This window comes from Hesperophylax consimilis, chromosome 7 (genome assembly GCF_061612785.1).
Source record: "Hesperophylax consimilis isolate HC1 chromosome 7, BYU_Hcon_1.0, whole genome shotgun sequence".
Lineage (NCBI taxonomy): Eukaryota > Metazoa > Arthropoda > Insecta > Trichoptera > Limnephilidae > Hesperophylax > Hesperophylax consimilis.
The window spans coordinates 27,570,102-27,642,190 of record NC_142842.1 but is presented as its reverse complement, the minus strand read 5'-3'; the positions used below and the strand labels follow the sequence as shown (position 1 = coordinate 27,642,190).

At 33.6% G+C, this 72,089-nt stretch overlaps 5 protein-coding genes across 6 annotated transcripts; 1 reads left to right on the top strand and 4 right to left on the bottom strand.

The window, feature by feature from the left end:
- Positions 1-16,847: 16,847 nt before the first annotated feature.
- On the bottom strand, positions 16,848-39,839 carry anchor (integral membrane protein GPR155 homolog anchor). The gene is made up of 15 exons (XM_089633382.1): positions 39,674-39,839; positions 39,210-39,299; positions 37,086-37,375; positions 34,938-35,245; positions 32,582-32,703; positions 31,877-32,042; positions 31,074-31,301; positions 30,696-30,848; positions 30,046-30,220; positions 28,684-28,872; positions 26,589-26,742; positions 25,380-25,572; positions 24,546-24,721; positions 22,888-23,013; positions 16,848-22,039 (listed from the first exon to the last, which is right to left on the bottom strand). The coding sequence occupies exons 2-15, from the start codon at positions 39,290-39,292 to the stop codon at positions 21,847-21,849; spliced, it is 2,556 nt and encodes an 851-aa protein (XP_089489508.1). The 5' UTR covers positions 39,293-39,299; positions 39,674-39,839; the 3' UTR covers positions 16,848-21,846.
- A 1,403-nt stretch (positions 39,840-41,242) lies between these two features.
- Trmt112 (tRNA methyltransferase subunit 11-2) lies at positions 41,243-41,788 on the top strand. The gene has a single exon (XM_089633867.1). The coding sequence runs from the start codon at positions 41,332-41,334 to the stop codon at positions 41,704-41,706; it is 375 nt and encodes a 124-aa protein (XP_089489993.1). The 5' UTR covers positions 41,243-41,331; the 3' UTR covers positions 41,707-41,788.
- A 5,158-nt stretch (positions 41,789-46,946) lies between these two features.
- On the bottom strand, positions 46,947-62,532 carry UQCR-C2 (Ubiquinol-cytochrome c reductase core protein 2). The gene is made up of 9 exons (XM_089633385.1): positions 62,382-62,532; positions 61,450-61,595; positions 60,320-60,494; positions 59,557-59,688; positions 57,501-57,763; positions 56,957-57,057; positions 51,256-51,428; positions 48,546-48,770; positions 46,947-47,280 (listed from the first exon to the last, which is right to left on the bottom strand). The coding sequence occupies exons 1-9, from the start codon at positions 62,424-62,426 to the stop codon at positions 47,194-47,196; spliced, it is 1,347 nt and encodes a 448-aa protein (XP_089489511.1). The 5' UTR covers positions 62,427-62,532; the 3' UTR covers positions 46,947-47,193.
- On the bottom strand, positions 54,626-56,828 carry LOC149422590 (uncharacterized). Its single transcript, XM_089633387.1, has 2 exons — positions 55,916-56,828; positions 54,626-55,457 (listed from the first exon to the last, which is right to left on the bottom strand). The coding sequence occupies exons 1-2, from the start codon at positions 56,307-56,309 to the stop codon at positions 54,940-54,942; spliced, it is 912 nt and encodes a 303-aa protein (XP_089489513.1). The 5' UTR covers positions 56,310-56,828; the 3' UTR covers positions 54,626-54,939.
- A 2,264-nt stretch (positions 62,533-64,796) lies between the features above and the next one.
- On the bottom strand, positions 64,797-69,961 carry CSN1b (COP9 signalosome subunit 1b). Of its 2 annotated transcripts, none has more exons than XM_089633865.1 (3): positions 69,805-69,961; positions 68,118-69,476; positions 64,797-66,751 (listed from the first exon to the last, which is right to left on the bottom strand). In XM_089633865.1, the coding sequence occupies exons 1-3, from the start codon at positions 69,835-69,837 to the stop codon at positions 66,677-66,679; spliced, it is 1,467 nt and encodes a 488-aa protein (XP_089489991.1). In that variant the 5' UTR covers positions 69,838-69,961; the 3' UTR covers positions 64,797-66,676. The 2 variants fall into 2 exon arrangements, with proteins under 2 accessions (XP_089489991.1, XP_089489992.1); XM_089633866.1 differs by having other exon boundaries at positions 68,130-69,476; positions 69,805-69,958.
- Positions 69,962-72,089: the final 2,128 nt, after the last annotated feature.

Below are 72,089 nucleotides of genomic sequence, written 5' to 3'. Positions count from 1 at the left end.
TGGTCAAATTCATTGCACAGATAAATTTGTATTAGTGATCGACGAACCGGTGGATGCAATCTAGTAGCCATAAGTTGTTTTAATGGTGTTTCTAGTCTACACTTAGTAATAACATAGAGTATTATATAAATATGTTTGTAGTGCCCTTGACGTGATTTTTCACAAAAACAGGGCTATACATATCATCCTAATATTATTATTATTAATTTAATTCGCTATAATAGTTTGTCTAGTAATAGTATTTCATAATGATATACTATATTTTTGTGCAGCGCCTTAGAGGTGAATTTCCACAAAAACCGCACAATACAAATCATCCAAATATGATTATTACTATCCTATTTCAATTTCGTAATCCTAGTGAAACACAGTTTTTTATGTAAATATAGGCCCAAATTGGGCTTAATTTGGATTTTACTATTATTGAAGAAATGTTCATATTGTTCTTACGAACTTTTCGTCAATCGTAGGTAAGTAAAAATAGTTGTCTGTCAGTATTTTTATTTGGGCCTTAGTGGCTAACATCTAAATGACCTTTTTTAGTGAGCCTTAATGAAAAAATGAAGATTTTCGTGAAAAATCATCCCTCAAGTTACGCGGAGTGAACGTGAACCCCAGTGAAAACACATTAAATGATTCATCATGTTCATTTTGCTCAAGTTATTTGTCTCATGCAAACGTCACTGGGCGTCATTTAGCCAGAAATTGCATGCTGTATGCACCCTGAATGCAATTACAGTCAATCGTTTGTACAGTGATTCGGTATTATTTGTTTAACGCTTCAGCGTTGTTAGTCCTGGGCGCCTGCTCTGCGCGGGGCGGCTAAACAACTGTTCCTTGATGCGCACTGCACTTCTCACAGCTCACAGCTGCCACTTCAGATGCAGGAGTCAGCAACGTTACTATTGCACATTAGACGGCAACGATTTGATAATAAATTAACGATTTAATTATTAATTTGTCCAATTTTATTGGAATAACTTGTAAAGGTTATACCCATCAATGTATCATTGAAGAAGAATATAATACTAATAAATGTAAACGAAACATGAAACAGAACAATATACAGACAATAAAAAAAGGTAACTATCCCAACTGGGAATTGAATCCAGGATCTCTGTCAAGATGTCAAGGAAAAGTCAAAACCTGGCTACTAGGATGAGTGGTTAGAGGCATTGTCCCGGTAAGACAGAGATCATGGGTTCGATTCCCAGTTGCGACCGTTACCTTTTTATGTTCCGTGTCTTGTTCCATTTCACTTCTCGTTTTTTTATGATTATCTTCTTCTAAAATAATTAAATAAATTTATTATTTGTTGAATGTTCAAAACGCATCTTGTTATCTATCTCCCTGGTACACACATTACCACTGGGTACACATTGACTTCTGATTCCAAAACGGTTTCAAATGTTTTTAATCAGCTTCAGTAAAGAAGGTAGTTATTTTATTATTTATTTTCATTTTGAATACTGCACATGAATCCCAACTGCTGGAATCCCAAATGGGGAAGAGGATGGGGAAGTACCTGGCTATTCAGATGTGGTCACCAAACTCGGTTAACGGCATTTAAAGCGGTCTTTCACAAGGGCGATACTGAAAGTATCTTTCTTATTTAGATAAATACATTATAAAACAAATTAATCAAATAAAATTTACATGCTCACACTGGGATTTGAACCCGGGACCTCCCGATTCGTTGTCGAGCATCGTAACCATGCCACATGGGAGGTCGTTTTCCGTCTGACTTACACAGAGAATGTCAGGTCTAATTTACACAGCACCTTTTTTTGTGGCCAGGAGATAATATTATTAAGTAAGGGTTCTCAAAAATTAATAACAAAATATCCAAAGGAAACATCCTTTTTCTTCCCATCTCCTTCTCCATCCAACTTCTTTCAGACTCGTAATATATTCCAAATTAGTTATGCCATAGTCCCACTCACTCCTGGAAGTTGAAACTCTTATGTAATAATGACGTAAAAAATATATTTTTAAGGCATTGCTTTTGTGATGTTATTGAGTTCAAAAATCGCTTTTTATGCATAGCAAAGTATCAAAAGTGTAAACAAAAAAGCATAAAATAAAAAAGCACGAAAATCAACAAAATATGTAGTTTTATTGCTTCGGGGACAAATCTGAACTCAGAAGCAAATATTTTTTAACTGAGTTTGTGATGATATTATTAAAAATAAGTTTAATATTAAAAATACTCATTTCAGTTGTGACTCTATTTGTTCGATGAACTCTGCAACTTCAATTTGCTTTGATTTTCTAAATTGGAACTGATTATAGGAATTCAACCCACCCAAAAATATTTTAACGTATTTATTATTAATTCTTTATTTGAAATGTGTATTTATTTTGTTGAATTTTTTGACAGAGGTCATAATTTTCAAGTTTACTAAGGGTTTTCATTCGAATGGTAAATTTATGATCGTCTCTAAAATCTTTGTTATTGAAAGGCAAGCATATTTTTTGTGAATACTTTCAGCTTCACAAATCTTACAATTATAATATCCCATGATTTTTCACGGATCTGCGCTATTAATATCCTAAAACAGAGCCTTTTAGTGGATAGAAGGATTCAAATAATAATAAACCGTAACTAAAGGTTTTGTATGTAATAACGTAATTTTTTTTTAATTTTTCATCAATAAATTTAAAATTGTTACTTTGTTGTGCTTTTTTATCCCATATTCCCTGCCAATCCCTTCTACACTGTCTTGTCATCAGTGGCCAGTTGGCGACCCCTGCAGCAAACTCTCGCGGCCAGTCCAAGGTCGGCCATGACTGAGCCATCGTCTGGGATATAAGTGGACACGATCAGGGGTGCTGCGTGGTGGAAATGATTATTTAGTCATTTAGTGGATTAATTGTCTGAGCTTAGCAAAGTCCTGTTTTAACTCGACCGTTTTGCATGCCGTATTTCTGTAAATTTGTTTGTGCGTTTCGTTTCCATTTCAAGATGGTGGCCTTTTATTAGTAATAATAATTGGAAAATAATAACGGTTCAGTAAAAAACGTTTTTTCAAAAAACCATTTTTTTATATTATTGTTCTTAATTACCGTCTCATCTATACAAATAAAAATCTTTAATCTCGGAAAGTTCTTCCCGATTTCTTTTGAAATTATGGCACGATATAGAGATCACCTGTGACAGGTAAAACATGCTTTTTAAAAAAAACAGCGCCATCTGTTAGACGAAAAAGCAACACGCGCTGTTGTTTCTCTATCTGCACAGATAGACTGAGCCACAGCAAATCAAATAAAAAAAATGTTAAATCAAATATTATTATATGGTTTACAATAAAGACCCCGTAGTAAGCGTTCATAGATGATTTGAAAGGGAAAAATGTAAATACGAATGTTAGAAGGAGCGCGCTAATATTTAAAAAAAACGATATTAATTAAGCGAAAATGTTGAAAATATTTAATAAAACTCGACTCGTTTGAAATAGAGCAATAATCTCTTGACAAATGCATTAGTTGCATTTAAAGATACACTGTGAATTTTTTCATACCTATAACATATTAAATAACAGAACAAAACGTGATTTTAGTGATTTTCGGACCTTATTTGCTATTTTTTTCTATTGAGGGAATTTCACATAATTACCGTTTCGGCATCACAAATGGATAGATATTATCTTCAAAAATTTTTTTAAACTTAAAAACGAAAATGCGGGTCCTTAAGTGGGCAGGTACTTTAGTACCTACCTACAAATCTCGTGATTTCACAGGAAATTTGGATCTTGATTTATTAAATAAGAGAAAATTATAAACATTCTCTTTTGGATGCGACGTCTACTGTTAAGAACTACTAGTTAATATTTATAACATTAAAAAATTAAGAGGTTGTTATATATTTAGATAAACGTTGTTTTATCTATTATTAAATGTAGTTATATGAATTAAACACAAAAATAATTAATGACTTATTGATATTAAAAACTCAGGGAGCATTTGCGTGGGGCACGCGGTTGCCGGTCGCCTTCAACTCCGTTCGTTGAGTTCGTTCGCGATTGCAAGGATTCGGGCGGCATCGACAGCCGCCACACCCGTCTTCCTACCTCCCGCATGGTAAAAATATATCATCTTGATATTATAAGAAATGTAGACTTATATATAACTCAATGGATGCAGGTAGGTTTATCTACAAAAATAATACTTCACTGATAATGTCTCTACTCATGATCGTTGTGGTTCTGCCGCCAAGAGCTAAGGTACAGGGTTTTCCAATAAGAGGTGTTATTTTGATATTCAATCGTAAAAGATCAATGGTTTCGTTGCTTTTGTGGCACGTAGCGCGCGTCTTGTTGAAAGTAAACGTTGTCCAGATCAATACCATCCAATTCTGGCTATAAAAAATTATTAATCTTCTCTCGATAGCGCAATTAATTCAACTGTTGCTCCAGCCTCATTTTCGAAAAAGTAAGGTCCAATGACTCGGCCGGACCATAAATCGCACCAAATAGTCACACGTAGAGAGACTTTTCAACAATAATTCTTGGGTTTTCCGAGCCCCAGATGCGACAATTTTTCTTGTTGACGAAGCCACCGAGGTGGAAATGGGCCTCATCACTCGAGTTGATTTGCATTTGATTCACTCAAGTGAATTTTAATAATTTCAATGCTTTTTTGAAGCGTGTATCGTTCCATTTCTATTAATGGCGTAGTTTTCTACTTGTCAAATGTCAAAAAATGACAGCTTAAAACGTAACATCTACCGAAATAGCGGGCTATTCAAAATAACACCTCTTATTGGAAAACCCTGTATAATGTCAATTTCTGATTCGAGTATATATACTTACACCTACGTAGCGTATGAGAAAAATGGGGCTGAACTACAGAGCTCTCAGAGGTATGCCTATAGTTACCCTTGCGCTATATCAAAAAGGTTTTTTTCTTACAAAAATTAGTTCATTACAAAAGAAGCATGTACTTTTTGAATTCCTTAAAATCCCAAAATAAATTAGTAAAATTTATTAGAAGCCAAATAATGAAACTCCATTAATTTGTATTTATGCAAATGTAACAGTTCCCTCGGCGCCCATGCCTTCAGACTAAACTAACCCTTGAGAATGGTACAGCGACTGCGTTATACCTATTACATTCCCTTGCAGCCGAATGCATCTCAACAGGATCACGACACACATACATACATGCATACAAGTGCATGTGCATTGTGCATAATACTTATCATTAAGCTCGGCGAGATCGTTGTTGTCAACGAATCAATTTTAAATTTGATCGAGGAATAATTTGTTTGGAGAGGTGCTTGTATAAAAACAATTTCTACATTTTTGCATAGTATCTACTTCAAGCTCTGCAAGATCGTTGATGTCAACGAATCAATTTTAAATTTTACTGAATAAAACTAATTGGTTGAGGGAAGTGCTTGTAATATAAAAATAACACATTTTTGCAGAATAATAAGCTCTGCGAGATCGTTGTTGTCAGCAGATCCATTTTGAATTGGGATGAGCAATAATTGGTTGGGAGATTGGGAATGGTGCTCGTATTTTTATTTATTTTATTCTTTGTTAAAAAACTGTTGTGCTGATTACATATTTCAGTTCTTTCAGCAATCCTGTAACCTGAAAGTGACATTTTTGTATATATACTTTTATAATTGTGAAGAGTCGATAAAACATGTGATTATGCATGTGAATGTAATAAAGGGTATGGATTTCTATGCCACATGTCTACTCAGGAAAATGGAGAGATGGTGGAATAAATTCATGTGTCGTCGAAAAAATATTGTTTTTATTATTATTTTTTATTGTGAATGTGTACATAAGCAAAGTTCGATCGTCAAAACCCATTTAAAACGTGGTAAATATTTTTAAAACATTTCGTGTATTTATCTTTTTAGTGGCATTTCCAATCCACGAATGTCACACCTGACAGATTCGGGCGATAAAACACGATGAAATAATTTAATAATCAATGATATTGGCATTGTTTTGTCTCCTGCCATCTTTCAGGTCGCATCTAGTATTGTATATTATTGTGTTTCTATCTTATAGGTTAGTTGTATATTGTATTTTCTATTCAGTGCCGGATTAAGCCCTGTGAAGGCCCCAAGGTAGACTAATGTTTGGAGAACCCTTCTAAACTATCTCATTTCTTACCATATTATACAGCGAAAACCGCCATAGGAATATTTTATCGTTTAATCTAATTAAAATATTTTTTTGTGTTTAGATAAGTATTTTCAAGGGGGCGTTTACAAATGGTTTTGTCCTCTCTCATTTCAAATAACGAAAAAGTGAATAATATATAGGCATTTTGTAAAAATTTGGGGACCCTAGAACAAGCACATCAATAAAGGATTTATCGATAATGTCGGTAACTTAGGTCAACGTCAACTAAATTAAGCAAATTATGTTTTTGTTCGTTGGGGATCTGATCGGAAAATTTTTTAATTTATGTGTTTGTTCTAGAAGGCCGGGAGTACTTTTGGTTTAGGTATACCTAACCTACAGATATAAATAACAATTTATTGGATGTAGTTTGTGGATCGTCGAGGTAGAGTGATTTTAATTCATTTTAATTTTATTTTAAATTTACTTTTGGAAATAAAATTGTCATTTTTTATTCGTTCTCGCATAGCCCATAAGGGGAGCGGCCCCACGTGCAATTTCCTACTCCGCATTGTGGTCAAACCTCCGCATACCCAATTTCTACCGATTTATAACAAATTTCTCTTGAACTCTTTAAGTTTAAAGTTCCAAAAAAATGCTATTATTTAAGGCGATGCCATACGTAGTAATGCAAAATCATGTGTTTTTGGTTTGAAAATTTGGTCGCCTAGAAATGTTTCAGATGCTTTGATTAAATACTGCGAGTAGAATACATCTTGGCTTTTGAAATAATCGAGTATTTTTTAGATAAGTCTTTTTATAAGCCCAGAAAAAAATTATGTAAAGGCCTATGAAAAAATCTTTAAAGTTCAAAATCTCCTACTTACGAACCCATTTTCAGTTATAATTTTATTGTATAATGTGGAAAATTAAGTTATTTATAAAATGATCGGAAAACAATTAAATATTTATGCCTGAACATCCACAAAATAAAATAAAAGGCAATTTTTGGCCATGTTTTTTTCTTGCATAAATCAAAACAGGCGGATGGTGTTAAGCGGGAATTTAAACATCATCGCCATCTACGTAAGGGTTGTTATTGATAGCGGTTCAATTTAAAATATTACACGACGTAGTGCATCGCCTTAAGATAATATTTTTACATTTGTTAATTAATCGAAACGTTATTTATATGAAATTCCCTCGGTAGAAAAAAATCGCAAAGTAAGCTTCAAAAATTATTAAAAACGCGCTTTGTTCTATTATTTAATATTATGTTATAGGCATAAAAAAAATCGCAGTGTATCTTTATTTGCATCTAAAACATATGACTACAGATTTTTGATCTATTTTAAACGAGTCGTGTTTTATTAAATATTTTCACCATTTTCGCTTAATTAATATAGTTTTTTTTAATATTAGCGCGCTCCCTCTAACATTATTTGTATTTACATAATATATCTCCCTTTCAAACCACTTTTGAACGATTACTACGAGGCCTTAATCCAGCGCTGGTAGAATTGTATTTTGTAGTCCAGGGGCGATCTGAGAGGCCGTCGGAGTACTCCAGCAGGAAGACAATGCAACATTATTTTCGATGGACTGTTTGCGTTATGTTATGTCCGATTGTATTACAATTACAGCCTTTTGTATTGAATTCCGCGGACGGTGAAAGATTCATACAATAAATAATACCATCTCGCCTTTGTAGTCTTTATTAAATTATCTTATTCAATAGGCATTCGATATCTAGTTTGGCTAGCAACGAGATAACGGGGATTCCTTGTGCCTATAACCATCAGCCGATTCTGCTAATATAATAATGTAATCTAGTTTATATTATAAAGTCGAAGAATAGATTTAAAATCTCGATCTTCACGGCAGATAACAATGGAAAAATAAATTGATACCTTCTGATTGTGAACAATCATGTTTTTTATAAACATTATCTGATTTTGTCCGGGATTGCTGTTAGCTCTTCTGGGTTCTCTTTTATTTCAGTGAAAACAGAAAAAAATTAGCTAAAAATATATGGAACAAATAATTTGGTGACTGGGTAGGTTATATTATCATTTGTTGCTTTAAATAAAACGTGATCACTTTGAATCCGTTCATAATATATAAGTGAACACACTGAGTAATATTAAAATTATTCGTTCACAAAGAACTCTTTTTAGGGTGAATTGCCTAATAAAAATAATTAAAAAAATCGTAACTGATCGTTCATATATGGCGCCAATTGAATTATTTTAGGATAAAGTACTTTTGCAAGTTTTGCTTTAATATATTATAGGTATTAATTGTTTGTGCCAGTACATACGTAATATGAATATGAATAAATAGTTTTAACTGTGTAAAAACTACAAATACAATATTTTACCGGCGATTCAAACCAATATTGTAAAAGCCTTTCTTGAAAGAACAAATAATTCATCTTAATATTTTAAAGCATTACTTGCAAAAATGCTTTTACTTAAAATAATTAAATTAGCGCCATTTATGAAAGAGCAGATTATAATTCTTTTATTATACCATTATGTTGTAGTTAAACTATCGCCTTAGTGAAACATCAATATTCACAATCGAAACGTTGCTTGAAATGGTTTTAGCCGTGTTTAGTGCCCAGATCTGAATAACCAGGTACTTCAGAACTTCTCGCTATCCTATCTCCTTCCCTTTCTATTTAACTTCAGCCTCACAACATGCCGTATTCCCACTGATTCTGGACACTCTGGAGCAGTTGGGACTTTTGTGAGTTATTCACATAAAAAGGCAAAAACTGCAACAAGCCTTACTTTGAATGGATGGAAAACTTTGACTAGATAATCGACTGATTTGCATTTAAAAAATCTTCTGAATGCACTTTATTACTCAAGCAAACCTTACCTAGTTGGCTAACTTTGTCTAGGTGGCAAACTTTGTCTATTTGGCAAACTTTGTCTAGGTGGCAAACCTTGTCTAGGTGGCAAAATTTGTCTATTTGGCAAACTTTGTCTAGGTGGCAAACATTGTGTAGGCGGCAAATTTTTAGTTATAATGGTACCTACCCTACATTACAGATAACGTTTTAAAAAATAGCTGTCATTGAGATGGTGACGTTTTTTGGACAAACAGTACAATTCCGTACTTTAAATTTAAAAAAAAACTGTTACATAAGAATTATATTTTTATAATTAAGTATGTAAGTATTTAAGTACATACTTTAAGAAATTTTGGTTTTGATTTTTTAAATAGTAGAAAATAAGTTAAATCATTTTTTAGACGCGAGGTCTACACAGAACTACTAGTTTTAAGGGTAAGAGAGACACAGCGCATGCTATATGGGCTAGAACCAATACGTGCCAAGTCAGTAGCAACATTTGTTTCAACTAATATCTACAAGGAAGACTAATATCTATTCAGTACAGACAAATAAATGTATAAGCATGTTTTTAAATATCTATTCATTTAAACACCACCGCGTGTCCCGATTCCAGAATACATGTAATAAGTATCTATTAAGCACCCGTGTTGGTAGTTACCAACATACGAAGCAAGATCTGCGCTCGTGCTTTTGTATTTTTTGTTCATTTATTTATTAACATTTATTTTATCTCCTGACCACACTGAACTGGCTCACGACCGCCGTAACCAGATTTGTTCCTTTTTTCAGTGTCCTGAACAAATCTTATACAAGTTCTACTGACTACTGCAACACAATGTTATTAGGTGTTAACTAGGGACTGTCGACATGTTTATTGTTGATTTTTTAAACGCTCTTGTCGTCTTATATATATATGGAACTCATTCACAGAAGATTTGTTTATGCAAAGTAGTAATTTTCAATTTGTACAATTTTATTTATTTTAAATGTGTAACATATAATTATATTTATTTATTAACGCCTTTTTAGGGGCTTTAAAATTGCACAATATAAATCTTAACTGCCTAAGTAATAATATTTTGTATTTATTTAGTGATACACTAAAGTTGTCCACCGACTCGGCATAATTATTTCCCTTCGTCAGTTTTCTGGGCAATGAGGAATGCATATGGTAGTTAGTCTGAGCATTTTTAATAAATCCCGACGTAATGACATCCAAAAGCTTGTCAATGCAAGCAATTCTGGAATATCAATTACATCATTTAGAATTTTACTTAAAAAAACACCAAGTCGTCGGTCAAGATAATTCTTATTTAAAAGAGTTTTTGTAGTCCAAAAAATTTGCTGGACGCGTAAGAATTTATTTTTGTACTCTTGCAATAGCATGAATATTGTACATGAATATTGTAATATGGGTCCCAGACTGGAGAATTGCACTCAAGTTGATTCCCAACAAAAAAAATATAACAGTTTTATACACGTTGGTACTTAACAAAATAATATTTTAGGGAATTCACTTTAATCAGATTACCACATAAAAGACTTAAGTAAGTACGCGTTTGCTAACTTTTGTATTTTGTTAATAATTAACGTATAAGTAAGTTTTATCAGAAATCCTGCTGCTTACTGGAGTATGTAGTACTAGTAGGTACAGTTGAAAAGTGATAGAGCAAAAAATACTGCATTGATCCCCTGCACATCAATAAAACATGCATATTTTGGACATTTTCCTATCAAATAGTGTACTTTTGGCATACATCTTTTATTGCATTTTTGCCATTTTAAAGCACGCAATCCGAGGTCTATAAATTTTACAAAGCTTATGCTGATATCAGAAGAAAGGAAAAAATATTTAAGTGATTTTTCCATAGCAATCTAAATTGTATATTGATTAAAATTCTGTGGTATTTTTTTGGTTGGACGTTTTTTAACGTCGTCTTCTGCGTGTCCAAACGAATAATAATCGAATACACTGTCCGAAACATTATTCGATTGCATAAACGCTTCGGAACAGGATGTTTCGATTATGCCCGCTGCTAACTAGGTATAACATCCATTTTATTATGATTTTAATATTACTATAGATGTTACCACAGAATAAAGAAGAACCCAGAAATGTCAAGTGGGCGTGTTTCGTGATCCAAAAGTCTGATCATTCTTGGCTTAGATTTCATAATACGCAGAAATGTGTTTCAGCATCATTATGAAAAACGATACGGGATGGCGGTATGTAGGTACTATTTCAGGCAAGTGGAAGAGAGAAAGAATGCGTTCTGAAAGGTCTGGAGTCAAAATGTACCTACTTAACTGTCAGAGACGACATTGGATTTAATTCAAATCAATATGTATGGCACTTCTAGTGTTTTCTATTCTACGGGTGTTACCTATTATGATATTCTTTCGGCGGAAACGGGAAACACGCATTTATGGTAGGTATCTTACCCAATAAAATGGCCATAAAACGTTATTTCCGGGTATAAAGTTTTCCCAAAGCATTAATAATATATTTTATAACAGTTTTGCCGCCGAGGAGAAGTTAGTGCTTGGCATAGTGCCTGTGTTGGGGTTATATTGCCTGTATTGGCGGCAATAATCGCTAGTACCTACGTTTCACAGTTATCCGATATTTCATTATTTATTACAAGGCACTTGCATAAAACAATAATTCAATTAAGGGGCAATAAAGTTTTGATTTTGTTCTGAAATTATAATAATGACTAGCTGACGTGTACCTGACTTTGCTGGGTTTATCCTAAGGAGATATACATATTCCATCGCGTACTTTTCTGTAGGCCTCTTTAACAGGTACAATTCCGTAGTACATTATTTTAATGTATCTCACAAAGTTTAGTTAGCGTTAACAATGTACTGCCCGAAAATATATTTTTACGACTTGATTATAAAACATCGACTTTTCTCTGCTTTCTATAAATTATAATATACATGTGAACTTTCCGGAAGAAATTCTCTAAATGATAGTGAAAACCCTATCAAAATCCAATGCGAAATTTAGAAGAACTAAGCGCACAAAGAGAGAGACTCGGATAGCGACTTTATTTTATACTATTTAGAGATGTCTGGACATCCGCTCTTACTTATCCTGGACGTGGCTGTAACTATTTTCTTGTTTGTTTTTCTGATAATATAATACCATGTTAACTTATTATAATAACACATTAGGAATGTTTGATGTTCACCTTTATTTTGTAACTCATATTTATAATCCTGGGCGCGGCTATAACTATTTTCTTGTTTGTTTTTCTGATAATATAACACCTTGTTAACTTATTATAATAACACATTAGGAATGTTTGATGTTCACCTTTATTTTGTAACTCATATTTATAATCCTGGGCGCGGCTATAACTATTTTCTTGTTTGTTTTTCTAATAATATAATACTTGTTTAACTTATTATAATAACACATTAAGAATGTTTAATGTTCATCTTTTTTTGAAAGTTATATTTATAATCCTGGGCGCGGCTATAACTATTTTCTTGTTTGTTTTTCTCGACCAATCTCATTGCGCTGCAGTGTGAGGAAATTGTTCATTTGTCCGTCACTCCTAGACACACTGATCCCTAGCTTCCTACCCAATCCTCATACCTTTTAGCTTCCCAGAACTTCCTCTCCTTCCTTCCCTTAAAAAACCCTCCAAACAGCATCTCAAAAGATGACAGAGTCCCTGAGGGAAATTACTTTCATCAGGGCCTCCTATGTGGGGTTAATATGTATAAAAAAATAAGTAGTTGGTGATGAAATGATTAAAATGTTTGTACTCATATCAATGTAGTAATGTGAAAATAATGTACCAATAAACGCTTAACACCAGTAAACTTTATTTGAGTAGACTACTGCCATCTATCGCCAATTTTACAAACCAAAAGTAAAGCTTATTCTGTCACTTATTGTCACTACTACTGTAGATATTACTTTTTTTAAGGTTAATAAATATTATATGTTTAAAAGTGTTTTTATTTATTCTTTGGTTTTCACAAACTTATTTATTTATTTTCAATACACCTTACTTTACTCCCATATGCTGTTTTTGTTTATAAGATTGCCAATTTCACAATTCTATTTAAAAAAATCGCTACTAATTTTAGAAAAATCTTTGGTTAAATAACGAAAAGCGCCCACTTATATTGTACACAGGTTCCTATTTTTATAATTTTGTGATAATGTACTGTTACCAGCTCTGTACCGTTTATGTTAAGTATGTTATGTTATGTTATGTTTATGTTATGTTTATGTTATGTTATGTTTATGTTATGTTTGGTTTATTTATGTTAAGTTATGTTATGTTATGTTGTGTAATCAATTTTATCCTGTAATTTGTTGTATTTATTAATAAGAAAAATGTTGTAATGTATTTTTTTTTTATTTTTTTTTTTTTATATTTACTCCACACAGGAGGCCCTGAAGAAAATAATTTCCCTCGGGGCCTATGTCATCTTTGGGGATGCTGTGTGGAGGGTCTTTTTTTGGAGAGGAAGGAGTGAACATGGGTCTTGAAGAGTCACGAGATGGCCAAGATCACTCTTAATGGGTGAAAGCCAATATAAAGAATAAAAAAAAATAAAAAAATACACCTTACATCTATGTGAAATAATTTTTTTGAAGCTTTTCTGTAAATGATGTAAAATTTTTTGTTTTTTTTTTTATAACCGTTTAAAAAAATGTGTGAAATTTTTTTATAAATATCTGCTATTTTTGCACATTGATTACCTAAGCTGTGTATGCATGGTATAAGAGAGTTTATAAACGAATTGGTACCGACTTTTTTGTTGCAGTGAAAGATTTTCTTAGTTCATGTGACATTAGGAACATGTTTTGAAATCAGTTGTAGTACTGCAGGGCTGCCAACAAGGGATTTTAATGATTTTAAAAAGGTACCAATCTTCTGTCGAGTGAACCTCAATAAGCCATTTTTTATATCGAGATTCTTACAATTTTTAATAATTGTTAGTCACTAGGGTCACGTGTGGTGTATTTGCCATGAAACATCAATAGCTGTCGAGGCACCTTGTACCACTGAATAGATAAAATACACTGGAAATGCCTTCCATGTAGATTTGAGTGGAAACTGACTTACCGAAAGTACCGTTGGTTGTAGCCCATTTAGCATGCGCTCTGTCTCTCTTAAACTTGCTTGACACAGTATATCGTCATCCCATTTGATTGAAATGAAAATTTTATAATGATGATGAAACACAGTTCTAGGTATAAAGTTTAAGCAATGAATGATCAGACTTTAGATCACAAAACACGCACACATCACATTTCTTGTGTTATTCTATGTGTTGTGCCGTATCTGCCGCCAAATAGTGACACTTTCTCACATCCTCGTAAAAGTCGTTCTGTCTTCTTTTTTGAATGGTCGGATAAATTTTTAAAAAAGTTTTGGAAAGTAGGTACACCAAGCTTTATCTTTGCATTTAAAAGTTTACCATATTTGGGTACATTAAAATAATTTAAATTGTATGTCAAGCGGGCATATTTCTAAACAAATTAAATAAATATCTCAGTGATTTTGAAACTAACATGATATTTATTATATTGTCTAGACCCAAGGTGATAATGTTTAAAAAATGTGAACCTACCTGGTAGTGAATATCATATTAAATATTTAGACTTCGTCTAGTGAAGAAAGCCTTGTAATAAAAAAATAAAAATAAAATAAACGCCCGAGTTGTCAGCACTGAAACTGAACTGAAATTTGGCAGTGTTCTATACAGAGGAAAGTAAGCTAACTAAACATCATGCCATTTCTCCTGATGGGGTAGGCAAAGAAGATAGACTGCAGCACAACACACTCTGTCTTGGCACACGCTCTTAGCTTTATTCACATTTATATTATATACTTTTCTGTTATTCAGACTCTTGACATGACCTGACTAAATAATTAGTAAGTAATTGAGTACTTCATAAAAGATGCACAGCAAACGGGAGGTGGTTAGGTTAGGTTAGGATGAACTGGTGAGGTGATATACACTTCCCACCTCCCTCACACCTCACGTCACTTGAGATGGGACATCTCAACATATCATTTCAGTATTTGAGTACCTCATATAAGATGCACAACAAACGGGAGGTGGTTAGGTGATGAGCTGGTGAAGTGATATACACTGCCCACCTCCCTCACACCTCACGTCACTTGAGGTGGGACACCTCAATATCTCATTTCAGTATTTGAGTACCTCATACAAATTCATTCTGAAATAGTGTCCTACTCAACACTAGACTAAATATGTATTTGTTTTGCAATTGAGCCCTCATGCAGTAAAACAGCGTTATGTGAAAAAGTGAGTTCTGAGACATGTGAGCTGTTATATATACATTAAAAGTGAAATAAATTTATATGAAACTAGCTGTACCCCGTCACGCATCGTTGTGGCTCAGTCTGTCTGTACAGATAGAGAAACAATAGCATGTGTTGCCTTTACGTCCAACAGATGGCGCTGTTTAAAATAAAAGCATGTTTGTCTAACAGATGGTGCTGTTTTTCAAAAAAGCATGTTTTACCTGTCACAGGTGACATCTATATAATATGGGTATATAACAAAATATGCGCATTTGTATGAAACGTTGTGTCCAAATTTCAAAGCAATCAGTGAAGAACTTTCAGAGATTTAAGATTTTGAACAAACGAACATTTAAATAAGGCATTTCAATTAATACATAACACGATTTATGTATTTTAATCACAGACATAGGAATTAATAGACGAGAAGATAATGGCGAGGGGTAAAATCAACTGTTCAAGAACGAAGGGAGTGAAGCTGACTGTGATTCGTCAATAAATCAATCTGACAGTAAATAGGCATCTCGCATTATAATATCACCATTTACTTCTTAAAAGTAAAATCTGCTTTTGAATGAATAGACATTTTTACATGGGAGCGCAAATTACTCGCCACGTTATGAACAAATTTGCGAAGTCCAAATTCGGCAAAAAAATTCGGTTCCATTTTCAGAGTCGAATATTTCGTTTAAGTATTTAGTTAAGACACTTTTATAAATGTTCATAATTTACTTCCCAGCAACCAACCAGCATTGTGTTTCGCGTCCAGACGTTTCTCGATGTGATAGTAACAACTGATCTATATAACGATGTGAATATGCTTAAAATAAAGTAAAATAATGCTTATATATGGAATGTAATAGGACAATTGGGTTTATTCTCTTTTTCACATCTATTTTTACAAGTTTTCATAGCACAAGTTAACATTCTGCCGTGTTATTTCGTAAAATGAACCGATGATGCCTCGACCATAGTTCGCACAAGAATGATGACGTCACATTTTCAAATTTCACTTGAGGCCATACGCGAGCACAGCCGGCTCCAATGGAACCGGTATGGGGAGTGGGGATAATACGCTTTTAATCACTTAGGGCAGGTCTACTAATATTCATATGTCTATGATTTTAATCAAATTATTCCATAAGATTTGAGTACAATACATGTAAAAGGAAAAAAATAATGCAATTTTTCCAAAAATCAATATATTTTCGTTTCACAACAAAATGAACTCCTTGAAAATGAAAAATTGACGAATAATAATGTCAAAATACACCAAGCGCTGATCGCACAAACTGTCAGTTTCAATTAAGTAATGGCCGACTTGTATTGAGAGCACGATACCGGCTGTCATTATAGACCTAGTACTGTCGTCTGTGGTTGATTTAACGATTTTTGCTGTGAATGTAGTTGGATGTATGGAGGGTTAAAATGAATGGATATGCATAAAAATATCGTTATTTAAGTAGTTATTTATTTGAGTAGTAAGCTCCCTGGTTCTGGCTCAAGAGGTTTCGCACAGGTTCAAAATCAATAAATATATTATTTTCTTGATAAATATAGATTATTTCTGGGGGGAGCTACAAGAGAAAAGCATTTTGTTGATGCAACAAATGATTATATATTTAATTTAGATATAACATACATTCAATAATTAATAAACATCACATTCTGTCAAAATCATAATCCACAATGGTTCATGCTTTTGGACAGAGTTACAATTTTACACAACATTTAATACTTCCAATAAATATACCCCTCATACCAGGAGGGCGGGATTATTATTAATATTTGCTAATAGTTGGCGACGGTCAATACATATTTATTTTATAATCTTTGGCTAAAACAAGTCTCTCAATCCTTTCCGAGATGTATTAGAAACAACATAATACATATTTTAACAAAACTTTAAATATAAATTTTGTAGAGTTTCAGCTTATTTGCGCTGCAAGTTAAGATATTTCTATGTGCAAAAGTAAAAGAGAGAAGTCAAAACAAGGTACTTTTGAGCCGATTAGGGTTTTCACTAGAAGAGAATTTCTTCCGGAAAGTTTATATATTTAATACATGTAAATTATATTTATAGAAAGTAGAGAAAAGTCGATGTTTTGTAAACAAATTGTCAGAATAATGTACTACGGTATTGTATATCTTGAATAGGCCTATAGAAAAGTCTGCCATTGTATATGTCTATTTCCTAAGGATAACCCCCAGTAACGCCGGGTACACGTCAGCTAGTATAAAATAAAACAATCCTTTTAATTGAAACAAAAGAAGTAATATATGATTCAGTTTGAAAATATATGCCAAAAAAAAATTTATGGTTGAATGTATTTAATTGCTTATTTTGAATCAACTCATTTTTCCCTTCGCACACAAATTTTATTTATTATATATAGTTCATAAAGCAATTTTAAAGTTAACATTTTACAATAAATTACAACTTTATTATATTTAAGCTGTAAAATAATGCACACAAAAGAGGCAATATAGATATACTTTGCACAAATATATTTGTTTTATCTTTTAGAAAGAAATATTTTTAAAAACATGTGTTTATAGATACAAAAATGTATTATAAAAGTACCTAGTCAATAAAAAAAATGTTTATGTATTACCATTTTGGGGTTCGACGTGCACTACATAAAGTAGACGGTTAGAATTTTAGTTTAAATTATATTATCATAAAGTAAATCCTGAAAATTGATAATGACCAATTTAGAATATCCTTAACTCAAGTTTTTATGTAACCATTTTTTTTATTTTAATGTGACCATTCATACCCAACTGGGCGACACTGTGAATCGTTTAAAGGAAGTGATTTACCTACCTTATTTAAGGCGTATCAATTTATTCTTAACTTAGAGAAAAACCAAATAAAATAATAATTAATATTTCGAGGATATATGCAATAAATTTCATAGGTAATCGATATGTTTGACGCATAAATGCTTTTCAATAAATTACAAAGACATTCCATTAGAAAAGAGAAATTCTTCTCTTCAAATCACAAAATAATATTTTGTACAGGAAAATCATTTTAAAGAGGGCACTTTTGAATGTATGCACACATATAGTATGTCAAATTGGTTAAAAACAGTTTGAAACCAGTAGTCCTACGATACAGGACACCACTACACAAACAAGAAACTCTTTAAAATGATTCCTCTGTACTTTGTTGGTTCAATTGAATAAATTTATCCAATGGACATTAATATTACATACAAAATAGCTCAGGAAGCTGAAAAGTCGTTGTCATCAGTGATAGTTAAAGCATAGTAATAAATTTTCTCCCAATAATTCATTATCATACTTCTACGGGACCATCTATTCAAAAAAATTATTACTGGACTTTATAAAAAACAGAAGGAAAAAATATGTCTAGGAAGTTTAAATAATGATCACAGGTAAGCTTATGCGAATATTTTTTTTTGGCTAGAATAACATTTCACAAACATTTCTGGATTACGAATATCCGGATAATATTTCAGAAATTCCTTTTACCACTATACCAAGCGAAAATGTTGCTTGTGGCATGGTAAAGGATTTAGCTAGCTGAGGAATTCAACCCACGATGCTTGGATGGTAATCCAACACACTTGTCAAATCAGCCACTAACCGGACTTTATCGCATATTTGATTCATCGGTGGCTGTCCACGAAATCTATCGAATCGTGCGGAGTGGTAGGATAGATTGAATTAAAAGGCCAGCATTGAAAAGGTTAATAGCATAAAGTAAAAATCACTGGATGTTTTGGGGTCAAAATATTAATTAATTAGCTAGCACAAGAAGCCTTGTGTGTTTCCACAATAAATTGTGGAAATAGTGAAAGATGTTAGGTTGAATCGCTAAAAAAATTGTATCACACAGTGGGCTGAAGATAAAAAGATCTCCTGGCCATAGAAAGGCAATTTGGTGGCACTTCAGTTTTGGCCTTTCCACCAAAAGACAGAAGAATAATTACTATGTACAACAAAAAAAAATTAAGAAATTTATTTTTAAATACTACAAAGATTTTTATTTGAAACAGCACTTTTCTTATCATAATAATAAGTGTATTAGGTTAGGTATACAATATATTATTATTGTCTCAAAATGAACTCACTGCACACATGGCTGTCTATGCACAGTGTATAAATATTATTAACTTTCTCAGGAAATAAAGCTCCTTGCCCCGAAAGCAATTATTATTGATAATACATAATACAGTGAAACCCTTTTAAGAAATTCCCGCATAATAAGTTTTCATGCTTAAGATTAACGGCTGCGCAGCCTTTTTCATACAAAACTTAAATTTGTGTTTAAGGTAAGGTTTGATAAACCAAACTGAAAAAAAAATTATTCATCAGGTACAGCAAATACTTATGACGGATAGGTATGTGTTTTAAATTATAAAATAAAGACCATTGGAGTTTAAATTTTTCATGATTTTAGAAGCAACTTTGACGTGAAATTTTCGTGAAATAATGGTAAATATAAAAAAAAATATCTTGCCTGACCTACTATGTAAATACATGTAAAATTAAAAACAACCTAATTTTATATTCATATATAAGGTTTTCCCACATAAGAAGTATTTTTTCAAAAAACCTTATAAGAGAGGTTCACTGTATTACATCTACAACAAATTATATAGCTCGATTGATAGATAAATAAGTAAAGCCAAAACTACTCGGAATAATATTTATGTAATTAACAAGTAATAACGAAGATCTTTGGGGTAGTTTGACAAGAGACAAACTGTAATTTTTTAATAATATTTCACTTCTCCAGCACTCAAATAGTACATATTTATATAATCATTACATTAAGTTTAAAATATATTCACAAAAATACTATACTCACAGCATTTAAGAAATACTGATAAAAAATTTAAAGCAATCTAAAAAATATATTTCTGCAAGGAACATAATTTTTTTTTAAACGTACAGGCAAGTGCCTCAAGAAGGGGCATAAATATGATAGTATGTTCACAAATTCGCTACTAAAATGTCCAAACACGTACTAAAAATATGTTTGTGTCTAAAACAAAAACGAGCGCCAAGACTTTTTGGTCACACTACCGAAACACGTTTGTGCTAAAATATATTAAATTAGTGCTTTGAAAATTCAAATGTGCAAAAAAATTGAAATACCATCACCACTATAAAAATATCGGCAAAACGGTAAGGAAAATGAAAGAAAAAAATTGAAAGAAAAAAGATTGATTCCAAATACTAAATATAATATAGAAAAAAATTGTCCATTAAATTAATTATGAAGATAAACCTTAAATTGTCGGTGGACGGGGATGTTGTCTCCTAATAAGACAAAGATAATGCTCACGGGTTCTGCCCAAGATCGGCACATTACCAATTAAAAACGTTAAATTGTGTCTTTCAAAGCTATACATGAGCATAACGGTTTTTAAAAAAATGTGACCATCACTAACAACAGTTTACATAGGATTACTTTAACATTATATAGATCAAGAGATATACATAATAATATAGCAAAAAAAAAACACATTTTCAGAAAATAAAAACATGTTAACAAAACTAATCTACTTACAAAACAAGTGTTGGCATAAAACCTAGCATCCTTGTTATACATGAGAGTAAGCTCAACAATCTTGACAAGGTTTGGAAAAATCTCACAAAAAGAGTTTAAATATTATATAATAATATTGATAACAATACATAATAACAAGAAATGAGATAATAACTCACAAAAAAGTGGCCCAATACTAACTAAATCACAATCGAGGTAACTTTAAAAAATTAAACCTTAGATACCTAAAAAAATACATACACTTATATCACAATATCTAACCATTTGGTTTGCAAATCACAAAGATATAATAATATTGTCTATTAAATCCCAAACTACTCAACTATAAAAAAGAACTTTATTTGGTAACCATTTAATTGTAACCCAACAAATTCCCAATAAATTCCTACAAATAGTTTAAATTTTCAGAAATATCTTTTATTTTATAAAGTTCTAAGAAACTAAAACTGGTGTACATAAATATTTTTGTGTATAAAGTTAGAGATTCAATAGAGAATATTACCTTGTGACTAGCAAAATTGATTATAAAACCTCTCCTCGGTTAAAACCAAATCTTGGAGGCAAATCATAAAAAAAAAAATATAAGAACCAAAGATATTAGAAGAACGAGATATGCTATGTTGGCCGTCGGACCGTAGGCGGAGTACTACCTAATTAGGGTACTTTGAACGGTATCGGGACGTGTACGCACAGAAATCTGTTCTATGTATTAGTGCGGATACCTTAGCGTAAGCGAAGGGGTGCAGTAGTATTGGTGAACAAAACCGGCGACACTCGGCAAAACAATTCCACACAGTAAGAACTGCTCATAGCACATCTCGTTCTTCTAATATCTTTGATAAGAACAAATTCATTTAACTTAGGACGCATTTAACGGACAAAAATATAAGCCCAATAAAAAAAAATGTAAACAATTTTAAAAAACTTGAATTTTCAGTTATTGAAGAAAATGTAGAACAATAATTCCTTCCTGCAACTTTACTGGTAAACAAAAAAAAATCATTATACTTCATACATAGTTGTTTTGAGTTTAAAAAAGAGTACTTAGACAAAGGTGTAAAGAAGTGGCGAATCGTGGAAATGGTGAGCCCCATTGATGTGTGCGATCAGTCGTCCCTCTAAAAGGTGTCGGCCGTAGATAACTGCATCTGCTGAGTCCTTGGCTAGTCCTATGCTAGTTATCCAGTGAACAAGACATGAGCCACGGAACACCCCGCGGTATGTCTTCATGCGCCATCTAAAAGATAATTTAATGATTTAAAATTATTCCACAATCAATAAAAAAACACTGAATTTCCATTTAAAAAAATCAATGAAAATATAATGCCCTATGCGTAGAAGCCGGCACACGACAGTACAAATCTTGCGGAACCAATGGGCTAGGTCGGTACACGAGAGATTAATACTAATTAATAATTTTTCTCATGTACCACTACCACTATCTTGAGTGCTGATAAAATAAGAGAAAAATTATTAAAAACATATTTAAATAAATTAAAACTTCAATTTTTAAAAATCAAAATGTGTGTTTGAAGCAAATGTCGTCTTACGGTGAAAAAAAAAACTATTTTGTTTTATATCACTACACTTGAGTAAAAAGATAAATATAATATTGATAAACATCTACAATATGCAAGGGCACTTAAAAAGGAAATAAGAATGAACACACCCAAGTAATAAATAATATGGACTTATCAATAACTGCGGTAGCAATGCTCGCTACTGCGCAGAAAAAAATTAAAGTAAACGTAGAATTTCCAAATATGAATTTATGTCAGTGGTAATTACATATTCGATCGGTCAGTGAATCAAAAAAATGTAATACGACTGTAACACATATTGAGTGAATATGTAACGCGACTGTAACACATATTGAGTGAATATGTAACGCGACTGTAACACATATAGAGTGAATATGTAATGCGACTGTAACACATATAGAGTGAATATGTAATGCGACTGTAACACATATTGAGTGAATATGAGAACCAAATTAATAACTTAATTTTTGGTTTCAAAATAAAATTAGTAACAACACAGACTATACAAACAATGAAAAAGTTAAAATGGGCTATTGAATGATACCTCGTGTCTTTAGCAATGGCCTCCTTGCATTTATCTAAATGATGCGTGATGAATTGCTCGCAAACGTGTTTTGTCTCAAATGATAGCTGGTCCATTGGTGTCAGTGACAGAACATCGGCACCGTTCCTAAACAGAAATGGCAAATTCAAACAAAACAATAGAGTGCCAAAATTCATTACAAACCACTAAACAAATTCCGAAACAAAATTACACACATGCATCCATTTTTAATTAGATACGAAAAAATCATGTGAATGTATTTTTCTAGTGAGCATACGAAATGCAACAAATTTAAAAAGTACTTGGTATTAACCACTCAGAACATTAGAACGTCAAAAGACGTAAATATGATAATAGCGGTCAAGACATTAGAACGTCTTTTCACGTAAACGCGCGAGATTTTACAAAAATCGATTTATTTCCATCACTAGTATACGGATTGCCATGATTTAAAAAACAGAGTATCGATAATGAATAACGCTAAGCGTCTGTATTCAACAATATCTATGGAACGTAGAACTGCATTATCTAAGCCGATTGAATCTGTCATCTTGTTCGTTCATAATTTATTGTGTTTCTAAATAATTTATTAAAAATATTTTAGTTTGGACGGTTAATATTTTGAGGTGACTAATAGTTTTTAATTATATTTCTTCAATATATAAAGTGTTATTTCTTTATGATACTCAGAAAAAAGTACATTTTTCACGGCTTTGAAATAATGGTTATCGATTCTTACATATTTTTGACGTTTTCATAAAATATATATTTAGAAACGCAAATATTTACTTATAACAACACAATGCGATAGTGGATTTCATAATCTTTCCAAAACATTTTTTAGAATGAGGCTACGTTTCCCAAGACGTGAGTTATGATGATTTTAGCAAAACTCGTAAATAACACAAAAATTATCACGTTTTGACAGTTCTCAAAGGAACACATAGTATATAAATGTCTTTGTCTGAGAGGTTAAATAAACTCGTTTCCGAAAAGATAGTTAGTGAAAACTAGCCTGTGAAAAAGAGCTGATTCTAAAACATCAAAATGAAAGTGTTTTTTTCAATAATATGGCAACGCTGTGTCGGCCTTTTTGACGTTTCTCATTTTAAAACTGACAATGAAATTTAATTATAATAATTTATTTGATCTACTTCTACAATCCTGGAACCTATGATAGATGAATATCTCTTTTCTTGCTAGATGTAGGCAATGTGGACTTTTTTAAAATATATTTTATTTATACGGTTGTCATTATATCAAATGTATTATGTTAAATATAACATTCCTGGCTTATAAATTTTCTTTTTTTTTTAATTTGGTGGTATTAAAAATATTATATTATCAAAAAGCGGGGGGTTTTAAAAATTCGATTAAAAGGTTTATAAAAATATTAAATGTCTTGGAAATTTTCCTTGAACTGTAATTTTTTTTTATTATATCGCCATGTAAGTAGCTAATTAATTCAAAAATGAAATCTTTTAATTGAGAAAGAATATTTATATATTAGTGTATTAGTGTAACAATAACAATAAACATGACATCATTTCTGACACATGAAAGCAAATAAATTATTATGTGCAATCATTTCTTTTAAACAACTTTTTATCAATGCATTCATGCATGAAATTATAACGACATTTTGCGGTGATATTTACCATATTCTACGCCAAAACTTGTTGATTGGTAGTATCAACTCCTGAGGATCTATTCCAAACGTCGCCCAAAGTATCAAACTCTGCCCATAGTTCAAGATGATGTCCAAGAATCTCAATTCAACGTATATTCCTGACATCTCATCCATTAGCAAGCTCCATGTTGTGTAGCCCAAACCCTGTAAAAAACATTAGAAATATTACAGACATTGATCGAGTATTATCTAAACGGGGCATGTTAACCTTAAAATTAACACCGACCGGTCGCTGGCTTAGTTGACAAATACGTCCGGTTCCCACTCAGGCATCGTGGTTTCAATTCCTCAGCTGGTTCGAGTCCTAAGTCCATAATTGCACCAGCAATATTTTCTGCTTATTATGGTGGTATTAGGAGTTTATAAATTATTGTTACGTTATTCATAACACGGGAATGTTTGTCTATCTTCGACAAATAAAACTCCAATTCAAGTCCTACAAATGGACAGGGATTTAACTGATTCCCTGAAATTAGGAACTGCTTTCTTCATTAAGATTGGTTCAGAGTTTTTGCCAGTATTGGAGCATTCTTGTTGGCCAATTTAATGAAAAAAGAAAAATATCCCGCATTCCTAGGCTTAATACTTGACTTAGTGCATATTTTGCGGTGACCGTATAAAATAATACAGGAACAAAACAGAACACGATAAAATACGAGATTAAGTTTATTTTTTTCTACACTTTTCTTCAATTTTTTGTCACTGTTCTGTTTTGTCGTGGATCCACATTCTGCATGACGTGAACTTTTTTAGTGCATAATAATATAATCAGGTGAATAATAATTGTAAATTACAAACTTACCAAGAACATAGACAGAGTGTAGGCCACAATAATGACCGTATGCCTCATGAGCTGGCCACCTCTGCCCTCTGACTGCTCCGGGGGTGTGAGCCCCAGGGCACCCGCGTCCCTCTCAATGCCGTCCAGGTAGGGGCAGGGCTGCTCCGAGCCGGGGGCACACTGGGTGCTGCTGCTGCCGGGGCACATGCAGTCACTGTGAGAATTCAATAATTCTGATCAATTATTTATAAATTATACATCTACAGAGATTTTAATTTATTATCTGTTAAGACATCTGATTAAGTGCATGACTTGTCATTTTAAACATTTTTTTTAGAGATTTTTTTTTTTTCTACGGGTAGTGAGATCACAGTATGTGCAAAAAATGTCAGTCCCCACCATAGAAGAAGTGCTCAAGCCGGCACTGAGAACAAGTCTATAATTAATAATAATAATCTATACAATAATTGAAGAATAATAATTCCTCTTCCTCACAAATAAAAATAAAACCAATGTTAATGCGCCCAAGACAAACAGATTAATCAAATTATATTGTCACATGCTTTATATCAGCTTGTGCTTTAAATAGAAATAACGCTAATAATAATGTGACTAGATATCAATGTAACTGTGATGAAGGCATTAACTGACCTTTAACCTCTGAGAAGGAACTATCTAAGCGTATCCGAGAATACGACAGAAAATAAAATTGTTGACACATCTGAAAAAGGATGTTTAACCTTTATGTTGACAACCGCAGTAATTAAAATCATATTCTATTAATCATTATTAATGGCATTTTAAAGCATCAAAATATCATTTTAAGACGACTGTCTATTTAATTTATTAACAGCCATTAATTTGATTGTTTGGACTGCCAATATTTAATTTAGCAGTCAATATTAAATTTATTACATAACATGTTATGGCGAGATCTGACACTTCATAATAATAATATAAACTGATAAAAGTATGTATGTATTGGTTATAAAGCAATATTAGTTATGTAAAAAATGAACAAACAATTATTAGTGTAATATACAGCATCCTGTCTTTCTTTTTTACATCAATCTGGGAGGCGGGCATGGGTACTAAAACCAACACCTCTGCCAAATTTCTGTGCAAATTTCAGAATGCCAGTGCTCATGTTTGAGAGTTTTTGCCCTGACAAACAAACAGAGTGTTTGCTTGTTGAGATAATTAACCAAAATAATAAATGCTATTTTTTACTTTTTAACAGGCGAGGCCAAATCTTCGATGTCCACAGTTGTTCTGGATGTACTGGGAGTTGGCAGACCAGCATTTGCGCAAGTCGTGCTTCCGCCGCAGCAATTATTATTCTTTGCAGGGGATCCACTGATTGTTCCATAAGTTATTCCTGGTCCTAACATCATGGACATAGGTTAGAATATTTCGTCACTAAACAACATAATAATTTCCTTTGCGAGTACCTAAGAATGTGAATTTTCAAATTTGGAACTGATGGATGTGTTGAGGAAATTATCAAATCAAAAAAGAATCTTTTAAAATCCAGGCAAGCGATAAAGCAGATACCTACCTGTAATGTGTTTTAAGAGACAGTTTCTTTTAAATTCTGTAAATAAAATGTGCGCATATGTGGCTAATGGCACTTTCTCACCTGATCTATTCTATGATCTATTTCATAGAATCTATGGGATGGATCAATGAGAATTTTACATAAAGGATTAGTAATTTGTAATTTATATCTATGGTTTTGGTGTGTGTAGTTATTACACCTCCAGTACTTATTCAATTGACAATTGTGTAATGTGCATATTGCTGACACTGGATTTTTTTGATACACTAGTTGCCAAACCTGCGAACTAGGACAGAGCCAGGGGGTATAACTCGGATTGAAAATCGGAACCGTAGAAAAGACACGGTAATCTCCATGGCTTGTGACATCATATTGTTGCCTAACTATATCCACCAATGAAAAACTATGAATGTCTTTGGAAAAACTGTTGACAGCCGAGTACTGGCTGAGTGGTAAATCTACGATTGGTTTGTATTTTGATCTCAAACTATGCCGTTGTAGTGTAGTTTTGGCGAATTTCAACATAATGTTTTATCCAATATTAGCGAGATGTCCGTCAGTTTGTGGCTCTCATTTCTCAATCGAAAGCAAGAGGCCGAGTGGTTCATTATGAAATAACGCATTGCCAATACTTAATCTTGACATCTCAAACATAAAATAGAACACGTGTTTGTAACCAAAAAACAGGTGACAATCTCTTTTTGTTTTGTTCCTAATTTGCTAATTTGTAATAACCTTCATTTAACTTCACGGCAGAAATGAATCTATTTTCTTTTTCAGAGAGTATCCCTGTTCCTGCCAGGAATGTGCGTATTGTGAGATCGTACTGGATGGTGATTATATCATGCTAGGTAGAATTCTATCATTCTACCTTATTCATAAATGATTTTACTTGTATCTATAATTTACTGTGTTGCTGAAATAAAAATGCTTAACTTGTAACATAATTTTTCATTTTCCTGTCGTGAAGTAATATTATGACATATCACACATTTTTATTTAGAAAATATTTTAGGCTAATAAGTAGGCTCCGAATGAGAATTATTTTGTCTATGGTAATGCCTTTTTTTAAAGTTTCCTCTATCCTCGTCGATGGTGTGTGACATAGTATTGCAGCACACATAAAATTTGTCTAAATATTGGCATATGGTTAAATAGAGGACCAGTTTGTTTCATACAAAAAGAACGAAGATATCAATCTAATTAGTGGTTTATTTATGGATATAGCCTGGGAAAGAGCGGAATCCTTGTACGATAGCCGAGAGATTTGGTCCACCTCTGGACTGACTGATTTATTTCAATATGTGTACTATTTTTCTAAAATCTTAACATTATTTCTGTTGTCAAACCTCATTTGTTTACAGAGCACTAGTGAAGGATTCTTTATTTAATTCTATTTTATTTGTTGCCTAACTAATCCCGTGGTAACAAGAACATGCATTCTATGTCATAAAACGCCCGATAAAAACAAAAACCCAATGTTGAATCAAATTCAAAATTCGTTCTTTTATTTATAGAAACGCCACACTGCATAGTAATATCTATGGTTAAGTCAAATACAAAAAAATAATTCAATTAGAGTAAGTGCGAACAGATGACAATAATTTCTTTCCATTTTCAAACGGTTCGTTCCATAAAATAGATCATAGAACAGATCAGGTGAAATCCAGGCTTTACTTTTGCAGACCATTTTTAAAAGTGAAACTATGCAAGTCAAGTTAGTGGGTGACTTTTTATGAACAATACAATAAAAAATATCAAATGTACCATTTATTGATCCGGTGAGATTGGGAGTTTTGGAAATCTCTTCTTGGTTCTCAATCAAGCTGGTCGTTTCATTTCCGCAGACTGGATTAATGAGTTCCTCCTCCCGGCCCGATACTTCAGCAGATAATGTTAGGTACCGTGCATTACGCTTCCGGTACCGTACGTACAATACGAGACTGATAATGGATACTATAATACAAACAGAAAAATATGTTACTATGATAATATTTATTATGGTTAGCGAAAAACAAACTAATGACATAATTACATATAGAAACAAACTTCGTTTTCGTGTTCTTTAAGTGATTATTTGATAACTCGACCTTCAAATTTCAGATTTTTTTTTAATAAAGACCAAACTGTATTTTGACAGTTGCACAACATTTTAAAGCTCCATAGATCACGATGGAAATAACTTTATGAGTAAAGAATAGTTCCATTACAGACAGAAAATATTGTGCAAATTTCATAACTCCAGACTCACATTTCGATTGTGTCAAGTATTACGATGGAAACAATATTTCATTAGTGCACCAATTTAAATGTCCGAGATAAAATCATGTGCTGCCGCAAAACATGGGTCACAATATGGAAAACCCAGATATTAAAAATTACAAATAATTTAAAATGAAATATTGAAATTCATTATGTACAACATACATAAATTAATTGCATAATACATTTAAAATTAAATATTTAAAATTCATTATAATTCACACAATTCAAAATTAAAAGTCATAATAAACAATAAAATGTATATTTTTAAAGGCAATCTATCTACCTGAATGCAAGGTTAACGAAAATTCATTTCATTACTTTAATTGGCCAATATATTATAGTAGATATAAAACTGTGCCAAACAAACAGTGTCAAATAGATAGCAAAATACCAGTTTTTTTGCAAACAAATTAAATAAAACTGATAACATGGTACAATTTTAGGATTAAAACCTGACGGAGATCAAATAATTAACTAAAGAACATGTCATTTCCCCACAGGGCCCAAGCATAGGACCGCCAAATAGGGCTGTCATTCCAGGCACCATTCACATTATGTAATACATCATCTCAAGAATTTGAGTCAACTTGATTATGCCATGTCTTCCTCCATAACAAAAAGATTAAGGACGGGTTGTTTCGGAGAATTTGAACAATTCATCAAATTTCAACGTTAATTTGCGAGTTCTGTGAAAGTCCTATTCAAGTTTTGATATTATATTATCATAGGCTAGTTGCTTGACAGAACTGAAATAATAACAGAACTAGAAAATATCTTTCACAGAACTCGCAAATTAACGTTGAAATTTGATGAATTGTTCAAATTCTCCGAAACAACCGGTCCTAAGATTATTGGATAGTTTACCTGAAAGACACATTGCGAGCCAAAAAACTGCAATGGCATTCATAGCTCCTCCTTCGTTGAGATCTCCCGTCGAACCCTTGACAGCTGCCATAACAGCCACTATGATAAAGGGGATTCCCCAAGCTACGCAGCACAGCCATGGGAATATCTTAACGACAAAACATGGACCACGGGACTAGAAAAACAAAAAATACAAAGTCACAAATATAAATAAAAAAATATGCACTGGAAACATAAATAAAATTGCTATGGTTTGACCACAAACAAAAGAACATTCCCTGGCGTCATCTGGAATGAAGTACGGTGCAGAAGGCGAGTGCGGTGTAGTAAGCCGCCAACGAATTACTAAGAAAGCATGTCCTTTCTGTGTATGAGAATATATATGCGTACGCGCAACATCTTTTGCTTGCAGTCTAGCTATAAAAGGTTAAACCGTAAAACTCTATAAGTAAGTAGAAGCTAAAATTGGACAATCTCTTATTTGATCTTCTTATTCTGGTGCCCTCTCTTATCGGAGGGTGACTGTCATCAGGACAATCTTCACTCTGCAAACTGCAGTTCGGAACAGCTCAGCGGAACTGCACTCACCAAACATGTGGGTTTCGAAACTACCTTATGGCTTATTTAATCTAAAAAAATTTAAAACATACCTGTAGAAACACAAGAACCATGGCCAAAATTGCAGTCCACAGACGAGTGCCCATAATTCCAAAATATTTGACAGCTTCAAAGGACATTTTGGACCAAGCTGGAGCGGTTTTGGGAGTCAAACCACCCCAAATTATTCCTACCGACATTATTAACTAGAACACAAAAAACTTCCCTTAATAATTTTAAAAAATTGAATAATATTATTAAAAAAATAATATTTTTTTTTACTTTTGAATAGTTAAAATTACAAACTAAGTGTGAATTCTTGAGAAAGAACATTGATAGTTCCACTATCCTGTGTAACAGAGGTAAAACTAACATAATATTGTGTAAAAATGAATTAAATTTATGTATTTAAAAAAGACAATTTTACTAACCTGTGTAACGGCTAAACAAAAAGTAACTCTGTGAGGCATTCTGTTGTACTTTTTGGTGATTATGAAGAAAATGATCATCCACAGAGAGGCGATAGTGGCTACAATGGATACATCGAAGCCAAATGCAGACAATTGTGGGGCGTAATCCTTTGTAATTGTGACCATGTGGGCTGATATGAACATCAACGGCGCCGAAATAAAGGTGCAAGCTACCATGCAGGAAGCAATCTAAAAGAAAACATTAAATTTATTGACGTGCGGTGTTTCAGCGGACGTAACCCACAACCAGACTGAGAAAGAGGTGAACTGACTATGTGGAAGAGATGGGAAGGCAAGATAACTGGAGAAGAATGGCTAGGGACCAGAGCCAGAGGAGAACATTTGAGGAGGACACTTAATCCGGATCCTGGGGTGACCGAGAAATATGTAGATGGACTGACTGTATTGAAGAGTGACTAGGGACCAGAGCCAGAGACGAACATTTGCGGAGGAAACTTAATCCCAAACCTGGGATGACCGAGAAATAGATGGACTGACTGTATGGAAGAGAATTGGAGCAGGACGGGAAGGCCAGATGACTGGAGAAGAATGACTAGGGATCAAAGCCAGAGGAGAACATTTGTGGACGAAATCTAATCCCTGGGATGTAATGATGTTTGCAGACAAATTTTTCAATTGTTCAATTATAGAAAAAAATATAGAAAACTCGGGTGAAGCCAGGGACTTTCAGTCGAATATAAAATAATGTTGGCTATTTTGTAATGACTATACTAAGTAGAATGAAATAAAGTGTTTATAGTTACCAAGTCAACATCCAGGGAATACTGTGAGGCAAAAACAAATACAGCTGGAGCGGAAGGGAATGTTCCATAGAGAAAACCGTAAGTCGCCAGATCTTGAGTGTCGCTGGTATTGAAACCAGCATGCAATAGACTGACGGACTCGCGCATTACTATTGGCAACACCAATCTGAAAAATAACTTACTTTAACAATAACATATCACATAAAAAATTAATAAAACTATTTTTAAAAACATTAATTTGTGCAGTAACATAGGCCAATCAAAAATACTAATTTCAATTGTCTGTGCGTTTGTCCTGCATGAAATCTGTCTCGGTGACCTAAAATTTTTTTTGAATTTAAGTGTCATCATTTTCAAAACTGATTGTATGAAGAGTTCATACAATTGATAAAGTACCTACCCATAATATAATATTTTTAAGAAAAAAATATTTTTGTAGTCTTCAAAATTGGAACTGATTTGTCAAGAATTCAGACTACCTTGTGATTTTTCACGAGTCTGCACTATTTTATAATAAAAATAAAAATTTGACATTTGCAATTATTTGTATTGTTTATTACTTAAGGATTAACTACTTCAAATAGGTATTTATACACCTACAATTATATTGCTTCATAAAAAATAAATGCCAAATTAGTACCTACATTTTGAAAATTAGTTTGTCTTATTATGTGTGTTCACAAAAGACAAGATGGTTTTACTTACAATTTAACGATAATGAGAACAATTGGCAATAGAAGAGCTGGTCCTCTCAGCCTATGGACCTTCCCAACCATTCGCAGACCAAGTAGAAACAGGGCGGTGCCAGAGAAAGCTGAACCTAACACCTGTAAATACACTTAATTTATTACAGAGTAATACATATTATTGCAATTAAGGCGACACATTACGCTATAAGCATCATGGCTACCAATGGGAATGTATGGCGAGCGATATGCTGAAATAGGCCAAGCCACGAGAATATAGCGTGCTTATAGTGCGGTCTGTCACAGGCATAAAGTCTTAGACACATTACTCTTATGCGCGCATAATTTGGGCGTGGCTTATATGTTGAGGTGAAACACGCAATAATCTTCCTCAGGAGAGGGGGTCAGATCAATTGGAAAACTGCTGTCGAATATCATTTCTCTGTATGGGATCTGTCACTTTGACAGATAACAGCTGTGTAATTACGGCGTTGCGTAAATTGTCTGACCCCTTCTCCTGCCGTAAATAGGAGAGGGGGTTGCATAATTTTCAAATATAGCCTGGCTAGAAGATCACAGAGCATATCGTCGCCATGCCCACACTTATAGCACATCATCTTTTTGGGTGTGACAAGTCTGTATGGGATTGTATGGCGAGCAATATGGAGTTATATAAAACGCTTTGAACTTATAATGTAATCTGTCACCCCCTTAAATGGTATACTCCATTATAGATAATGAGGACTAATTATGTATGATGGGTGCACGTATAAGTTATCATTCTCTAACCCTATGGCAGTCATATTCCACTGTTTTTGATAAAGGGGAGAACAGAGTAAGTTTGTTTGTTTGTTTAAATGAAAAGCAATAAAAAAACAGCAAGAATACGAAATTTTATCCTTATAAATCTGAATTTCACTTCAAATGGGATTAAGATTGCTCATTATACATATTATAAAAAAATGTATTATTATGAATACGAATTCTGATAATTGTTAAATTTTAGGAGAGTATGGCCGCACCATGTCGGCCGTAAAAAAATACGCGTAAATGAGTATGGACGTACACCGTACGGCAGTGTTTGTAAGAATCCTGCTAATAATAATATCAATTTTATTAATAACAAGAAAATATAAAATATTTTTATTATTATTAATATCTGATTGATTCGGTTATGTTGATATTATATCTGTATTTTTTTTAACAATGCTTAATTTTTTATGATGCATACTATGTATAAAATTTTTAAAAATGGGAACTTTTGAGGTAAAAAAATCTCACTCTTTTGAACACTGTCTTTTCTCAAAAAGTGACTCTCTTATTATCATTATCCTTAGTTTTGATTCATCAAAATTTTTAAGTATTAACTGCACAAGTGTTCATACCGTTCCCTGCTAACCGGAGTCAGTGAGACTATGGCATCCCCAATTGTGGTATGTTGTGAGGTTGAAGAGTATGGGGCGAGAAAGTATATGAGAAGATGAAGGTTGAAAAGTAACTGGCTATTCAGATCTTGTCACCAAACACGGTTAAAGCCATTTCAAGTAACATTTTAATTCTGAATGGTGGTCTTTCACCAGTGGCGATACTTAGAACATTTACCACAAAGAATGTGTCGGAAGTGTAATATATATTATTTTATATTGATTTAATGTGAAATGCTGCAGTATGTGAAAATATAAGTTATAGATTGACGTAATACTAAATGAAAACATAAATAAAAATGTAGATGAAAAGCTAGACAAAACAAATAAAGATAAAATGGAAAACTATATGAAAACCCGTATAAAAGTATAGATGAAAAACTATATGAAAACATAAATAAAAATGTAGATGAAAAGCTAGACAAAACAAATAAAGATAAGATGGAAAACTAAATTAAAAAACTAGATAAAAACCCATATAAAAGTAAAGATGAAAAACTATATGAAAACATAAATAAAAATGACAAACTAGATGAAAAACTAGATAAAAAGTATATATGATGAAAACATAGATGACTTCTTTCTTTTTAAAAGCGGAGACGGTTTACACGTAGTTCCCGTGAGCACTTAGGCCATAGGCCCATTGTGCTATCTCCCATTTAATAACATAGTCCCTTTAATAAAGTTCACCAGGGTTGTCATTGGGTATATGGCTATGTCTTCTGGTTCTACTGTATGTCTCCCAAGGTAACTCAGCCTAATTCCCACCAGGGCAGGAACCTAGATGACAAAACTAGATAAAAGCCTAGATGAAAACATAGATGGAAACAGACCTGAAAAACTAGATTAAAAACTTGAAGAAAATATAGATGAAAACAATGGTAGCAATCGATAAACAAAATAAGCAAAAACATAGATGAAGACATTATTTATTAATTTATTACTGTGTACCTTTAAAATCCCTGAAAGGAACGGAGGCAAAGTATGCTTAAATATAGCATTCCCAATTATTCCAAGCGTTGTCATAAAAACAATTGGGTTGGCTGCAATTCCCTTCACCACTTTGTATGCCATCCTCAAGTTGGAGTGCGGAGGTTTGGGGGTCAGGTCCGTGTGCGTCTCTACGGTGTTATTGTCTCGCTCTTTCCCAATCTCCATCATAACAAACGCTATTGGGTTTAGAATTACGAGGGAGATGGGTGCCATTAAATATAAATAGGCTGCATACTCGGGATGGGTTTGTTGATAGACAGCGACAACTGCAAAAAAAATTCACATTTTATAATTTGTAATACAGTTTTTAAATGTCTACGCCAAGATAGTAATTATTACTCTCTGTTATGTGTATGTTACGTTTTAAATCATTATATGTGACTAATCATAATATAATGTTTATGAATCACATCTTGTATTTACAAAGTAAATCAAGGTCAAACTAAAACATTCTAAATGTACTCCTTGTCAGAGGCGACTCTAGGAGTCCAGAATTAGAAGGTCAATCGAAAAAAAAAGATTATGAAATGTTAATACATATTGCCCATCTCACACTAGTTAGCTTCTCATTTGGACGCTATATGGCACTGGAACAAATCGATAAAATGTACAAATCTGCATGAATAAAAACTAAATTAATAATTGGGTAGTTTGTTAAATCCTTTTTTATATATTAATACTATTGCAGCATATTTTTGGGAGGTCATTGCCCAAATGACCTTCTAAGAAGACCCGCCACTGCTCCTTGTACATAATATAATATGTGTATTTAACCCCCAGGTTAGATTGCTCGGTTTTTACCCGTAGAGTCAATTTGTTCTCTTTTAGGGACAGCTCCTATGGTCTCATAGAAATCCTTGTATTTCCCTTACTGTCATGGTATAGAATAAATAAATAAATAGGGATAGAAAGAGAAAACACCATGTTTTATATTAAAAAAATCGAATTTAACCACAGAATAGTTAAAATGAATACATACCTCTATGAAACCAAAGGTTCCGACCGCAATTTTAGAAAAAAATATGAAATTTGATGAATTTTTTATTAATTATTTTGATATGAAACAACAAAAGAGCGAGGTGGCAATAATGTTTATAATACATTTGACTAGTAAAATATGTATTTTTTTCTCATCATCAGTAACTTTAGTTTGATGTTTTGATCAAATAACCTAAGGTGAGCCATTTTTAAAACGTTTATGTTTCAATTTTTTAAATTTATGGTTAAAATTAGCGAATTTCACCACCTTTTAAAAATAGTTTTTATGTTTTGAATAGTTTAGAAATATTCCATTCAGATTTTATACCGAAGCGGAAACACACATAAATTCTCCGGCATTCTGACAGCGTCTTTAAGAAATATAACGGTCATATGCCAGAGGCATGAGAGGTTAAGTAAAAAAAAATATATGCAGTGAAAGGGATAAATAAGCAAGCACATAACAATTGAAAAATCATGCTTTGTTAGTTTCGTCCAGATAATTAAAATATGTAAACAAATGGAAAGGCACAAAAAATATGCATATTATTAGAGTCACAATTGATTTTTTACACCTTTCGACTGCATAATTATTTTAATAAATAGTGTATTTATAATCAGTAATTTTTAAACGTAAATGTACAAATTACTAAAAGAAAGTAAGTAAATAAAAATTAAATAAATTGGTTAGTTGAGAACTCATGTGCTAGCTGAGCATGTCTGTAAGAAGCTATTGATTTGCCGATCAGAAATAGTTTATTAATTAATCTGTATACAATCTAAAACTATTAATGTAAGGAATAAAGTTAAAATAATCAATATTATAAAACTAATAACATTTTCAATATGGGTATCACAAGTTTCTTAAAACCATAAATATATTCTCTTCTGTTATTCTGACTCTTGACATGATACAACTCAAGTGTTCAATTCACTTGTTCGTCTTATGTCTTTCCCGGGCGTCTCTAACTTCTTCTGCCATTCACTTTTGGGTCATATAATATTCTCCTTTCCCCTTTCATTCGCTCCACATATCCAAAGCATTTAAACTAAAATAATTCTTATGTTAATTAATTCAATCATTTTAATTGTGTACATAAAATAATACTTTTTTTCTTATTTACTTACCAATAGGATATCCAATAGCAAAATCATTACTCTGGGTGCAGAAGATGGCCAAAAGACCAGCTCTTCCCAAGTTCAAAGGTCTGGCCACAACGAGGCTCACAACAACAACGATGAAGAACACAATGGCTTTGGCGATAAGCATCGCCAGTAGGAACCACCAGTTTACAACGCCAAAGTTCAGCTCGGCCAGAGACAGGAAAATCAAAGAAGGCAGGGCAAAGTTACCCACAAATGTGCCTATTCCTTTGGCCTCGGTTTGAGATATAATGTTGATTCGACCGGCAACATATCTAAGGAAAAAAAATAATTTATATATCTACACATTTTGTAACATTGTTTACCGGTGAGAGAGTGACTTTATTCTCTCCTTTGAATTTTTACAAACCATAAGGGTTATAATTAGGGTTTGCAAATCCCGCACCTCAATCAAATTCTATTGTGGGGTATTTTATTAAAGGTTATTGAATAGAAAGTGTGCCAAAATTTCATAAGAATTTTTATTATTTGGCATCAATTATCTTTGATACTTACTATTTAGTATATTACAAAAAAGACACGGAAAAGGTAACATAGTTTTTTCTCATTTCAGAGGACTTTTCGTATGTTTGGTATTTTTCAATCCTGCAAATCTGCAGGATGAAATATTGCTGAGATCCCGCAGGATGCGGGATTACGAACCCTAGTTGTAATTGTGCCATTGCCATCTAAATTAAACAGCATTAACCCATCCATATTCATATTTATTAAACTTTATGTAACATTTGCCAATAGCAAGATTATTATCATAAAACATTAAAAGATGTTTTGTTGATTTCCATGTATTAATTAAAATGGTTATTGCTTTGTTTTTCAAGGGTATGTTTCAAGGTTTTTAAAGCAAATTGTTCACTCTTATAGACCATATTATTATATATATCTTCATATTTCAAAGTTTTTAAATGCGTATCGATTTGCTTCCTAGTTAATAGTACTCACCTAAAGTCGGGTCTCCAGCGACCAAATGTTTTCAAAACATCGGACAAAAACAAAAACTTTGGGTTGGGGCCACAGCATTTTGTTCAATGCTTGTGGTAATATTGTCGCTGGAGAAGCGACTTAATAAGTTTCACAAGGTGACGCGTTTTAAGGTGAACAAAAGTTATCCTCTGGCATCAGCAAAATAATTTGTAATGTAAGAAAACTTAAGTCAAATGAAATATTTTATAGCTGCCAACTGAGACATTAAACAATGCTAAAAATAAGAGGTAATTATTCGGGATCGCTGGACACTCTTAATACGATTTGTTTCAAATTAAACCTTTTGATTCACCTTAATTACTATAAAAGGGAAACTATCTGCATTTGGGAAATTTTGAAGGTTAGGTTAGTAAAGGATAGGTTAGTATCATTAACCCATACTAACCTAACCTAATCTATAATTACCTAACACTTAAAATAAAATATTTGTATTTAAAAACTTGCCTAAATACCTATATTTAATTTTATTTTATTTCCCGTGTTACGCTAAATTAGTACCTACCTAATTTACTTAGTGTAAATGGTAATAATGTTTCTTCTAGCCACTTGTTTAATATCAGGAAAACCAACATAAAAAAATGTCATCAACAGAAATTATCGGAAATGGTTGTCATCCCATACAACGAAAGCGAATTTTTATTTTATATTAATAAAAATTAGAATGTTAAAATTAAAATTTTCTCAAATGCAGATAGATGCATTTTATAGTAATTAAGGTGAATCAAAAGGTTTTATTTTAAAAAAATCGTATTTAACATGGTCAGGGATCCCGAATATTTACCAAAAAAATTTCTATTTGACCTCTTATATTCCAAGTAACTTCTTGGTAAACCGATATAAAATAAATAATGTTTGCGAATGTTTTTAACATATCACGGTTGTGTACACTATTATGGTCACGCTTTAGAAAATAATAATTGCACAGAGTTGCAAAAATCATCTGATATTGTTGTCATTCACACATACGTAAATGTAAATGTGCTAAAAACGTGATGCACAAATTTATTCCATTACTCGCTTTGCAAAAATTCTCAATCTATTTAGTAATTATAATGAAAGTATATGGTTGTTTTTTTTTTCAAAGAAAATGAGGAAAACAATAATTACCCGCAAATTATAACAGTAAAACATTCTACTAAAGCTGGATAAAGGTTGTCTGTTGTATCATCAGCTGTGTCGGGAGTCTCCATCTTGTTACTAAAAAACGAAAACATCTATTATTATAATAAACAATGGACTTCCGATCAATAAACAGTGCAGTTTCATGACACAAAGTTATGAAAATCAATGTTTGAAGTTAAAAGTGAAAGTTGGAATCGACTGCCAAAAACTCAAGCGCACTTAGTTTAGAAACTGTTTTTTTATAATTTACCGCGTCGTTGCATGTACAAATCATAAAATATTATGGGTAAATACAAAACGTTTGTTTTTCCTAATTACAATACCTTCTAAAAAGGTATTTAGTGAGATCAGTAAACAATTGTACAAAATCAATAGAATTCTTATCACGAACTGTTTAATTATCACAGATAACAATCATCAATTATTAGCACGAATCTTAACATATTTACCGAGATCCCGTGCTGCTGTTTACACGACACCGATTTTGAATTGATTTAAATTACTTAATAAAAATTTCCGAATGACACATCTTGTCAGATTTGTTAAATTGCTGACAATTTAGCAGCTGCTGTTGATTTTTTCTTTCCTTTTGAAAACGTCAATCATCAACGACAATCGACAATACCATAAAATTCGGAAAGTCATAACTGTATAGAAAAACCATGAACCATGGTTCATGAGAAAAACATATGGCTACCATAGACAATTAAAAGTGAGGTTGGCTATCTAGCAATGGGCACAATCGATCACTGATCGAATATTTGTTCGATCATTATTAAAATGATGGAGAATGGATTAATATTTAAGGTTACGATTTCTGATTCCAGTACATTTTATGTGTGTGAAACAAGCTTACGAAAGTATTTGTTGTGAAAGGTATCTATCATGTGGTTTAGATCTGAATAAGTGTCAAGGGGGATGAGTCTGTATCTTTTGCGTTCACCTAAAGCGTTGGGGCGAAGTCCACTTGAGAGCGATTTCAATTCGAATTTTAATTATTTGAATTCGTTCCAAGAAAAACAATGATATTGCGTTCTGACCACCTCTCAATTTTTAAATTCTGTAAGGATAAAATATTTTCATTCCTTGAAGTTACAATTGGTATTTTTTTCTATCGAAGAATGAATTAATGAGCAATATGAAAGTATCTTTAACCTCCAGTTACAACATTTACAATAATATTTCATTTTATTTGTAATTTATTGTTACAATTCTATTTGTATTTATAATATTTCAATACGGATATTGTAAATTTCATAAAAATCGAGATCTCTTCCTAAATAAAAAGGCTACCTATGACCGACGCTATGGCTTTTGATGAACTCCAAGCGATTCATTCGATTTATCATTAGATCTTTCAATTATGCCCATAACTGTGTTCACGTCCCACTATCATATTAGTGATATCATTTGTAAAAAATACTGATTAATAGGGAAAATATATATTTTACGTTGGTAGTCCACCACTTAAAATCCTAACGGTCAGTTCAGACGCTTCAATTTCTGTTGGTCAACTCTCTTTGAGCAAGCCTATCGACAAGCGTAAACCCTCTTTCAACAATGTTGATCAAGTTTTTAGTTAAAAGCCCAGCAACGTTTGTTATTCAAGTCGGAGTCATCATTCGAGTTTCACACCGATTCGACATCCATCAACACATATTTCAACTCGCTTGCGATTTTTAGTTTCTACGGGTGAAATTAGACGTTAAACGTACCTACTATTAAGGCATCCTCTTCTATGAAAAAATGACTAAAGTGGTCGCATGATATGTTTTATTTGTCGATCTATTACAAATCCTGTCTTTGGAATCAAAAACAAAGATTTATACAAAAAATCGAAATTTCCGTGACCTTCTTGTTGACCATTGCTTTTGCTGAACTCCGAGAGATTCTTTTGTTGTTTCGATTAAAATATTTCGATCCTGTCAAAGTTTCGATCAAGCCCATCACTAAACCACAGATTATTGATGTTTAATTTTTTTGCTAATTTCTATGGTGAGTGGTTTGTTTATGGTTCTCGCAGGTTCTCGCGTTCGTTTGACACACGCGAGAATATAGCGCGTTTTTTCCGTGAATACTTAACATAATATATTTTTAAATCTTCAAGATGAAACTTATTACTCATAATATGCTGACATCCAAATGTTTGAAAGGAGTTGTAAGTGGCTACCCACTGAAAATAAAGGCGACAAAATGCAAAGTGGAGGAAACCGACTTCAATCCAGAATTCATTTGCAGGTTTATACCTAAATTAGATTATTCTGTTTTGTGGGCTGCAGCGGACAGTATTGGCTACAGTGAACATCTTCCAAAAAGCCTCATTGAGAATTACGAAGAAAACGAAGACTTTTTGAGGAAAGTACACAAGGCTCTGATGGAAGTTGAAATTCTGGAAGGAACCCTCACGTGCCCAGAGACTGGGCGAGAATTTCCGATTGTGAGAGGAATACCCAATATGCTTTTAACAGAAGCTGAAGTTTAGAGCCTACAAATTATTACTTATCTTTATAAGCTGTTTTAAGTTTATGTGTATACAATTTTATTAAGTTATAATAAAAAAACAATTCCACTCTCATGTTGTTTCTTTGACAAACAAGTGTTATTAAGATTTTTTTATTTATACAGTAAAAATTGTTTGGGTAGATTTCCTTAATATGATTTATTTATGTTTCTCAGAAGTTTTGTGTAATGTTTCTTCTACGTAATATCATTAATAATCATAAAATGTCCATTGTCAGCACAGAAAAGTGTTTATCATAATATTTTAGGATTGCTGGCCACGCTTAATATGAAGATTTTTCAAAAATAACATTGATTCAACTTGATTACTATCAAATCCAATTATTTACATCCGTGGGGATGGAATATACTGTATTTAAAATTACAATTACCTATGTGAAATGTAATATAAAATAGGTTTTCAGCATAGACATCCAACTTAATAGACTTGCCATAACATGAAATCTGGGTATCATTTCGACTAGCTGGAGACAAACCAAGCATAGAATAAACTACAACATCAGTCATACGTTGACCGCTGAAGAGTGCACATTGATATAACCAAACCCTGTGCAGAAAAGTAAAGTTCTGGATGTTCATTGTGATACTAAAATTGAGAGAGATGGGTAAATTATAACATATTTGTAAAAGTGTCTAATTAAATAGTGTAACGAAATATAATATCGTTGCTTCCACCGCAAAATTACCTAACTGACAATTTTCACTTTTTGGACTAATGATGCAAATTTGTCTGCAATTATGACCCTTACTTCCATACAAAATTATACAATTAACAAAAATATGGTTTTTAAAACAAAATTCAAATACTAAATTACCTATCTGACAGCTTCTCATTTGTGCCTGCAAAATTATCTAACTGCCATTTTAACTTGAGAGATTTCACGCATTGTGTTGCGCTGCATTCAAACTCCGAAATTGTAATTTTAAATAGAATTTACCATGCAAAGTGAACTATGACAAATATATAAGGTATTTATAAATCCATTTTATACATGAAATACACTTATAACTAGTCAGTTATGTTTAAATATAACAATTTATTGAACTTGTCTGTTATAGATTTTTGCAAGTTAGAATATTTTTGTTACCGCCATTTTTTTTTAGCAGTTATCAAATTTTGCATCATACATATGAATGAATGCATCATACATAATGAATGAGAATAACTTGTCTGCCGTTGATATTGAGCAACTTCTGCTGATGGATGATATTATTACATTTCCTTACGATGATCCTGGGAATGAATTAAATACTAATGAAATGATTATCACTGAGGAAAAAGTGTCTGAAAATCTAGATCCGGATAACGAAGCTGTACCAGAATGCAACATTTCATATAATTCTGAAAATAATAGAGAAAGATGTATCTGTTAACCTAGATTCTGATTACAAGGCTGCATTAGAATGCAGTAGCTCAGATGATTCAAATTCTGATGGCGATGTCCCAAGGAAAACAATTTCCTCCGAGTACGAATGTTGACAATATTGAAGATGTTATTTTGGAAAATTATACTAACATAGTAACAATATCTACAAGAGAAACTAACAAAAGAAGGAGAATGCAGGGAAAGGATATGGGTTTAAAAAACAAAATGATGGAAAATACTTGTTGAGTGAATCCCAGGCACCTACTTGTTCTTCAAAGAAATGCCTGACTTCTAAAAACAAACATTGTCATGAAGTTAATGATATTCAGAGGCAACAAATGTTTACTTATTTCTGGTAAAATATGAACCGGGATATGAAAAAAATATATATCAGCTCTAACAGATAGTATTCCTACTAAGCGGCCTTCTGCCTGTGAGAGTCAAGAAGGCAATATTCTCACGTTTACTACTTGAAAAATGGTGAAGAAAAAAAGCAAGTTTGTAAGAAAACATTTGACAGTATTTTTTATTTAGATCCAGCTACTATCACAAATTGGATTACAGCCTTCAAAAGTGGTATGCACACACACAAATCCAATTCGAAAGTCCCACTACGCAGACGCAATAATAATACAATTATGGAAGAAGGGCTAAATATAATGATAATTTTTTAAAAAGAATCTACCGAAACTTCCGTCACATTATTGCAGGACATACGTTCACTATTGATATGCAAGCTGTAAAACTTGCCCCCTGTTTTGAAAGCAAGTGCACTTTATTATAAAACAAAACTTTGTGTCCACAATTATACGATTTATAACATGGTAACAAAGGATTGCTATTGCTACCTATGGGATAAGTGTGAAGGGGGTTTGATTGCCAATATATTTTCTACAATACTTGTGAAAGTTTTAGAATCATTCATAGCAGCAAACACCCAAACAAAAAAATAGTTTTGTACACAGATGGTTGTGGTTATCAAAACAAAAACACAACTCTTTCAAACGCACTACTTAGATTAAGTTTAACTCACATTAATATAGAAATAGAGCATAACTATTTAGAAAAGGGTCATACCCAAATGGAATAACATAGCTGCTATAGTTTAATCGAACGAAAACTTAAAAATAACTAAATCTACTTCCCAACCGATTATCTGGGAGTATGCAGAGAAGCTAGAATTTCTCAACCCACTTCAGTATTTAAGTTACGAATATTTTTTGAATTATGACGATGTTAATGTCTATAGTTCAATTCGTCCAGGACATAGAAGAGGTGACCCAACAGTAGCAGATTTAAGATGCTTGCAATATTGAGTTGGTAAACTTAACTTTAAACTTAATTATAATGATTCGTGGAAGCCATTATTAAAGCCACCAGTTTCAACCTTAAACGACTACGCTCAACCAGCACAGCTGTATAAGAGACAGATAAAAATTGAACAAAATTGAAAAATTCGACCACTTCCAGGACTTGAAAAGTGTCCTTCCGAAATTCTGTTGGGAGTTTTATGATAAACTTTTGCATTAATTTTTATTTTAAGTGTCATAGAACAGTGTTATTTATTATATTATTTAATCAAAAATCATTATTATTTGATAGACCGAAGACGTCTAATTTCTTAATTTTTTGTTCATCTTGTTGTTGATTTATTTTATTTTCGTCACTTTAGTGTTATAACACGAATATTATGTAAATATTCTGTTCTGGAAGTACTACTAGGTAGTAAATTTTACGTGCAAAATTCCATAAGTGAAAAAATTTTTCAAAGCAAAATTACTTATCTAACACTGCCACTACACTGTTTAAAAAAATATATTTTTTCCAAATAAAATATAATGGAAAAAGATATTCATTAGATACGTCTTTTATTAAAATAAAAAAATCAGTCTAATTTTAAAATGGGAAGGTTTTTTCGCTTTCCTGTAAAAGTACATTTTTGCAGTTAGGTAATTTTGCGGTGGAAGCAACGATATTTTGGAAACAAGCCTGAACTTTTGTTTACCCGATTTGGGATATGTATTTAGAAACGCTGGCAATTTGCGCTCCATTATTAAAAGGACTAGTATGTAATCAGTAAACGATTTTATTTTCAATGATATTATAATGACAATATAGTTGCCTGTATATTGTCAGATTCATTTATTAGCAAATCACAGTCCCCCTGACTGGCTGGTCTATTAATTTTAATATCTATGGTTTTTAGGTAAATTTTTATATTATTATTTTTTTGATAAATTAATGTTTTAAAGACAAGATTTTATTTATGCATAGCACAAAGGATAACAATTATTTTTTTATAAGCAATAATTGTTCGCCTGAAACACTCATCCACATTGAAAAAATCTCCTGATAAAAAATACATGACGCCAACGGGACAAGAATAAATGACAAAAATACATGTCCCGTTGGCGTCATGTATTTTTTATCAGGAGATTTTTTCAATGTGGATGAGTGTTTCAGGCGAACAATTATTGCTTATAAAAATATAAATTTTTATATATTAAAAATATACTTTTTAACTTGAATAAATTTTTAATACAAAAAAAATTGCCTAAAAATATATTATATTAATAAAAAATGTCAGGAATACCGTCACACCAAAATGTCAAAGAATATGAACAGAAATTATTGTAAAACATCAATATGACCATCGTGCCCATACAAAAGTATATTTTCATTTCACGTAATCTTAATTTTAAATTCAGTATTTTCCATCCCCCCAGATGTATTATTCCTTTTATAATAATTATGTTGAATCAAAGTGTTATTTAAAAAAATCTTCGTATTAACTAGTGAAACGCTGATGGGTCACTAAAGAACATGCAAGCATTCTAATATTATCATTTTTAAAATAATTTGCGATGCGATTTTGACCATAATGCAAATCGAAAAACAAATTCAGCATCGTTTGGGCTAATGAAACTTTAGGTTCAGCGTGGCCAGCAATCCTAAAAGTTTACCGTGTTTATTTGTGCAGCGTTGTTAGTGCGGCATAAATTGAACACAGGCTAAAAGCGCAGACACGTGAGTCGAATCATGATCTCTAGAAGTATGCTGTTGTATTTAGAAACTCTAGTATGTTTTCACTTGAATCATTGATTGTATGTATTTATACTACCTATGAGATGTGTGGGATTACATTATCCTCCCCACACTCTGGAATGAAGACCATCATTAGCAGTGGCGGCTCGTGACTTTTGGGTGCACTAGAGTGCTAATATTATAAAAAATGGCATTTCTGATATTGTTATAGCTGAAAACGATTTTTTATTTTTTTTCGAAAATCGATTTTTTGTATGAAGATTTTCAGGAAATTTCAGTATAGCCGTGCGCCGCACGGAATTCCTGAAAATCTTCATACAAAAAATTAATTTTTCGAAAAAAAATAAAAAATCGTTTTCAGCTACAACATCAATTAAGCCTTTTTTTGTAATATTAGCACTCTAGTAACCCAAAAGTCACGAGCCGCCACTGATCATTAGTATTATTGTAGTTCACAATATTGACTAACTATTGCTACACGAATGACACTTATTTCTCATTACGACGCTGACCGCTTCAACGTAATCTATCCCATCATGTGGTATGTTTAGACACAATTTTCATATTTTAGTGAAAATTCATTGATCGCATATTTATGCGAAATCCACGCACAGGGATAACCGCAAAGCAAAACTATGGCTCGCACATGCATACGTAGCATAATACAATGCCTATGTGTTTATCTATAGACCCTGGTCTGGGTGAATGAATGGTGTAATTGGGGCAGCTTTTGCCAGAACTGAATAAAAGAAAAATGTACTTTGAAAGATGAAGAAAACTGAAACAACAATCCATTTATAAATATCTTTATTTTGAATAAGAACAATAAATTATATATGTAATAAGAACAATATACAACATGATCACCGAACTCGATATTCCATCTATCAGTGGCTTTCTCTTAAATCAACATTGATAAGTTGTTATTTACTACACGGATACATTCATGGTATTGCAACGTAACATTAGATGACGCGGAAAGATTATTAATACAATTTACTATTGTGCTTCATACTAAGCCGGTACGAATGTTCAAATTATTGCAGTTCATCAGCGTATGGCACATTGACGAGGTTTCCTACGGCACCCATGGACACCTTTCCCCTGGAAAGTTTTCCAGCAACCTGCAAAAAAAAAAATATATATATTAAATTAATATAATACTACAGTATTATTTATTAGTTTTTGAAGATTTTGCCCTGGCACCTAAGAAATCTTTTCCACCAACAAAAATATAAATCTTCATGGACACTCAAAAAAATATTGCAAACACCTTTTGCATCCAATCCTAGGAAACACTTCCTTGCAAATAGAGTAGTGGATGCATCGAACAAACTTCCAAAATATGTCATCGATTCTACTAATATAAACCAATTTAAAGCTCGATTGGATTCTTATTTGGAGAGGAGAAAGGATTAACTTATTTGAACTGTTATCTGGCAGAGTTTATTATAAAATATGTTTATTTTATGTAGAGCTATCTAAGGCTGCATATGGTTTTGTGGTGATTCACGCCGTTTGCGTTCGGTTAGTTTTGGGAAAACCTTTTTCAAATTCAGCCTTCAAGGGACCGAAAAAATCAAACTTCTTAATTGGGAACTTCTTGCGAGTTTCACTATATTCTTCAAAATTTCTCCATATTTCAGAGAAAGACATTATTTGTTTACTGATTTTTCTTTTCATAACCTCTGCATGACCAAAGAGAATGAGTCGTTAACACCTAAGGCCTCTGGCATATTCTGAGAGAAGGTTGAAGAGCCGCTTCACCTCACTTTTTAGTAGTAAAAAGTGAAGTTAAAAATAATTAATAAAATTCAGAGCTTCATAATTTTTTATCAAATTGCCGTCAGGACCTTTGATTACATAAAACTGCACATTTCAATTCTTTTGTGATTAACTTCTGGATTTGAATATAAAGCATGGTGTTTTCTCTTTCTAATACCGTTTAGATCATATATCTCACAATGACAGTAAGGGAGACAACGATTTCTACGAGACCATTAGAGGTTCCCAAAAATGAACCAATTAAAGGGGTTAAACTAACTTAATTCTCCTAGTGATCTAAATGTACGATTTAGTGAGCAATTGATCAAATTTTAAGTTGGTTTGTTTGCCACCCCTCTGGTGTATATAGGCAACCAAACGAGACACCAGAGCGGCCGACCGAATCGTCAGCATTTTGAACAACAACTTTTTCATGGAAAGGGTTCCTGGCAGAAGCAACCAGTAACTTTCTGGTAGTGTGTCAGAAGGTGGTTTTCCACAATTTATGGTGACACAGAACAGACACCAGGTGGGACCTACCGTAGAGAGCTATACATTTGGTTTGGCAGTTTTAGGGCCCTTAATTGCGATTGGAGTAAAAAAATAAGTAAAGTGTGGTACTCACGCTGCTGATTTCGCTGTCTGTCACCTTGCTGATGAGGTCGGCCAGTTCAGAGGCCTTGGTGACGGAGCCGGTGAGCAGGCCCTGGATGGCGAGATCCTCAGCGAGGGTGTATGTGGTGTCGCCGGCCGAGAGCACCTCAGTGAGGAGCTGGGCACGTCCCCGCTTCAGAGCATCAGCTCCCACGCTGGAGGCCTTGGACAGCACCTGGGCGGCGGCTTGGACGGCCTGCAAACAAAATTTAGGTAAGAATCAGTGATATAAATATGGGCCGACTCCCACCAAGAATGTACTAACAGAAGTGGCCACAAGAGACAAATTACTGCATTAGGAGCAAGACAAAGATCGCCGACAGTACTATCGTAATCTCCACACACAAGTTGGACTATGCTGGACACGTAGCATGATTAACAAACAAATTACTTGAAATTAGAATATGTATAACTAACAGACCCATGATAAATTAAAAATTAATTTATTAAAATTGCATGTTAGCTAAAAGGCGAAGACCCTTATAAAAAATACTAAATCTAACTTTACTTCAGAAACTCTAAGAAATTTAAACGAAATAAATACACATAAAAAAAATATTGAATTAATTTATTGTTTTTGTGCTTAATTCGTAGAACTATTTTTCTCTTTTTTTTAAATTTAATTAAAATCAAATTAATAAAAATTGAATTTATGATGAAAATAATTTTCTGGTATAAAAATATAATATTTTTATAGGTAGGTACTAAATAAATTTATACAAAAGAAATCTGGCAAAAATAAATTATACAAAAGTAATTGGAAAAGTTTCCGGCCTTTATAAGAAAAACACATATTTCGAAGCAATTTTTTTTTAATTTCTTAGTCATTCAGACAGTCTCCCTGCAACTCGATACATTTGGTCAAATGTTCCGAAAATTCCCCTGGATTTTTTGATACAGGCTAAGACACTAAGGGGGTATTTCACTATCTCTGATTATGTTCTGACTAAGCACTAATCCGCGGATTAGTCATTTTTTCGTTTTCACTATATCTGAATAACGCTAACGCTCGGGTTAAAGTTCGATTTGACTAATCAGTGCTCGAACTTCACGTTAGGCACTATTCCTCGAATCAAAGATGGCGTCAAAACATTCCGAGTTTGACAGCTGAGAAGTGAGTCGAATTTTGTTGAATGAATTTGAATGCTTGTATGATCCATCCTGAATTATTTGATTGTGTTCAAAATAAGAAACAATGTATTAATTCGACACGAATCTATCTAAAATGACCTGATAATCAACATAACCAAAAAAATGCACACTTCGCGGTGTGCGGACTGTGACGCATGACAGCCGTGGCAGTAGATGGAGTAACTGCCAACATTTTGCGATGTTGCCAGACTATTTCGAGTGTTATCTATCCGGAAGCTCGAAACAATGGTGAAACGGTCGCCGTTGAATAACGAAGTTATTCTGATCTAAAGCCAGCCAACGGATAGCTAGTCAGATATTTAGCCCGACATAGTGAAATACCCCCTAAGCGTGGCACCCAGGGCGCAGATAATTTTCTCATATCCAAATCGTGATGTAAAATCTTGTGCATGCCTTCAGATGATATCCCACAAGCTTCAGCAATATCCTTAACAGTCAATCGACGATCTTCTATCAAAGTTTGATGCACTAAATCAGCGCCCGGAACATTCTTATCAAATTACCCACGTATATTAATAGATATTTTATCGCTTTATTAAAATCAGTTACTACTTAGAAATGGCACTTAAATTCACAGCAAATCCGAGTTCCAGAGCTCATTGAACTAGAGTTACAGACAGACACACAACCAAAATTAGTATTTTTGGTGATTTTATCATTAGATGGCGTCTTTGGGATGGGTGAGAGCTGTCAAGAATTGTAAAAAACTAGAGACTATTGAGGGAGATCCATGTCCAAGCTGGAAAAGCCAGTGGGATTAAGAAGAAGAATAATATAATATAGAAAAGGCAGATTTAATAGCCCAGGTTTTTATGAACCATTCAGTTTGCTTGACCTGCCTCATGACTTAAAACTCGGGTTTACTCAAAGTATTAAAGTTACGTAAAACTAAGAAAATATATAAGTCAGAAAATGAAAAATGTATGGAAAAATTTAATAATCAAGTAGGTACCTAATCAATTTTTTAATTAAAAATAAAATTTATATAAGTATGGTGTAAAACTCTATTACCTACTTTGAAAACCACAAAATCATTATTTTGTGCTGAAAAAGTGAGGTTTCCCTTTCTTCTCCAGATATTCCAAAAAATTTTGTAGTGGAAATAATTACTGGTTTTACACACATTTCAAAATTTAAACTCTCGTTTTAATGCTCATCAAATGAATTTGGTGGCCAAATTACCACAACCTCTCAAACTGATTTCATAACGTTATGATAAAACTTTTTCTGACAAAGTTCCCCTATGCAAAATCATCAAATCATTGATAAAAGATTTACAAAAAATGTATACAACACCTTTTTTAAAACTGTAAATTTTTTGAGAATATGAGTATGGAATAAATTGGGACGACTCATTGTTATAAAAAGTAAGAAAATTTGAAATAGGGGTGACGTAAAACAGAAGTTTTACTGTACTGCTGCCGTAACTAAAAACAAAGTGTTTTCCTTGAGACTCTCAAGAGAGAAGCTGTGTTTTTATTTATCACGGCAGGATAGTACACTATAAATAAATGTTGCACGGAACGCACCTTTCCAGCGGAGCACTTAGGGGCTGAAAGCATGACTCCGAAGAGACCATCATCGGAATAGGTGATGTTGAAGGCGTTGACAGCGAATGGAGTATCTCCCAGCTGAGAGGCAATGGCCTTGCCCAGGGGGGAGTTGTCTGTGCCCCACTTGGCCCGGGGGCCATTTCCTAGGGCTGGGAAAAAAAAAATTCATTATTATGAGCTCTTAAAATAAATATGTACAAACATAATATATTTGGAAGTGTAGATTCATTCAACAGCAAGAATTTTGGCAGGAAATGATAAAATTATGAAGTTCTTTCTTTGTTCAAACCAAACTACCAATTACAGTAGAACATTGTTAATTCGAAATCCACGGGACATTAAAAATCAAATTAACAAATTCCCACGTAATTCGAAATTTTATGAAAAAATTAATACGAATTATTCCTTTATTTTCGCGGCCGATTACCGTCGCCGATTTCGGTCGTGGCCTACCCTTTAAAATTGAGATATTTTTAAAAATACAATATATTTCTGCGTAAATCGAGATTTCGCGGCCAATTTCCATCGCGGCCGGCCCTTTATTTCGAATATCTGAATTTAAATTCGTAAAAATATTATATATTTCCGCATAAATCGAATTTTCTCAGCAGATTTTCGTGGCGGCCGGCCTTTAAAATTCAAATATTTGAAGTAAATTCGCAAAGACGTCATATTTCTGCGTGAATCGAAATTTTTCTTCCGATTTCCGTTGCGCCGGATCTTTTAACTCAGATATTCGAAGTAAAGTTAGTAAAATACGATATATTTTCATATAAATTGAAATAACGCATCCGATTTCCGTCACGGCGAACCTTTTCTAATTCAGATATTCAAAATAAATTCGTAAAAATACAATATATTAAGCGTAAATCAAGATTTCGCGGCCTATTTTCATTGCGACGGGCCATTTGAAATTCAAATATTCTAAATGAATTCGCAAAAATTCGATATATTTAATTCGAGAAATTTAGCGGCCGAGTTTCGTCGCAGCCGACCCTTTAAATTCAGATATTTGGTGTAAATTCGTAAAACTATGACATATTTTCACGTAAAACGTATTTTCTCTGCCCTTCAAACTCGGATATTCAAAATAAATTGGAAAAAATACAACATTCCAGAGGAAATCGATTGAGATTTACAAAACAATAATACCAATTAGGATGATGTATAACCACGATACATTTTTCGGCGTTTTACCGCCACGGCTGTCTTTTCGATTCAGATTTACGAAATTTTATGATTTATTTTCGCAAAAATCAAATTTTTTCGAATTACACGAACAAATTTTCGTGCGCGGACAAAAATAAATTTCGAGTTATTCAATATTTTTTTGGCGAAAATTTCAAATTACGCATTTTTTCGAATTATCGGGGTTCGAATTAACTAATTTATATATAATTAATTAATTTGCTCTAGATATCCTACACTAAGGGGGTATTTCACCAACTTTAAGTAAGTTTCGAATAGCAATACTCGGCAAGTAAATTACAAAATCCATCCCACCATCCTCGAAGAGCGCTGTTCGTCAAGTAAATAGCTGTATAAACTACTCGGAAGTAATCCTTGCGAATAGCTCTTACTTTAATACCTACTACCAGTGCAAAATGGCGCCAAAGCTTTTTGACAGCTCAGAAGTTAGGTTGTGTTTTTAGTTACGTTGAAGAAGTGTCGATTTTTAACGAAATATGGAGATCTCAGACATTTTAGACGATATTTATTCAGATGAAATGGCGGAGAGACGAAGAAAAAGAGTTTATAGGCAAAGAGTGAATTATTTAAATGTACTAGACGATGTCGAATTTAGATCGAGATTTCGTTTAACAAAGAAGGCTGTCATTGAAATTCACGACACGATAAAAGATAAAATATGTTCCAGGAGCAATCGGTATGTAGTGTTCTAATTTACATCTATACAATACATATTTTATGGAATATTCACAATGCATATTTTGCCTATAGATCGTAACTGGTTCACATAATGTTTTCACCATTTCAGGAATAAAGCTGTGCCAACCATCATCAAACTTTTACTGACATTAAGATATTTCGCAACCGGTTCATATCTGATGTCTGCTGGAGACTTCAGTGGTGTCAGTAGATCATCCGCGTGTCGATTTATCAAGGAAGTCTCCGAGGCAATAGCATACCTTCGCCCTGTCTTCATTTGCTTTCCTGAGGATCTAGCTCCCTTGAAACAGGGCTTTTATAATCTGGCTTGTTTTCCAAAGGTCATTGGTGCTATAGACTGCACCCATGTTCCATTGTCTCCAAGTAAGTACATAACGTTATTGTATTTGATTCTGCACTGTAAATCTAAAGAGAGTAGTGATATAAAATTATGAAGATTTTGAAAACATGAATAATGAAAAGTAATTTTACATAATAAATATGTAGGTGTGCTATTGTAAAAATATTGTAATATAGGTAAAGTGTTAAATACATGTAAAAGTATATGTTTGTATACCTACCTGTATTTATATGAAAAACTATTTCAATACAAGTTTTATAAAATATATATCTTTGCGCTACATAACAACTAGTAAAGCTATATTTTTCTGTTTTAGACGGAGAAGATGCCGAGGTTTACCGTAATCGGAAAGGGATATTCTCCATGAATGTCCAAGCTATTTGCGACGCAGACCTCATCATCAGAGACATCGTTGCCCGCTGGCCTGGATCCAGCCACGACCAAACTATTTTTAACAATTCGCTGATTAAAGCAAAGTTTGAGGCTGGACATTTTAATGGCAGCATTTTGTTAGGGGACAGTGGGTATCAAAGCCAACATTATTTGTTCACACCATTACCACAGACCAACACCCCAGCCGAAAACCTATATAACGAATCACAAATTCGCAGCAGGAATGTTGTTGAAAGGTGTTTTGGTGTTCTGAAGAGCAGATTCCCTGTTCTGCGAAGACGTATTACGTTATCTATGGAGCGCACCACAGCAATTATTGTGGCATGCGCAGTGTTGCATAATATAGCAGTAAAAATGAATGATGCACCCTTTGTGGTAGAGGAAGTACAAGAAGTTGCTGTGGAATATGATGAAGAGCTAAATGATGAAAACCCAGGTACTAATGCAAGAAGAAACCTCATTCTTGGTTATTTCACCCATCTTTTAGACAATCGAGCCCGTCGCTAACAAAGTTTTCATACATTTTTCTTACTTGAACATTTATAATTTTTTAATATCTTCTCCTGTTTCCTTTTAATTGTAATAATACTACTATTGTAAATAAATCCTTACCTTTATGCACATACATTTTTAATTACTATTACATATTAGCACATAATTCTGTACTTTAATTTATAAATTTGAGTAGTAAACTATAAGGCAGGTTTGTGTAGGTGATGTGATAGTGTGAGTGGATGATCAAATGTTTTGTGAACACCTCATTAGGAAACCTTTATTAATAGTTTCATATTACGATAACTTTCTATTCTACTAGATGCTAAAAACATATCATTTTTATGAGTCTTGCGAGCCGAAGACCAGTAATAATACCTACATTATAGGTATATATGTGGGACATATTAATTTATAAAATATAATACAGTTACAGAAGGAAGCAAATAAATAGCCAAATATTGGTAAAAACCTATAAAATTTATTCAACTTTAATTTGGTCTTCAATAATTTAATTTTTGAATTGTTTAATCTTTATTTTGCCTTTCACGTTCCCGAAAAGCCCATTCTTTTTCCTTTTCCTTCCTTTCCCGTTCCCTAAATGCCCATTCCTTTTCAATTTCTTTTCTTTCACGTTCCCTGAACGCCCATTCCTTTTTCTTTTCCTCAAATTCCTCGATTAAAAATTTTTTTTGTATGAACATAATATCCTTCCGGATATCTACCACTTTCTTTGCCCCTTTCCGTAAGGCTGGGTGGCTTGCGGTACGGAGTTGCGGGACACTCCACCTGTCCCACTGCTGCGGCTCAGGAGGAGCAGCCACCTTGTTTGATGAGCAGGAAGGAATGGGCTCATCGGTGTTCAGCTCTTCTATGATGATTTCAGGTTCAGGTTCTGCACGGGCTTCTACGGCTTTGGAGGTGCTCGGCTCACACGGATCGTCCGGGTCCAGGAAGATTATCTGCCGGATTGGCTGTGACACGATTCTGCACGGTGTCGCCGGCACCTCCTCAATTGACACCTCCATTGCAGAAATTTGGTTATCTGAAATAAATGATAAAATGATATGAAACATCATAGGTACTTGGTACTTAAATATGTGTAGATATTCCTACACTATATTCTTCTTACATTACTCTCTCTGTTTATTCGCTCTACATGCCCAAACCACCTGAGGGTCCCTTTCTTAATTTTATTCATTACGCTTACATCAGCCTTGCATTCTTTGCGGATCTCCACATTTCTCACACGAGCATACATGGTTTTACCACAGATATGCCTCCGAGATCTCATTTCAACAATTTTCAGTCTGCTTTCATCCTTCTTCTGCCACACATAATATGATTTGCAAAGATGTGTAACATTATAATACAGCGACTGCATCTTGTAAGATGATTTATCATTATTAGGTCCTACCTTTATGAAATAAATAATTATTATACATAAAAGTGATAGTAGTTTGAGCCAGAAGTCTGAATTTTATTAAAACAATATCGACTTACCAATGGTTCCAGCATCACTGTCGATGCTATTCATGTTTCCCTGGACGCTTAAGGTGATTAGGTCCTTAACTTTCAGCTCCATCGTGTCCAGGGGAACTGCTTTGCTGGGCCCTCCACCTGTGCTATAGTGCTCAGTCCTGATCAGCGCACTCTTTTTTCGGACAGACCTCTTGAAGCCCTCGTACTTTATTTTTAAAGTCTTTGATGAACGAAAGCACGAGGACGACGAAGAGTTGAACTCCTTTTCAATTCGAAGCCAGGCGGCATCCTTCTCTCTCCACAGCGCAGTGTCACTTTGTTTATTTTCAATTATGTCTTTGTATTTGTGAATCAAGTTCACGAGACTTTCGCATTCTTCCCTGCTAAAATTGATGCTACGCACCCGTTTTTCCATAATTAAACTATACAAAAAACTAACAAAATAACACAAATACACGAAATATTGTTTTTATGAACAAAACTTATTATAACCTTAAACCTATGTAACCAATTATTATCTATATTAACAGCAAAAAACACTACTAGAATTTAAAAAAAGAAACGTATTAACTATTTAAAACAGGAGACGAATAAAATAAACTATGTAAATAACGAATTAAAAAGTAAAAACAGTTAAACAATTATATCTCGGGCGCATGGCGGAAGAATGTGGGTGACAGCGACGTAAACAACATTCCGGTGTTTTGAAAATATGCATAGACAAGCGGCGGGGCGATAGAGCGGCGTGAACGCAGACGGCATAAATGCAGCGTTGCCACACGAAGTATCGAATATTTGTCGGGTAGGTGCTTGCAAGATGTTTGTAGGTCGTGGGAAGTTTGTTGTTTACTTGTCATTTTAATCATGCGATTATCTTAATCAGACAAGTTGTTACTCGGAGTTTACTTGGACGTTTGTGAAATACCCCCTAAGCGTTTCACAAAACATTGCCGAAAATGATGACTGTTTCTAGAATTTGATTAATAATTTACAGAGCTAAGGATCCCAAGGGCCTAATCTTATACCTACAATAGGATCCTGTGATCAAAAAGATTTGTTTACCTCTAGCTAGGATGGAGAGTGCGATGGCCTCCTTAGGGCTGCTGAGGGCGGCTCCCTGGGCGGCTAGAGCTACGTGAGCCAGCTCACCTCCAATCTCCTTCCTAAAATTACAAATAACAGTTTCCTTTAAGTGTCTTATGTATAGAAATAAGTGAGATGGGCCATGAACCGTTTACAGTAAGTTTTGCTGAAAGTTTCACATTCTTTTTGGGAAAAGTGATATTATTCTTCGATGAATTTCGCAATATTTTACAGAAAAAGTGATTGCTTTTTGCAACAAAGGTTATGTTATGTTCCCTTTTAGTTATTTTGCACCAATAAAAGTGGCGTAACATTTTGACAGTATGTGGCGTTTTCGACGTAAAGTTAGCTGCATTCCCATTTCATGGCTAGTCTTTCTTTTTAGCAACTTTTTTCCAAATATGAACTTAAATGCATGTTTTTGCATATCACCCAACGTAAATAATTGAAAAGAAGTGTTATTTCAACCCCAATCAACTAATTACTATTATTCTCTGTGGGTCGTTTCAATGTTAATCAGTACCTGACTTCTCCGCCCCTGTATGGCGAGGGCGTCTGTTGGCCCTTGCAGCCCTCCGGCAGGCACAGTGTCTGCGCCACGGCGACGGCACGGTCCAACGAGAGTCCCGCCACACCAACGGCACACCGCTCTGCTGTGAAGTTGCTGGCCACGAAGTGCTGCAGGGACTCGGAGGAGAACTTGCCGGCCTGGCGCGGCGAGCAGAACAGCGAGTTGCCGAGGCCGCGGCGGAAGGCGCCCTTGTGGAGGAGGTCCAGTGCCCTGACCTGAAAAGCAATTTTGTTTTTGCAACATTTTGATATAAAATGGTCAAGAAAACTTAATATAATAAACATATTACATATGTGCATACACTATTCAGTGGATGTGAAGGGACATGAGGAAATGAGGGATAGATTTACATAATAAGGTGAGAATAAACAATGTATTTTTTCTTTTGACATTTTATACAATTCCATTTTCCTTTACTTATTGCATTTTTATACACGGTATTCTGTGGAACACATCCACAGTGTAAAAACAGAAATCATTTATTTAGTTTTGTAGATATTTTTTGTTTTTAATGAGTTTTATTATTCACAATGTACATTTGTTACGTATAAATTTTATTAATTAGCGACCGGTTTCGACACGTCCGTGTCATTAACTAGCTATTTTAAAACTAAATTTTTAAGTGCAGAAATATGGGGTTTTATTTAGTTTGGTTCTTTGGTGGAGGGGATTTGAGGGATGGGGAGGGGGTTGAGAGGGAAACGGAGGGAGAAGTCAACATAACGGGGAACATTGTCAATAGAGGTGATTTGCAAGGTGCTATTATTTTATTTACAATATAAAGTGCAGAAATATGGGGTTTTATTTAGTTTGGTTCTTTGGTGGAGGGGATTTGAGGGATGGGGAGGGGGTTGAGAGGGAAACGGAGGGAGAAGTCAACATAACGGGGAACATTGTCAATAGAGGTGATTTGCAAGGTGCTATTATTTTATTTACAATATTAATGCTTGAATTAATTTTTTTGTTGATTTCCAATGTTTCTAATGTGCACAAATTAAAATATTTATTAATGTTAGAATATTTAAACTTAGTTTTATCCCGGTTGAAGCTATGGCCTGTCTCTATCAAATGATAGCGAACTCGGAGAAATTATTATTTTTTAAACAGTTTTGTAAAAATAATAATTTAGTATTAAAAATTATTATTTTTTAAACAATTTTGTAAATAGTTTTGTAGAATTAAGATGAAAAACCGGTCCCTAATATGTTTGAGGAATCGAAGTAAAGTAGTAATAAATGGGTTAACAAAGATTAACAGAAAATTATATTTTTGGCAAATAAAAATGCAGTAAAATATGTTATGTATATCTATCGTGGAATTATTTTTGTGGTACAATAGAAAGATGATGGAATGAAAGAAATGTATTGCAATCATCTCTTCATGTACCAAATGAATTATAATTGAATCTTATTTGATCAAACTAATTCTATTCAAATGATTCTTATAAGTGTAGTGTCGTTGATGTAGGTACTGGCCGTATTTTTTATTCGGCATCAACCGACTGGCAACTCGCAACTAGTTACGCGCGCACAGCCGATCGTTCCTGAAGCTTCACAAACGGAACCGACGGTGGCCACTGGAGACAGAAGACTCGATTAGATTCACTTCGGGTCTCTTGAGTATAAGGCGTTGTCTTTGCCATGACATTATTGTAATAAACTAACTTGTGATCACAGATCAGCAAATATGATTTAAGATTTTCACGGCCAAAAGTATTTTTGTTATTTGTTTTTGGGGTATTATGCCGTGTTGCGCTAACTCCTTCTTTAGCCAACGTTTCGGACAGCATTGCAGTGTCCATCATCAGACATCTGCCCTGATGATGGACACTGCAATGCTGTCCGAAACGTTGGCTAAAGAAGGAGTTAGCGCAACACGGCATAATACCCCAAAAACAAATAACAAAAACAGATCAGCAAGTCTATATTATTGAAGAAGACGATCCATATTCCCTCAAATAAATGTATTTGTAATTAAAAGAACATTACAAAGTGAGGGAAAATATTACCTGAGGGGCCAGTCCAGCAGATTCGTATCTGACGCGCTCAATGACCTCATCAAACTCCCAGGGCTGGAAGATTTGCTTTGAGGCTACGTCATTCAGGAACTTGACGGCTCCTTCAATCTTATCCTTGGTAGCCTATAAATCAAAAGAAAGAGTGTATTTTATATTAGCAATATTGACAAAATCCTATATTTATTAAGCATAATTAAATTCTGTGCGTAGTAAATGGAACGGAAAAATCCACACCTTTATTTTGAGCACTTGAATCCTGTTTATATAGTTAGTATAGTGACTTTAGCTAATGTTACAGCAGCAGTTTTAATATTTTAGAAAAGGATTTCACTCAAAGGAAAGTCATATTTGAATACAAATAATCTGGTTTTAAATTAGTTTAAAAATTGAATTAAATTAGTTTTTTTTAATTCAAACTTAAAACAACTCAATTACTGTCAAACTTGTTGTGAAATCAGATATCTGCTCATTACATAATAATAATAATTGTTAAATAAATGATTATTGTTTCACCAGAACTACTATACTAGAAGATGTAAGAATACGAAAACACAGCTTTTAGAATAGCAATAAGATTTCTTCAATGTTTTCAGTTATTAAAGGGCTTCACTCCACTCTCTACTTAGCGCAAAGAGACGTTGAAGGGACCAGCACATATTTATAGCACTGTTAATATAGCCAGGTTGTCACAGAATCACTAAAATTGCATTTTACATACTGTATTAAATTAGATACAAATGTAATTAGCATTTACCTCCAGCGTGTAGCAAATGGTTTCCCTGTCAACGGTGGCAGTGAGGTTGGCTCCAAACTGCTGCAGGTTCCTCATGATCCCGAAGGCGGTGGAGTCTGCTGTGCCATTGCCGGCAGCGCACCTCAGGAAATGTGACAGTCCGGGCTCTTCATTGGGCTCGAACCTTGATCCGGCTCTGAAAATAAACACATTCGGGAAGTCTTTCCATATCATTAAGTCTATTTATGTTGCGCAGGGACAGTCTAAAGTAGGCACTCATAGACAGTTCAAACTACAAATAAGCCAATCAACTACTCACTAAGGGAACTGGTAGTCTATCAATAGGACGCTGCCTCATTTTGCAGTTTTTGGGAGTAGATGACATCAATGGCTATGAGATATGTGAAGAGGATGAAGAAATATTGTGGGACTGGTGAAATTTATTTAACGGACTGGATTACTAACAAAAGAATAAGGTGAAATATAGAAGATAAAAATATGGGTCTATGAATGATGCTTACGGTAAACAGTAAGTAATGAGACCATTATTAACACTCATAATTACCAAAAATAACACTTCATTTCAACTTAATAATGATTACTATAATCGAAAACAAGGAATTACACTTCCATTCATTTAATTAAGGAGCTGGATGCAATAACAATTATGATGAAAATTGTAGTTTTGAGTAAAACTTTTACATGTAGCTCCATCTGTGTAGAACCTACAGTAGTAATATTTACACAGCAGATAAAGAAGGGATTGGATATACCGAAAAGGCAATGGGAGTAAAAACAGCTTGTGCGCGTTAAAGTTGTTATTGCATCCAACTCCTCAATTTTAAAGAAATTGGAATTTAGTGCATCATTTTTATCCCCTCCTTACATACATAGTACTTTCTTATAGTAATTAAGTTAAAACGAAGTGTTATTTCAATAATCTGTACGTATTAAGAATGAGTAATAAATATACTACAATTTTAACACAAATATTGGTAATACATGTGCCAAACTCCCAGAGTCAATTTTTAAAATCATTGTTCATGAGAATATTGTTATTGCGTATATGAGTCTCTTGAAGACTCGGGAAACCTGAGAGCCTCCCATATCCAAGTAAAAAAAAATTATTATGTAATTGTTTTATTTCTCACCTGTAAGCAATGGTGACACGAGCAACTGGTGCCCCATTGTCCAGAGCGGCAACAAACACCTTGTTAGCCAATGTGGTGGAGCTAATGGTGGCTGCCCTGGGGGGACATGCCTGAGCTGCCGATGGGGCAGACGAATAACCCCTCGCCTGCAAACAGACATTACTGTTAAATACAAGCCATTCAAAAAAGTACCAATTTTTAATGGAAATCTCTCATCAGGGTAATCACATTTAACCAGCGGACTTTAAGCCAGTACAGTTTGCACATGGAATACGTCAGTGTGATCGATCTGGTCCAAGTTTAAATTCAATCATTTATATTTTATAGGAGTCTCTGTGTACTGGGCATTTATATTTTAAAGAATCTGTTCATACATTAGATAAATGTTCACAGTAAAAATTCCTAAACCATTTTGAATAGTTTCTTAAGTTATTTTATAAAATATAATACGACTTTTTGAGATGGCCATGTCCAAAAAAATTCCCACGAATAAATAAACTGTCAAACTATTATGTTTCAAAAATTTCATATTTTCTCTTTGACCGGATAAAATTTTTAAAAATCATTTCTCAGATTCTATGGAAAATAACAACGTGGGATTTAAAAGGTATTATCAAAATGAAGTGTTTACTCTTTGAGGATATTGAGTACTGAAAATCTAATCAAGAATAAAAATTATGGCACCTAACCTAGAAGATGATAAGTTTGTTGTTTCCCACATTATGAAAATATGACTTGACTGGCAATCATGTGAATAAACCCATAATTTTTACTCACAACCTACATTATTTAATAAGGATTGACAAAGGAAAACATTAATAAAGGAAGCAAAATGTTTATGTAATAGGCCAACAAATCCAGCAGTTATGTCAAAATAATTTACATAAATTCAGGATCAGAGATTGTAAATTAATTTATTTGAATACACTTACGGAAATAGCCCGGATTAAAGGCAATTTTGAGGCGTTACAGGCCATTTTTCGTTTTAAATATATTTCTTGATCGATGAAGAACCAAGTACGCGAGTTCCAATGGCCGATAAAAGTGATGGCGCTGCAATCGCAACTGACAGAACTTAGCGGAACTGAGTGGAACTAAAAAAAGGAAAAATTTGGCGCAAAATAAAAATATATTCAAATCATTTTGGACTCATTTTTGAAGAAGAATGAAGCACTTTAAAATATTTGGCCTAATAAAATTAGTGTACTGTCCCCTGCACCTTTTAAAAAAGCTAAAATATTTGCAAAACATGTGCAAAGTAGGCACTTATTCGTAAATTACTCTTCATTGATGGCGCTCATTCAATTATTAAAAGAAAAGCATTGGTTTATATGACTTTTCGCAAGCTATGCTTCAAAATATTAAGATGAAATGTTTGTTTGCGCCTGCAGAGACGGTATATAAATATGAATCAATAGTTTTTCCCATACAACAATTCCATTCTTTCAAGAAAGGCTTACAAATGCAATATCTGACAGTCAAATGCAATATTGTATTTACATGTATTGTTATTGTTACAAGTATTGAGTTTTTGTACTGACAAAACTATTTACTTAAATTCCGTATAACTTGATAATATAAATAAAAAATTATATAATATTGAAGGCATTGCTCCCTAAAATTAGCGCCATCTATGAACAAGCAGTTTACGAATAATCTTCTAATGTATCCGTCAAGAATGTATCTATCTCTTGGATTATAAAATATATATCCGTGAGTAGTTTATTTATGATATCCTATATTAAAATTCTCGCAGTGATTTGTCAAACTTAACTTTTTTTTGCAAAATTATGTTTTTGTAAATTGTACTGTCTTACCAGATAGTGTTTAAATGCTTTTAAAAAGTATATGATCTACTTTGTTTTCGTAGTGTCCCCAAAATAGCTGGTTAGGTACATTCAAAGAAATGATTTTTTAAACATATCCTTATCCCTTTGCAACCGGCAAAAAATTTTAAAATTGTGATGTGCCACATTGTTAAAGCTCTTAGTTATGATCTCATAGGTCTGGGCGACTTACTGGTTGAAACATGTGAGCTTGAAAGTACCCTAAATAAGCAGCTCTCGCACGTTCAATCGACACCGGTTCCGTTCACAAAAACAAATTTATTTTCTGTCTTCAAACACAAACTCACTCTCGTGTGAAGCCGGTTGTAAAGGGTTATGGGTATGCTGCCGTTTAATATTTAATTACTAGCTGTAACTTGCTACGCATTGCTGTGGCTCAGTCTGTCTGTGCAGATAGATAAACAATAGCCCGTTTTGCTTTTACGTCCAACAGATTAGCTATTTTTCTAAAAAGCAAGTTTTTACCTGTCGCAGGTGACATCTATGTAATATAGGTATATAAAAACACATATGTATTCGAATGCAATGTTATGTCAAAATTTCAAAGCAATCGATGAAGAACTTTCGGAGATTTAAGATTTTGAACAAACTAACATTTACATTTTTATTTATATGTATAGAACAGGGCTTCCCAAACTTTTTTCAACTGTGACGCCCTTGGGAAGTTGCCATATTTTTTGCGACGCCCCCGCCCCCCCCCGGTGACTAAAAATCTAAGACCCCCGCCGCTCATTTGTACCAAGCGTAGTATTTTGAAGCCCCCCCCTGAACGGGTCACGTAGTATGGGTACGTTACCTAATAACAATTTGTCAGAAAAACTCCAAATAGTATCTAAATTTTTTATTAGAAAATAAAGAACACAACATAAAAACAAAAATGGAAGCAAACAAAAAAGATAAAAAAGCAATTTTTTCTTTGGTATTAATGAGAAGGATGTGCTTGCTTTTCTGAGCATAGTTTCTCAAAACGAGGTTGAAGTTTCGAAATCGCCACTCTCGTCTCTGCCTCTAAATTTATTTTTGATCTGTACTTATTCTTAATTACTGCAACTGCAGAGAAACCCGTCTCACACAAGTATGATGTCGCAAACGGTAATAAAACCCTTAACGCTGCAGTGCTGATGGAACGATATTCTCGCTATAAAGATTGCCTCACGACGCCCCTGGGATGATCCCGCGGCACCCCAGGACGTCGCGACTCACAGTTAGGGAAGCCCTGATATAGAAGATAGATGATCACTTATAAAACAGCTGTAAGTCACCAGTAACACATCTCAGCTGTAAGTTATTGGTTCTATTTGTCAGCGATAAGTTAATATAGATTCAAGATAAGTTGTAGGTTAAATAAAATAAGTTGTAAAGTGCCCTTGATGTGATTTTCCCAAGAAAACAGCGCTATACAAATAATTCAACCATAATTATGCTATCTACATATATACTAAGCTCTTTCTATCTCAAGAAAATGGTGGAGAAATAAGGAAGAAATGTATATATCTTAAAACTTTATTTTATTATGTAATCATGTTATACAGTACAGTACAATGTATGAATGCTCATGTCATAATTATTTAACAATTTTTGAGTAAACATCATGAGGTTTTTATTTTTCAAATAATGCCATATAAAATCAGACAAATGAAAGCAAAAATCCTTTAAAAAATAAATTGGTAGAGTATGCACTGAGACTTGAGATTTCAGAGCATTTATTCATTCAAAGTTTTTCTCTATGCAAATAACTCAAAATGGACAATACATGCCAATGTTTACATGTAGGGATAACCAATGAAGATAACTGTTTAATTCTTAAAGTACTGGATGTTAAATTTTCAATATAATGGTTAAAATTTTGAATACAAGTGTACATCTAAATTGATAAATTTTCAACTCTTAACGAGCTTTACAAACTTTAAAACATAAAAATCTACTGTAATAAAAATTTATAATGTTAAGTTATCGGAGAAACTGAAACAAGTGAAACTTGTTATACATACTTTTCACAATCTATATTATAATGTTTCAAAGATATCAATAATCTTTAAGGACAGGTTGTTTCATGGAATTTAAACAATTAATTAAATTTCTAAGTAAATATTCAAGTTCTGTGACAGTCCTATTCAAGTTCTATTATTATCCAAGTGAAAAAACTGGCCCATGAAGAAATAAAACAAGAAATTGTATTTGAAATTTGACGAATTGTTTAAATTCTGTGAAGAAAAAAAAGAAGATTTTCTTAATATAGTACAGTAAGTATGTGCATTACTTTGTTGTTGCGACGGCAATAAATCATTATAATATTATAAATTACAACCCTTTGGATTTGGGATCTGCAAAAAAAAACCCAATACATACTACAAAAAGCACATTAGTGCAAGCTGCAATGTCTTTTAAGATTTGTACTATGTACCAGTCGATTTACATGTCGAAAGGGTAAATAAAAATGGTAAGTTTTAGGTACTGTATTCAAAGGATTAAAATAAAGGAACCCGGATTTGAAGTAAAACAAAAACGGAACATCCCAGTACTTAACCCAAAGCGTCAAGTATTTATTATATAGTGGATAAGTACAATTTTTAAAAAGCTCAGTGCATCTGAATTGTTCGGTCAAAACTTATAAAAGTTTGGAAACTGATGAATTGGCTTGTGACAGAATAATGATTGTTGGTCCTTTTCCTTTTATATTTCAGCCTTTGATTTGATTATGGTGAATTATTGACAAATCTAAAATGTTTTAATGAAAACAATGTGAATTTCCGAACGACCGATGCATTTAGAAAATTTTGTCAAACACTTTGAAATGGTCAAGTCAATTTATTGTAAGTTTATATGGCATGTATTTGTTGAAACTTACAATGCAGGAAGAAAATTCCAACACCATAACTTTTACACTTAATAAACTAGCAAGGAAACCATTGATTCTATTTTGAAAAAATTATTACAAAATGTTAAGCTCAGTATCATCTTAGTCCAATTGTACTGAAAGTGAATTGAATTCTGTTATAAATTTTGCATGAATTCATTTAGCATTTTACTTCTCAAAACAATGGTAAGATATTTAAAAAGCAAGAAATATTTTACTGCTAATTCAGGTTCTAAAAATGATTTTTACATGGTTTAGAAATCTATTTGAGACATGGTCTTGGAGTTCACACATTGTAGGTATTAATGGATTGTGTAATAAATATTTTGCTCCGACAAACATAACCTCTAGAAAACAGTGAATCCTATAAAGATTATACATATTATATTATCGTACTGACAAAGCAAAGACAATGCAACAATATTTATATAAATAGGATGCATCGCCAATATTCAATTGAACGTTATTCCATTTACAGCATCCGCCAACATGTGAAGATGAATATGAGATGGTGATATCGCAGTTAGTTCAGCGCAGGTATGCTTGTGCTGGAGCCCGGGGCTTCCCCTCCCTGGGGGCCACTCTCGCGGCTCATATTCTGCAACAATAACATTATACCTTCTTTAAAAACGTTAAGTTGTCAGCTCTAGAACATTAAAAACAGATCGGAGAGATTAAAGAAGAACACTTAAAAGACATAAGAGTCAGCTGTAGAACATTTCAAAAGAGACAGGAATCAGCTCTAGAACATTCCGAAGCGGACAAGAGTCAGCTGTAGAACATTTCAAAAGAGACAGGAATCAGCTCTAGAACATTCCAAAGCGGACAAGAGTCAGCTCTTCATAGAACAAAAATCAGACGAAAGTCAGATCTAAAATTTTTTAAAACTGACGTGTCATTTTCTATAATGAGCGAATATACAAGACAAGAAAATATTAGAACTGACGGTGAGATTTTATTAGTGAATAAGAATGTTATAATTTTAATAAACAACGGGCTTTGTCAGATTTGAAAGACCGCCAGATTCAATATATATAAAGAAGATTGTCTGCGCTGGACAAGTCACAGGCGGCGTGGATTTCATTTTTATCTAACTCTACGGAATTTTATCCAGCTCTAAGATCACTACATCTGATTTCGAAAATCTCTGCAAGGCCCGGGCAAGGCCGGGGTGTTCAGCTAATTTAATTATCACAAGGGCAATGTCAATGTTAAAAAATACGTTGTAATGATGTTATTATTGAAGTCTACACTCAATTGATTATTTGACTAGCGAGGATTATTTACCTAGCCATTGTGATATTGAATTTTTTTTAAATTTCTGCTTCATGTTGCAACTTCATTTGAACAATTTAAGTAATTGTATTTATTATTAACCAGTGATTCCCGACAATATTTGGAATAAAAAATAAAACTGAAATATTGGTCTGCGGTGACTTATAAATGCTTTTTAGCAAAATTTCTTCTACATGTCGTCTCTGGTCACTCAGCCGAGTAAACGCCCAACCCCTGACATCTACCCGAGCTGTACAATTCCTACTGTTTTTATGTTTTTTGTGAAAAAATTTAAAATGTCACCTGAGACCAAAATTTCACCGACATTTTTTACTCCAAATAATGTCAGGAATCACTGGTTAAAGCAAGTCAAGTATGTCTCTAAACATCCTATATATGTTGCAAGCAGAATTTATTATGTGAAAGTTTGAGCATAATTTGCGAGGTACAGTATTGATATTGCACAGAATCTCTGTATAGTTTGTTACTGGTCATATGATCAATGTTTTTATCAGCACAGTGTAAAAAACTGTTTAATAATAAATTATAACATTCTACAAGAAATAAATGAGATTTATTTCGAATTAATTTTCGTACAAGGTAGTGTACCATATATTAATTAGTTTGTCGTAAACATCAAGTGTAAGTATTAGAAAATATGAAACAAAAAATGAAAATAGGATATTCACCTGAATACTCACCTTGACATGAATTTGGCTTTTAAGCATTGCTGCTCTCAATATCAACATGGATGTTTTTCTTTGATATTCTTTTCCAACTGCTAGACTTCTTTCAAATGTAGTGCTACGCTGATCAACATCCTTGGCATATAATATCTTATTGTGCGAATCTATCCGTGCCTGAATCTGTCCATCGAGGATTAGTTGCATTAGTTCATCTTCCAGAGCACTCACTGTCCTATTGAAGGCACCGGCCATCTTCCGCATATCCGCCGACAGGTAGGGACTGAAGTACTGTATTAGAGCTCTGTTCCGGATCATGGTATAAAGAGCCGGGAGGTGTGGAGCTAAATACATATCTAATAGTAGATTATCACGGACATCGTCTAAAAGTCTCAAACATGAAGCATACTTAGATTCGTAAAATTTGAATATAATGTCTCTCAACTGAGGTTCGAGCTCCAGGAACAGTTTGAAGGAGCTACTGAATATGACCTGCTTCTGGAGTTCGGCTCGGTCGAAAGTGGCGAGGGCACACAGCCCTCCGTACAGAGCCACATTACTCCCGCTCAGCAGTTCGGGGAAGTCCGTGTGGTCGAGACTAGCGGCCAAGAAGTGCTTGGCTGCCGACTTGTACTTCTTGGTGGCCAGCTCTGCCAATCCGGCTGCACATTTTAACCTTGTGAGGATGGTTTGATTAGAGTCCTTGCCGTGCACTTCGGTGAAGTCGGGAGTGCCTTCGGCTTTGGAGACGTAACTTAAGACATGAGACCAGTTCTGCAGATACACAGAGACTTTGATAACATTAAGACACATATTGACGACATGCTTCCCACTAGTGCAGTAATCTCTGGCTCTTGAGTAACATTTGAGGGCGTTAGACAAATCACCGCAATCTAAATAGTGGTCTCCTAGATCATCGTGTCCTCTTCGTATGCTCTCTTTTATAGAATTTGATTTGTAATTTTTAAGGTCAGTGTCCAGTTTTTCTAACTTGAGGGCGGCTTTTTTGGTTTTGGCCTCTATCCATAAGTTATCTAATGCGGGTAAGTCTTGCGAGGTAGACTGAGCAGCGATGTCAGGCAGGCTCGGACCTACCACCATCTCCGCTAGCTTCTTGTGCAGTTGTTGATATAGGTTCACATTGTATGTTGTCATGACATATGTTATTGCCATCTTGAGGGCTTCTAATCTCAGAGATGGGCAATGATCAGCTATATATATTAACCTGTACAGTTTTGCTAAACCATTATAAGATCCAGCGTAAACTTCTAAATCCAGTGAAGGATTTTCTACAATATAACTCTCGGCTTCATTGTTCTCATTATCTTCAGGTGGAGCATCCACCTGCATAGGCTCTACCGCATTCTAAAAAGAATAATAATACAACATAAAAGTGTGAATATTTTATCAAGTTAGTGCGTATGGGCACAATACACAATAGGTGTCGATTTAATGTTAAATGTGGGAGGATTTCACTGAAAATTCTGTGGAAACACCAAATTGAAGGGTAATATGCATAGTTTTGTCAAATAAAAGCTGTCATTGCAGATACCCAACCTAAAATGACAAGCATATACGAAAACTTAAAAGGGAAAAACAGGAGAAATCCCTTAAAAGTACTTCTAATGCGCCAGTATTGCGTAAAGTACAGAGAATGGAATAAGTTTCTCCTCCGAATAAAAGTTTAATTTACCTGCAATAACACATTCTGCATTTGCAGCGGCATTTTTGCTATTTTCTGTGCCACTCCATCTGTCTCTTTCTCATCCGGCAAATTTGTCGCTCAGCGTACATGCAGTTTTCTACAATACCGACGGAATTTTAATTTATGGATTTAAACGGCTATTATACCTGTCGTATACACGGCCACTCGTGCTAGTGAGTACTGAGCAGTACTTACTCTCCGAAACAAAATAAATATAAACACACACAATCAAAATAATAATCATGATTACAATTTTGAGACCTGAGACTAAAACACAAACAAAAAAAATATTTTGTGTTTTTTCTTCAGATATTTAATGATGATTCCTGCAATTGCGATCGTTATTGTTACGCCGCCCCGGGAACCATTCATTGAATAACCAAAATCTCTCCCCCCCACACACTCACCCTCAGATTCCTACCCAACCCTTATGCCTTTTACCTTTCCAGAACTTCCTCTCCTTCCTTTACTTAGAAATACCCTCCACATAGCATCCCAAGAGATAAAATAGGCCCGTAGGGCCTTGAGTAAATGAAATAAATTTTTTCAGACCTTCTTTGTGGAGTTTATGAAAAAATCATTCTTGCTAATGGTGGAAATTAACTTTTCAATATGTAGTTTTAGAATAAAAGGCCGCAACCCTCTTAGCCGGCTAAGGCTTTGTGAGAGAGGTATCAACGCATTTCACTGCCATTGACCATCACTCCCCCTCAAACCACCAGTTTCCCTCGACCCTCAAGTCTTTCATATTTAATCACAATCACGATTACCTGTTGATAGTAGCTATTTATCCAAAACCGTTCCATATTCCATCAACATACATCGGATATTTTCCAGTGCCATTAGGCCTGCTGGGCTTTCAATTTGGGAGGTAGGTTTGGGTACCACCTCCAGGAAATTAAGTAAAAATAGAAAAAAAGTAAAGATTTTTTAGAAATTTCAACGTTTTAAGGTAGTTTTCTGGTACAAAAGTTGAATTGTTTGCCGAGGGAAAATAATATTCTCCTATAGAAAAATATTTTTGTATGGAAAAAAAGCAGAATTTTTAATGTAATAACCTCCGGAAATTTGTGCACTTTACCCCTGGACAATTTGTATAAGTAAGTACCAAAAATACCTAACGACAGTGAATGCCAAGCTTGATCCAAGGCCATAATGATGACATTCTAACTTATACACCAGTATTTTTTTAAATTATTATAGTTAGTTTCAATAGTTGAGATAATTTTCAAGGTTCTAATTTTTCGGGTCTCCCAAAATCTATGGATGTGACGTGTGACGGTGTGACAGTCAGTGACAGTCTCAAAAGCCTATTTTTATGTTCAACAGGCGCTGTATTTTATATGAGAGCCGAGACGTTTTTCATTCTTAAGATCAACCGCTTTTAACATTGAAGAACACTAGTTGAAAGGTTAGCATCTCGTCATTAATGTTATTGAATTGAATCAATACACAAAAATACGAGTCGACCGTCAGTGGCTGAGTTGGGCGTTCCGGTCCCACCCAGGCGTCGTGCATTCAATTCACCAGTTGGCTAAATCCTACATCACGACACAAGCAAAATTTTCCGCTTACTGTGGTGGTTGTAGGTGGTTATCAATACTGTCAGGTTATTCGTAATTCGGACATATTCGGAAATTCTTTCAAGGCGATGCCATACGTAGTAATGTAAAATCATGTGTTTTTGGTTTGAAAATTTGGTCGCCTAGAAATGTTTCAGATGCTTTAATTAAATAATGCGAGTAGAATACATCTTGGCCTTTGAAATAATCGAGTATTTTTAGATAAGTCTTATTATAAGCCCAGAAAAACATTATGTTAAGGCCTATGAAAACTGCTTTAAAGTTCAAAATCTCCTACTTACGAACCCATTTTCGGTTATAATTTTATTGTATAATGTGGCAAATTAAGTTATTTATAAAATGATCGGAAAAAAAATAAATATTTATGCCTGAACATCCACAAAATAAAATGCACTTTTTGGCAATGTTTTTTTCTTGCATAAATCAAAACAGGCGGATGGTGTTAAGCGGGAATTTAAACCTTATCGCCATCTACGTAAGGGTTGTTATTGCTAGCGGCTCAATTTAAAATATTACACGACGTAGTGCATCGCCTTAAAAAGAAACGTACATAAAAACTTGCCACGGGAGAAATGGTGTAAAGCCATCAAAGTAAGCATTAGAAAAATGCTTCTTTATCACTTAGGTCAACTGAAATATGTTCCGGTGATCATTTTGATGCAAGTTCAACTGTTTAATTTAGGTTTTCTA

Bases quoted from the DNA above. Each gene is read 5' to 3' on its own strand.
- CSN1b (XM_089633865.1), bottom strand. From the start codon at position 69,837: ATGCCGCTGCAAATGCAGAATGTGTTATTGCAG. The intron at 69,477-69,804 runs GTAAATTAAACT...TATTCTTTTTAG, and splicing joins TGCAGAATGTGTTATTGCAG to AATGCGGTAGAGCCTATGCA. The intron at 66,752-68,117 runs GTGAATATCCTA...TTATTGTTGCAG, and splicing joins ATGTCAAGGTGAGTATTCAG to AATATGAGCCGCGAGAGTGG.
- Trmt112 (XM_089633867.1), top strand. From the start codon at position 41,332: ATGAAACTTATTACTCATAATATGCTGACATCCAAATGTTTGAAAGGA.
- anchor (XM_089633382.1), bottom strand. From the start codon at position 39,292: ATGGAGACTCCCGACACAGCTGATGATACAACAGACAACCTTTATCCA. The intron at 32,043-32,581 runs GTAAGTAAAACC...GTTATTTTTCAG, and splicing joins GTTCTCATTATCGTTAAATT to ATTGGTGTTGCCAATAGTAA. The intron at 24,722-25,379 runs GTAAGTTTGTAA...TGTTTTTTACAG, and splicing joins ACACTCTGTCTATGTTCTTG to GGTTTGGGCTACACAACATG.
- UQCR-C2 (XM_089633385.1), bottom strand. From the start codon at position 62,426: ATGGCCTGTAACGCCTCAAAATTGCCTTTAATCCGGGCTATTTCC. The intron at 61,596-62,381 runs GTAAGTGTATTC...GTCTGTTTGCAG, and splicing joins CTTTAATCCGGGCTATTTCC to GCGAGGGGTTATTCGTCTGC. The intron at 57,764-59,556 runs GTAATATTTTCC...ATTGCTTTTCAG, and splicing joins CTGCTGGACTGGCCCCTCAG to GTCAGGGCACTGGACCTCCT.
- LOC149422590 (XM_089633387.1), bottom strand. From the start codon at position 56,309: ATGGAAAAACGGGTGCGTAGCATCAATTTTAGCAGGGAAGAATGCGAA. The intron at 55,458-55,915 runs GTAAGTCGATAT...CATTTATTTCAG, and splicing joins CAGTGATGCTGGAACCATTG to ATAACCAAATTTCTGCAATG.